The sequence below is a fragment of the Equus asinus genome, chromosome 20, assembly GCF_041296235.1.
Source record: "Equus asinus isolate D_3611 breed Donkey chromosome 20, EquAss-T2T_v2, whole genome shotgun sequence".
NCBI lineage: Eukaryota > Metazoa > Chordata > Mammalia > Perissodactyla > Equidae > Equus > Equus asinus.
Genome location: NC_091809.1, coordinates 35,821,386 through 35,893,474, shown reverse-complemented (window position 1 = coordinate 35,893,474; position 72,089 = coordinate 35,821,386). Strand labels below are relative to the sequence as shown.

Sequence of the window (72,089 nt, the reverse complement as noted above, 5' to 3'; positions counted from 1 at the left end):
ACCTAATGTAAACTAAGGCTTTTGAGTGATAAGGACATGTCAATGTAGGTTCATCAGTTGTAACAAATGTACCACTCCAGTTGAGTGTACTGCTCTGGGGTGTTGATAATGGGGGAGGCTCCTCCAATTGTGGATCACATCTGATGTGTGGACCACATCATCTGTATTCTGGTCCACACGCCACCTCTTCAAAGAGACTGGATGCAACATCCCTTCCTAGTGCAGCTTCCTCCCTTCAGTCAGGATCTAGCCCTGTTCTGTTTGTTTGTATGACTGACTGCTTCTGAGGTTTTGAAAAATTCTATATCATTACCTGATGTATATTTACATGTTCCTTTGGTTATTGTCTGTCTCACCCCGTTTGGCCTCCATGAGAGCAGAGATTTTGCCATTTTTGCTCATATTTATAACTTCGGGGCTAAAATAGCAAAATAGTCTTTGACACATAAAAGGGATTCAGTATGGTTAAGCAGATGAATGAATAAAAGAATGAGTATATTTACTAGGAGTTACAAATTACATGTATTATAAACTTTACACAAAATAGAAATTCTTTTAAAAAGATGCCATAAAAATAAATAAAATAAAAATTCTAATAATTCCTTCTGTACCCTAATGTAGTGCTTTGCCACCTCTAAGTGCTCTGTAAAACAGAGATGTCAACACGGAAAAAGGAGAATCACCAACCTCGTGTCTGCCCTTTGCAGTACTGAATAACCATTTTTAATAGCATTCAGTTTGTATTATACAACTATTCAGTTTAGCTTCCTCTTGATAAAGTATTCTTTATCTCTGTCTCATAAAAACTTAGAACTAAAAGTAAAGCCACGGGTTGTTTAAAACCTTGGAGATCATTTGGGTCTGCCCTCACCTCTCACCCTGTGAATCTGGTTGACCCTTCTACACATCTTGGTAGGTCTGACACCTATAAATCAGCCTCAGATAACAGAATTTGACTTACTGGGCCAATTTACTTTCAAACTGAAGCAGTTTCTGTCTTTCTAACCTTCTAATATCTGTTTTATTAAATTGACTTTCACCATCTAATTCTGCTCTCTTGAATTTAGTTCTGTCCTGGTTTTGTTCAACGTGATATCTTAGTGGAATTTATTTCTCTGAATACTGAGTCCCCACACTCCAGGGAGGGGTCCTTTCCATCATCCAGGCTAGATTGACCAAATTTCCTGGACCAATTACTAGTCCTACTAATGAGAAGACATTGGAAAAAAATATATTTTTTATTCTTTCATTTTATAGATTAAAAAATTAAAACCAAATGGAAAACAAGATTAGAGCAAAGTCAGAAAACAAATGAACACTAGATACACTATTATTTTTATTTTACTATGTCTCAGAAAAACATAAAAATGCATTTTAAAGGGTAAATTTTTATGCACAGATCATTAATCATGCTATAAGACTGATCTTGATGTGTTACTAAAACTACACTTTCTGATTTAAAAATTCTTGAGTCAAATATTTGATTTCTGTTCCCTGAAATATGATGGACTAGATATCTAGAGAAAACTTCTCTAGATAAAACATCAAAAGTGATTACAGGGGCTGGCTCCATGGCCGAGTGGTTAAGTTCTCCCGCTCCACTGCGGAGGCCCAGGGTTCGGATCCTGGGCGCGGACATGGCACCACTCGTCAGGCTATGTTGAGGCAGCATCCCACATCCCACAACTAGGAGGACCTGCAACTAAGATATACAACTGTGTACAGGGTGGGTTTGGGGAGATAAAGCAGAAAAAAAAAAAAGATTGGCATCAGTTGTTAGCCCAGATGCCAATCCTTAAAAAAAAAAAAAGATTGGCAACAGTTGTTAGCCCAGGTGCCAATCTTTAAAAAAAAAAAAAAGTGATTACAACGTGTATGTATGTGTGTGCATATTTAAAGGAAATCTTTAGGAGTCAATATTGTATTATCAAACAGAAATTCAACAAAGTAAGCCACTTCTTTAACCAGTGTGTGTTCTGAGTGCATCCTGCAGTTGCTGGTGGCTTAGAGCTCTGAATTTAATGGACTACATGTCCTGGGAACAGGAGACAACTTGCCCAAGTTGGGTTGACTGGAGAACTCAGACAGTTTTACCCACAATAGGTGAAAACATAAACCTGGCCACTAGAGGGCGATGTGGGGATGCCTTTCAGCTTTGGATTTGGGTTAGGACAGAAGGCAGAAACTGGGGAGAGGCGGGGAGGGACCAAAAAACTCCTAACCACAAGCTCTTACTTACTAAGTCACTTCCGGAATTCAAAAAAACCTCTTACCAAAATTTTAATTTGAAATCGTTCTGTGTTGGGAATGGCCTCTGTTTCTGGAAGAAATAAAGATAAATCCTCTCTAGTGAAACTGTGCTTTAAACATCGGCTTTAAAATTTCAAATAGATCAAATTCCGGGAAAGGGGATACAATCAAAAATAATAAAATACTTAAGGAATGAAGTCACACTGAAAAGGAGCCAACAAAAACACCAGATCACTAAACCAGATATGCAAGACTAGAATATTCAGAAAACAGCTATAGAAGGTTATATATGTTAACAGAAATGAAAAGACTATTAAAATATGCTAGAGAAAAATGGATCATTAAAATAGACTGGCATACTTGATAAAGAAAAATAGACAAAAACTAGAGAGGAAAAACATAATTACTGAAATAAAAATTTTCTGACCTAGCTAAGTAGCAGATTAGTGAATTAGTAAACCAGAATATGGAGCTAAAGAAATAATTCAAAATAGAGCATATAGAAAAAAGCAATGAAATGTATGAAAGAGAAATTAAGACATGGAGGATAGGGTGCTTAAGTCTTAGGAAATAATAGAAAAATTGGAAAGAAACAATATCTGAAGAGAAAATGACAAGAAAATTTTCATGCCTAATTAAGTATATAGGAAGACTAATGGATCACACTCTAAAAGTTGTAGAGAAACCCATTACGGTAGCCTTTAATTTGAAAATATAGAATAGAAAAATAAATCTTGGAAATCTGAAATGCATTTGTAAGAAAAGACATTCTCTCCAAAGGGATGAGGATATACTGGTGGCTCACTCTCAGTAGCAATAGTGGAAGCCAGAAAAGAGTGAGATATCATTTTCAAAATGTTGAGATAAAAATAAGGGCAAAATAAAGATATTTTAAGATAAAAATTGAGTTTACCAAGAACAGACTATTTAAGGAATTTTAAGTAATTTACTTCAGAAAGAAAGAATAGGATGCTAGAAAAAAGGTATGGCTGCAAAGAGAATGGTAAGTAAGCAAATAGTGAACATATACATTGAGGTAAACAACAATAACCAAGCAGCAATTGTAGGGGTAAAATAAAATTAATGTGCTAGAGAGAAACCAGATATTTGGTTGAGGTAAATACATTTGTTAAGATTTCTAGGGTAACCACTAAAAAAGTAAACATCAAGTGTGTAATTTCCAAACAAGAAAGAAAAACTAAAACAAAAACAAACAAACAAAATCACTCCATCCAGATGACAGCAATAATTAAGGGAGAGAAAAGAAACTTACAAAAAGAAGTATAAATATAAAGAACAGAATAAGACAATAAAACTTGTTCTAAATCTATTCATAATCACATTAATGTAAGATCTTGCACTGATTTCAAGGGTAGAAATACAGAAATCCTTCAGTTGGAGGAGGAGAGAGAACTAAGAGTTTTAAAAAATGAAGAAATTCTTTGAGAAATATCTGACTCAGTTAGGAAATGCAACATAAGGATTCCAGAGGGAGAAAAGCCAGAGAAAGGATCATAGAGCTTGTTCAAAGAAATAATAGCTGAGAACTTCCCAAACCTGAGGAAAGAACTGGACTTTCATGTGCATGAAGTCAATAGAACGCCTATCTACATCAATGCAAAAGGACCTTCTCCAGGGCATATAATACTAAAACCAGCAAAAGTCAACAACAAAGAAAAAATATTAAGGGCAGAAAAGCAGAAGAAAATAACCTACAAAGAAACCCCTATCAGGCTTTCAGTGGATTTCTCAGCAGAAAACTTACAGGCTAGAAGAGAATAGAATGATATATTCAAAATACTGAAAGACAAAAACTTTCAGCCAAGAATACTCTATCCAGCAAAACTATCCTTCAGATACAATGGAAAAATAAAAGTTGCCCCAGATAAACAAAAGCTGAGGGAGTTCATGGCCACTAAACCTTTCTTACAAGAAATGAAGGATGTCCTCATACCTGAAACAAAAAGGTCAAGGTTTACAAAGCTTTGAGCAAGGAGATAAATAGTCAGACAAAATTAGAAAATTTCAGCTGTCTATCAGAACAGGTCAGCAATCACTTAATTACAACGACATAAAAGATAAAGGGAAGGAAAGCATCAAAATAACTATAAACACTTCAATTTAGCTACAAACTCACAGCACAAAACATAATAATTTGTGAGAACAATAGCTCAGAAGGGGAAGAGGAAAGTGATGTAACCTGTTTAGGTTAATGGAAATAAGAAGCTATCAAAAAATGGACTATCTCAGCTATGAGATCTTTTATGCAAACCTGATGGTAACCACTACACAAAAAATCAGAGCAAAGCTACAATTCATAACTAAAGAGAACACTGAGAAATGCATCACAGAAAACCACCAAACCTGAAATGGCAGTCAGAAATATAAGGGAAGAAAAACAATGGAAACATAGAATCATTGGAAGAAATAAAATGGCAGTACTAAGCCCTCATATATCGATAATAACTCTAAATGTAAAGAATTGAGTTCCCCAATCAAAAAGACACAGAGTAGCCAGATGGATTAAAAAACAAGACCCAAAAATATGCTGCCTCCAGGAAAGACATCTCAGTTCTAAAGACAAAGATAGGCTGGGAGTGAAGGATGGAACACGATACTCCAAGCAAATGACAAACAAAGAAAGCAGGAATTTCCATACTAATATCAGACAAAGCAGACTTGAAGATAAAAAAGACAATGAGAGATAAAGCGGGACAGTATATAATGATAAAAGGGACATTCCACCAAGAGGACATAACACTTATGAATATATATGCAGTTAACACAGTAGCACCAAAATAAATAAAGCAAATATTAACATACCTAAAGGGAGAAATTAACACAATAATAGTAGGGGACTTCAGCTCCCCACTTACATCAATGGATAGATCATCCAGACAGAAAGTCAACAAGGAAATAGTGGATTTAAATGAAACACTTGATCAGGTGGAATTAATAGATATACATAGAACATTCCATCCAAAAACAGCAGAATACACCTTCTTCTCAAATGCACATGGAACATTCTCAAAGATAGACCACATGTTGGGAAACAAGGCAAGTGTCAATAATTTTAAGAAGTTTGAAATCATATCAAGCATCTTTTCTGACAACAATGCTATAAAACTAGAAATCAACTACAAGAAAAAAGCTGGGAAAGTCACAAATATGTGGAGATTAAACAATATGCAACAACTGATACAATGAACAATTATTGCATCAATGAAGAAATCAAAGGAGAAATAAAAAAAAATACCAGAGACAAATGAAAATGAAAATACAACATACCAACTCTTACAGGATGCAGCAAAAATAGTTCTAAGAGGGAAGTAATAGTAATACAGGCTCACCTTAACAAACAAGAGAAATCTCAAATAAATAATCTTAAACTTCACCTAACAGAACTAAAAAAAGAACAAACAAAGCCCAAAGTCAGCAGGAGAGGGAAATAATAAAAATTAGACAAGAAATAAAGGAAATACAGACTAAAAAAACAGTAGAAAGTATCAACGAAGCTAACAGCTGATTATTTGAGAAGATAAACAAAATAGACAAACTCTTAGCCAGACTCACTAAGGAAAAAAGAAAGAAGGCTCAAATAAATAAAATTAGAAATGAAAGAGGAGAAATTACAATGGATACCACAGAAATACAAAGGATTATAGGAGAATACTATGAAAAACTATATGCACACAAATTGGATAACCTAGAAGAAATGGATAAATTCTGAGACTTGTACAATCTCCCAAAACTGAATCATAATAAACAGAGAATGTGAATAGACAAATCAGAAGTAAAGAGATTGAAACTAATCAAAAACCTCCCAAAATATAAAAGTCCAAGATCAGATGGCTTCTCAGGAGAAATCTACCAAACATTCAAAGAAGACTTAAGACCTATCCTTCTCAAACTCTTCCAAAAAATTTAAGAAGATAGAATGCTTCCTAACTCATTCTATGAGGCCAACATTACCTTGATACCAAAACCAGACAAAGACAACACAAAGAAGGAAAATTACAGGCCAATATCAATGATGAACGTAAATGCAAAAATCCTAAACAAAATATTGGCAAACCAAATACAGCAATATATTAAAAGGATCATAGACCATGATCATTGGGATTTATACCAGGGATGCAAGGATGGTTCAACGTCTGCAAATTACTCAATGTGATACACCACATTAACTAAATCAGGAATGAAAATCACATGATCATCTCAACAGACACAGATAAAGTATTTGAAAAGACCCAACAGCAATTTATGATAAAAACTCTAGATAAAATGGCTATAGAAGGAAAGTACCTTAACATAATAAAGGTCATATATGACAAACCCACAGCCAGCATCATATTCAACAGGGAAAAATTGAAAGCCATCCCTCTGAGCACAGGAACAAGACAAAGGTGTCCACTCTCACCACTTTTATTCAGTATAGTACTGGAGGTTTTTGCCAGAGCAATTAGGCAAGAAAAAGAAATACAAGAGATCCAAATTGGAAAGAAAGAAGTGAAACTCTCACTGTTTGCAGACAACATGATTTTATATATGGAAAACCATAAAGAATCCAAAATGGAAAACTATTAGAAGCAATCAACAACTACAGAAAAGTTGGTACAAAATCAACTTACAAACATCAGTTGCATTCTATACTCTAATAATGAACTAACATAAAGAGAAGACAAGAACACAATTCCATTTACAATCACAACCAAAAGAACAAAATATTTAGGAATAAATTTAACCATGGAAGTGAAAGACCTATACAATGAAAACTATAAGACATTATTGAAAAAAATTGATGATGACATAAAGAAATGGAAAGATATTCCATGTTCTTTGGAAGAATAACGATAGTTAAAATGTCCAAATTACAGAAAGCAGATTCAATGCAAACTAATCAGAATCCCAGTGACATTTTTCATGGAACTAGAACAAAGAATCCTTAAATTTATATGGAACAACAAAAGACCCTGAATAGCCAAAGCAATCCTGAAGAAAAAGAAGTTGGAGGCATCACAATCCCTGACTTCAAAATATACTACAAAGCTACAGTAATCAAGACAGCATGGTACCAGGAGAAAAACAGACACACATATCAATGGAACAGAATTGAAAGCCCAGAAATAAAACCCCACACCTATGGACAGCTAATCTTCTACAAAGGAGCCAAAAAACATACAATAGAGAAATGAAAGTCTCCTCAATAATTGGTGTTGGAAAAACTAGACAGCCACATGCAGCAGAATGAAAGTAGACCATTATCTTACACCATACACAAAAATTAATTCAGAATATATTGAAGACTTGAAAGTAAGAACTGAAACCATAAAACTCCTGGAAGAAAATATAGGCAGTACACTCTTTGAAATCAGTCTTATCAGCATCTTTTTGAATATCTTGTCTACTCAGACAAGGGAAACCAAAGGAAAAATAAACAAATGTGACTACATCAGACTAGAAAGCTTCTGCAAGGCAAAGGAACCCAGGAACAAAATGAAAAGACAACCCACCAACTGGGAGAAAATATTTGCAAATCATATATCCAACAATGGGTTAATTTCCAAAATATGTAAAGAACTCATACAACTCAACAACAAAAAACAACCTGATCAAAAATGGTCAGAGGATATGAACAGACATTTTTCCAAAGAAGATATGCTGATGGGCAACAGGCACATGAAAAGATGTCAACATCACTAATCATTAGGGAAATGCAAATCAAAACTACAATGAGATATCACCTCATACCTGTCAGAATGGCTATAATCAACGAGACAAAAAATAACAAACGTTGGAGAAGATGTGGAGAAAAGGGAACCCTCATACCATGCTGCTGGGAACGCAAACTCGTTCAGCCACTATGGAAAACAGTATGGAGATTTCTCAAAAAATTAAAAATAGGGCCTGGCCCCATGGCCCAGTGGTTAAGTTTAGCACACTCTACTTTGGCAGCCCAGGTTCGGTTCCTGTACATGGACCTATACCACTCCTCAGGTGCCATGATGTGGTGGTGACCCATGTAGAAAACAGAGGAAGATTGGCACATATATTAGCTCAGGGAGAATCTTCTCCAAGAAAAAAGAGGAAGATTGGCAACAAATGTTAGCTTAGGGTGAATCTTCCTCAGCAAAAACAATAAATAAAATAAAAATAGAAATACAATATGATCCAGCTATCCCACTACTGAGTATTTATCCAAAGAACTGGAAATCAACAATTCAAAGAGATTTATGCACCCCTATGTTGATGGCAGCATTATTCACAATAGCCAAGATATGGAAGCAACCCAAGTGCCCATCAACAGACAAAAGGATAAAGAAGATGTGGTATATATATACACAAAGGAATACTACTCAGTCATAAAAAAGAAGAAATCATCCCATTTGCAACAATATGGATGGACCATGAGGTATGATGTTAAGTAAAACAAGCCAGACAGAGAAAGACAAACACAGCATGATTTTATTCATATGTAGAAGACAAACAAACACATGGATAAAGAGAACAGATTAATGGTTACCAGAGGGGAAGGGGGTTGTAGAGTGGGTGAAAGGGGTAAAGGCGCACATACGTATGGTGACAAGTAAAAATTAGACTATTGGCAGTGAGCACAACACAGTCTATACAGAAACTGATAAATAATAATGTACACCTGAAATTACACTATGTTATAAACCATTATGACCTCAATAAAATTATTGGAAAACAAAACGCCAGAAATTAACAAAATTGAAAATAAGGATAAAATAGATATGGCTTACATAGCCAAGATTTGGCCCTTTGCAAAGTCCAGCAGGACTGATCAAGAGATAAAGAAAGAAGACATAAATGACCAGTAGTAGAAATTTTTAAAAGGGCCTTCAGGACAAATGTAGCAGAAATTATAGACAAATAATATTATGCAGAGCTATGTGCAAAAAATAGAAAATGTGGATACAATGGGAAAATTCTTAATAGAAAATTACCGAAATAAGTTGAGACTAAATAAAATGTGAATGCAAATACATTGATCAAGAATAAGAAAAAACCTTCCCACAAAAGAAAATACTGATAATTCTAATTAGTTTCAAATTCTTTAAAGAACAGGAAAAAAGAGAACATCTATTTTCTGAGATAAATTTCAAAGCCTGGAAAAACATCACTTAAGGAAAAAAAAAACTTACAGACCAATCTCATTCAACAACATAGATTCAAAAATACTCAACACAATATTAGCAAACCAAATATAGCATTGCATAAAAGAAAGGAAGTTGGCTTTTTCTTTTTTTAGATTGGCACCTGGGCTAATATGCTGCCAATCTTATTTTTGTGTTTTTTTTCCTTCTTCTTCTCCCCAAAGCCCCCTAGTACGTAGTTGTATATTCTAGTTGTGAGTGCCTCTGGTTGTGCTATGTGGGATGCCACCTCATTATGGCCTGATGAGCTGTGCCATATCCATGCCCAGGATCCAAACCACGGAAACCCTGGGCCACTGAAGCAGAGGGCACAAACTAAACCACTCGGCCATGAAGAATGCAATGCCAACTCCACTTTAGACATTCTATCAATACTATTGACCAGATTCATAGATGATAGGAGAAAAACCACATGATGATTTCAAAAGATGAACAAAAACATGAGAGAAAATCAACATCAATTCATGATTTTAAAAAAATTAGCAACTAAGAATTAATTGATTAAAGGTATTTACTTTTTACATTTTTTTTTTTAAAAAATCACATTTGGTGGTGAAACATTGAAAACATTCTCGTGAAATGCAGGAAGAAGATAAGAATGCCCAGTGTTATCACTTCTATTTAACACTGTGAAAACCTTTTAATATACAAAAGAAACCATTTAAAAAGTTAGGAGTTAAAAGGGGGAAAAACAGCTGCCATTATTTTTAAATGGTATGATTGTCAAAGAAAACTAAAACAAAACAAAAAAACAGAAAACAGATAATTTGAATTAATAAAATAATGGGGCAATTTTGGCATATTTACATTTAACAGCAAAATAATCATCCATATGTCATTTCATATTAAGAAAAAAATTACAAAAGGTAAGAAAACTAAGAGTAAATCTAATAAATATATTTGAGATTATTGTGATATAGGAAATCATAAATCTTAGTAAAAGGTATTCATGAAGTCCTAAGCAAGGGGAGAGATACATTAATAGAAAAAGGCAATATCATAAAAATATAACTTCACCTCATACTGACTCATAGATTAAATTCAATTCCAACCAAAAAACCTGCAAGATTTTTATGAAACCTACAAGGTGATTCTAAAATTTATTTGAAAAATGAAGTGCCAAGACTTAATTCTGAAGAAGAAAAATAGTGGTTTTTCCCCCTACAATTTATCAAGATCTATTAAGAATCATAGACAAGTTGGCCAATGGAAGAGAATAGAGAAACAGACCTATGCTTATATGAAAACTTAAAATATGATGGCGATGACAATGCAGAACTTAAAATATGATGAGATTGCATCCAGAGATGGAATATTTAATTATTTTTTTAATCCAGATGAACTGAGGACTGCAACGTAAAAGGCAAAGCTGTAAAAATTTAGGAGACAAACATAGGGGATATTTTAATGATCTCATATAGATAGGGTATTGTAAGCAATTTCCTAAAACACTAAGCCTGAGAGAACATTGATAAATTAACTACATTCAAGGGTAAGAACTTCTTTTGATCAAAATATACTGTAAAGAGAGTGAAAAGGTAAGTCAAAAACTAAGAAGAAATATTTTCCACACATGTCAGTGACAAATGATTCATATCTAGAACTTGTAAGTAATTTCTCAGAGTAAGTTTTTAAAAGGCAAGCACCCCAACACAAAAGTGAGCTAAGAATATAAAACGTTGTTCTTAGAAGATCAAACTCAAATAGTCAGTAATGCTAAACTGCATTAGTAAAATAAAGAAAAGCTAATTCAAACTATAAGAAGTTAACCATTTTGAAAACAGATATCCACCAAAGATTAGTCTCCCAGTTCCAATATTGGTGACATTGAAGAGAAATATGGAATCTATTACACTGCTGGCGGAAGTGTAATCAGCTACAACTATTTGAAAAGCAGTTTGAATCATCAGTGTTGGAGGATGATTGCACACATCCTACAATCTAGCAATTGTACTACCACATGCTTATCTTAGAGAAAACCTTGCACATGTACGAGAATAATATACAGGGATAGCTATAGCAGCATTATTTACAATCAGAAAATAAAAGGAAAATAAAATGTCCATTAACAACTGTTCTGTGGATAATTTTGGTGACTTCATACAGGAGAAATATTATGCAACACTGAAAATTAATTACTTATGCACAAATATAGACACACCAGTCAGCACTCTACCACACTCAACCTGGGTAATGTGAGGATGGGACAGAATAATACGGAAAGTATTTAAATTAGGGTATTTACAAAGGATGGGTAGGATGTGTATTACACTAAGGCTAGTGATGATGTGGGCTGCAATCTCCCTTAGACCCAAAGGGATGAGGGAAAGAAGCTATTGCCACAACCCACAGAGGGCTGCCGTGTGAAGGGGGTCACCTGGCTGGATCTGTGGCCTCCAGCCTAGGGAAGCAGCAGCCCTGAGGAGACTCTACACGGAGGGGTATAGAATAAATTCTCCTTCCTCCTATGGCTTGCTGGTAGATGTATACTCTCCAAAAACAAAAGTCCTAAATTACAGCATTTGCGAAATGGCATAAATACTCCCCCTTCCCCAGGGCTGATGAGACAGGATGAGCTCGCCGGGGGGTGTTCTTGTGAAATGAAGAGGAGTTCAAGGATGAGATGTGAGGGCCTCTAGGTTGGAGGTTGGGGAGGTGGGAAGGAGGAGACTACGCTGTAGGAGAATGAATAAGAGAGAATCGGGTCCTGGAAGTCAGGTGAAGATGCTTTCCAAGTTTGGAGTCAGCAGCTGGGTCAATGGCTGCGGATTGGCCAGGGAGACGAGGAGCGACTCAGAAGTGACCGCTGCATTCACCTACCTGAGATCCTTGGTGACCCTGAAGGGGCTGCTCCGTAGAGAGGTGGGGTGAAATCTGATGGGAATTCATTGGAGAGAGGAAAGGAGAGACATCAGCACAGCAGTTTCTTTTGAAATAGTTCTTTGGAGGAGCGTTCTTTCACTGGCACAGGGGAGCAGTGGCTGGAAGAAGATGTGGAGTAAAAGGAAAGTTTTGTGTTTTTATTCTTTTTCTTTTTAAGAAAGAAGATATTATGTCATTTGTTCATGGATGTGAATTATCAAAATGTATTATATAACATGTTTTTTGATGCTTGGAAAAATAAATATTTGGGAATACTTTTTGTAGCTTGTTTTCAAAGATTAGAAATAATTTTTCTTTCTTTTGAGAGTAGTCAGCACCATATTTTCTTTCACTGATATTATTTTGTGTTTTTCACATATAGGTATTCCTTTCTGTGAAATTAAAAGATACTACACTAAAATAATTCCAAAGAAAGAGAACTCTCTGTTGTACCTTTTTTCCAACTATGATATAAATATTGTTTAAAATATATAAACTGGATATTGCTCTCAAAGGAAAAGTCATTGGAAAGCTTGTGCCCAAGAAAGGGCCACAGATAGCCTTGTTCAATTCATATTCATCTTCACTTATTTAATCTTTCTGAACTTTCCTGGTAGAGAAAGAGTCATTAAACATTCTCTACTGATGGAAAGGTTCCTACTAAAGCACAATGATTGCTATTTTACCCAAACACACAGAGTTCTGCAAGCGTGTGTGTGTATATATGCATATGTGTATTCATATACATATACATATGAATCAATACATATGTTTGTGTGTCTGTGTATCACTCTGTGTTCATGTGAACATGTATGTATGTATGTGTACCATATTTCTGTATAGTTATGGCTTTCAAAATAAGGTTTACTAAATTTTGGTGAATCTATCCTGAGTAGCCTACATGCCCAAAGAAACAGATATATAAATGTCAACTGGATTTTGCTCTCAAAGGAAAAGTCATACAGAGCCTGATTAGTCCTCCAAGGAAGGGCTGCAGATAGCTTTGTTCAAGTCACATTCATCTTGGTTTGTTGAATCCTTCTGAATTTTCCTGGTAGAGAGTCATTAAACATTATCTATCCATGGAAAAGTTCCTATTAAAGCACAATGAGAGAGAGAGATTTATTATAAGGACTGGCTCATGTGATTGTGGAGACTGAGAAGTCCCATGATTTACCATCTGCAAGTTGGAGACCCAGGAAAGCTATCCTGTGAACCAGGGGAGCTGATGGTGTAAATCGCAGTTCTAGTGCAGAAGACCAGGCCTGATTCAACCAGTTAGGCCAAGAAGGGCCTAGTTCTCCTCTCCCCTGCCTTTGTTCTAGTCAGGCCCTCAATAGATTAGATAAGTTGCACGCACACTGGGGAGGGCCATGGGCTTCTTTGAGGCCACTGATTCACATGCGAATCTCACCTGGAAACACCCTCACAGACACACCCAGAAATAATGTTGACCCAAAGATCTGGGCACTCCTGACCCAGTCAATTTGACAGATAAAATCAACCATCATAGTCTTTAAGTAGTTTAACATCTAAAAAACTAGATGAAACATTTATATAAATGGTGCTTTGTTTTGGTTTGTCACTTTTATTTGTTTTTGAGATAGAAAGTATAATATCTCCTAAAAGAGGAAGAATGTGGACTTCTGTAGTTTGAAGGAGGGTGTCTAAACGCCCTGGGGTAGAACTGGAAAACCATTGTGGTTGCAGTAACAGCTGACTTGAGCCTTAGAGGACTGTACTTTTTGGTCACACAGAAATGGGGGTTGGGGAGGAAGCATCGGACAGGAGGAAGTGGATTCACATCCAGAAAGGTCAACAGAGAGGTCCAGCAGGCCGTGAGCAGACACAGGGAGAACCTCCAGAGGCAGCTTTATCTGCTTCCATAGATGAAGATCTGATCACCCGAAGTTTAAAGATTTAATGTTAGCAGTCAATATCGAAGGTAATAGATTCTTTTTACGTCTAAGCCCATATAGAGATACATTTTTTACTTTGAAAATTTTAACAGTAATAATATCTTTAAAGCAACTGTATAACTGTATTTGTACACCTGTGTATGTGTGTGTGTATATAAATATAAATTAAAGTATGAAGTTGGTTTAAAAAATAATAGACAGGTATACAATGAAAAGAAAATTCTCCTGCCCAAACTTCTCCATGCTTAGTCTAATAGCTCTGAGATAACCACTTTTGACTCTTTCTACTTTTGGTTCTAGAACTTTTTGCCACACCTACAAATATAATTTTTTTCCTTCTTATTTCAATTTATCAGATTCCTTCATTGGCGTAAAAGAGGAGAATTTTAGCCTGTGTGCATTAGCCTCCCTCAAACACCTCTTGTTTCTTCTTCCAATGTTAGTTATTGGACTTAAAATTTTCTCAATAATCACTTTAATATTTTTTATTAGAACCTCTTCTTTACTGAATAATGAATAAAACCTAAAAAAAGTGTGAAAATATCTGAAATGTATAAATATATGTACGATTTTTAAATCTCCTGTATGTCCATTCCCCAATCCCACGCCCTCTCTGATCCCTTCAGAAGTAACTCCTATTCTGCACTATATATTGTTTATCTTTCTCTGCTTGGTTTGTAATCCTACCAAATATCTGTGCTTCTAGATAATATAATCTGTATCAGCTTTTGAACTTTATGTGCGTGGACTTACACTGAATGCATTTCTCTGCAGCTTGCGTTTGCTGCTCAACTTGTCTCTGAGCTTCACCTAGATGGTTATAATTCTTTCATTTTTCCTACTGTATAGAAGTACCTTTTTTTTTTTACAACTTTATTGAGGTATAATTGACAAATAAAACTGGAAGATATTTAAAATCTACATCGTGGGGGTTTGATATACATATATTCATTGTGAAAGGATGCCCACCATCTAGTTAATTAACACAGCCATCACCTTGCATATTTACCTTTTTTTAATGTGAACATTTAAGTTCTACTTCCTTATGATTTTTTTCTGGATGACATATCCGTTGTTGAAGGCGGGGTATTGATTTCACCTATTATTGCATTGCTGTCTACTTCTCCCATCAGGTCTGTTAATATTTACTTTATACATTTAGGTATTTCTTTGTTGGGTGCATAGATATTTAAAAATGTTACATCCTCTTCTTGGGTTGAATCTCTTTTTCATTATATGATAACCTTCTTTGTCTCCTCTTATACTCTTTGGCTTCAAGTCTATTGCGTCTAATATAAATGTAGCTACCTCTGCTTTTATTGGGTTTCCATTTGCATGGAATATCTTTTTCCATTCCTTCACTTTAAGTCTGTGGGTGTCCTTAAAACTGAAGTGAACCTCTTGTAGGCAGCGTATAGTTGGGTCTTGTTTTTTAATCTATTCTGCCACTATGTCTTTTGATTGGAGAATTTAGGACATTTATTTTTAAAGTAATTATTGCTAGATATGGACTTACTATTGCCATTTTGTTAATTATTTTCTGGCTGTTTTATAACTCCTTTGATCCTTTCTTCTTCTCTTTGCTTCTTTCTTTGTGATTTGATGATATTCTGTAGTGGTATGCTTAGATTCCTTTTTCTTTATCTTTTGTGTATCTATTATTGGTTTTTGCCTTATGGTTACCATGAGGATTATATACAACTTCTCACATTTATAACAGTCTATTTTAAGGTCATAAGAACTTAAGTTTGAATGTATATGAAAGCTCTATATTTTTAGTCATCCTGCTCCCCACATTTTATGTTTTTGATGTCATAATTTACATCTTTTTACCTTATGCGTCCATTAACAAATTATTGTAGCTGTAGTTATTTTTACTACTTTTGTCTTTTAATCTTTATACTACATTTATAAGTGATTTACTCACCACTGTTACACTAGAGTATTCTGACTTTAGCGATATGTTTACTTTTATCACTAAGACATACTTTCATATGCTTTCCTATTACTAATTAGTTTTGTTTCAGCCTGAAGAAGTCCCTTTAATATTTCTTGTAAGGCTGGTCTAGTGGTGATGAAGTCCTTCAGTTTTTTCTTGTCTGGAAAACTCTTTATCTTGTCTTCAGTTCTAACGGACAACTTGACCAGGTGGAGTATCCTTGATTGGTGGTGTTCTTCTTTCAGCACTTTGGATGTATCACGCCTCTTCTGTTTGGCCCGCAAAGTTTCTGATGAAAAATCTGCACATCGTCTTATGGGAGTTCCCTTGTATGTATCAAGTTGTTTTTCTCTTGCTACTTGTAAGATTCTCATTTTGTCTTTAACTTTTGACATGTTAATCGTAATGTGTCTCCAGCAGGTCTCTTTAGTCTATTTTATTTGAAACTCTCAGGGGTTCCTGAATCTGGATATCTGTTTCTTTCCACATGTTAGGAAAGTTTGAATACGTTATTTCTTAAAGTGAAAGAAATTCTTCATTTCTTTATATGAACTTCAGAATTTCTTTATATGATTAAAACAATGTATATATCCATTCTGTTATACATGCTCATTTGAATTATTTCCAATGTTTACAAAAACAAATTATGATTGACTGTATATTCTTGAGCATGTCTCCTTGCCCACACATCCAAGAGTTTCTCTAAGGCAGAAGTTGAAAAACTTTTTCTGTAAAGAACCAGATTGTAAATATCTTAGGCTTTGCAGGCAACACATTGTCTCTGTCACATATTCTTGCTTGTTTTTTGTTTATTAGATTTTTACAACCATTTACAAATGTAAAATACATCCTTAGCCCCTGGGTCATGCAACAACAGTTCCCAGGTTGGGTTTGACCCCAGACCATAGTTTTCTAACCCCTTCTCTGGGGCCAATGTTTTCAGTCATCTCAAAATGACTCACAGTAAGTAAAACATTTTATATCACAATGCCATTATATGCACACACACACACAAATTAAACCGTATCTATGCTCAATACATGTGATGTTGCTATTCTATCCTTTAGAAGAAAATATGGGTTATTACCCGTTCAATTAATTTTGCAACCCACAAAAACATCCAGACATGTAGTTGGAAAAACGTTGCTTCAGGAGTAAAATTCTTGGATCCTAAGGTATTTACATCCTCTTTACCAAATAATGGCAAATTACTCTCCAAAGTAGACATAGCAGTTTGTACTCCCATCAGAAGTATATGAGTTCCCTGTTGCAAGTAATTTTGTCCAAATTTTATAGTGTGCCTTTCTGTTAGAATATCAAGGTATCTCATCTTAATTTTAATTAAAAAATTTTTAATTGTGATAAAACACATGTAACATAAAATTTACCATCTTAACCACTTATAAGCATATTAATTACATTCACATTTTTGTGGAACCATCATCATTATCCTCCTTCAGAATTATTTTCATCTTCCAAAACTAAAACTCTTGTCAACTTCAAAAGCAAATTTGCCTGTTATTTTATCTCAGAATGAGTTTATTCAGGAATAGCAATATGGGATATGCATGCTATAGCAATCCATAGGCAAACACAGAAAACAAAGGAAGGGAATGCCTTTATAGAGATAAAGGTGGAGTAGGGAGGGGCTGTTCTAAATGAAAGTTCATTGGGGTAAAGTAACAGTTCAGGGCAGCATGGCCTTCTCATTGGCGGAGCTGCAGCTTTTCTCATTGACTGGGTGGGGAGAGAAATCTTCCTTCAGTAGTAAAATAGTTTTAGTTCTTGTTGAGGATGCAAGTGTTCAGCTCCTCCTGTTTGGTGTAATTGATGATGTATGATAGGGCGTGAGAGTTCTCCCTACAAGTCTTCCCAACTCCAGTTTAGTTAAGTGTTCTTTTATTGATTTCCCCACTCTGTGTAGATTAAACAATAACTCCCTGTTCCTCCCTCCTTGCAGACCCTGGAAACCATTATTGTACTTTCTGTCTCTATGCATTTGATGATTTGGGGTATTTTACATAAATGGAATCATACAGTATTCATTCTTTCATGACTGGCTTATTTCACTTAGCAGAATGTTTTTAAGGTTCATTCATGTTGTGGCATAAATCTTAAATTCTTATCTTCCTGAATTATAATAATATCAATCATCTTTTAATATATTTATTTGCTATTTACATTTCCTTTCTGTGATTTCTTTGCCTGTTTCTTTGATTTTTCTTTTCTTTCTATTTTAAGAAGTTACTTTTACACATTTTGTGCTCTAATCTTTGTTTCACTTTTTTTGAACTCTAAATATCATCTCCTAGTTGTGGCTAACATTGGTTGAAGGTGGTTTTGCAAGGTAAATGGAAACACTACCAACTTGGGACCCTTCTAAATTCTCAGCTCAACTTTTTTTTTTTGACCACTCACACCTTTAAGGAGAGCAGTTTGATATTATGACTTAGCAAGAAAATACAGTTTGTCAAGGAAGTCCTCTGGTAGTTTATCACTAATTCTCCCAAACTACGTAGACTTAAGCTAGAGGAAGCTCTTTTATGAAGCCAATAAAGCTTAAGTTTCAGACTCCCTTACTTGCATAGGACCAACCTTATATTTGTAAATATGTATTCTTTTTCTTAAAAGCACACTTAAAAATTGTATAAGCTTAGCAAAACCCAGAACTGCCTAGGTCCAGCCCTTTGGGTATGTTTCTTCATAGTCCCCACTTTCCTTGGCTCTAGTCTCTGTACATTTTCCTCTGTACCTTGCCTGGCTGAAATGGTATAGCCCAAGTTCACCTGTTTTAACAAATACTTTAAGGCAAAAGTCAGCTTCAGTGTTCTGATTTCCTCTGTTAGATTCATTTATTTAGTTTTCAGGCTCTAAGTATTTATTTTCTTCCCTACTTATTGATACATTTAAAAATATTTTTAAAAGTATATTTTACTCAGCATGTTTAATGGTTCAGATGGATGATTTGTCAGATTATCTAAACTGATTTTGCTGAAAATGGGAGACTATTGTAATGTAGTTTAGCTTATATTTTTTGATTGATTACCCGATAAAAATTATCTTGACTCCCAATTAGGCTAAATGAGAGCTGTTGCATCCCTAACCTTTTCTCTAACTGACCTTTCTCATCCATCATTCAATTTCTGTGAGAGAGAGCTTACACTGTCTGTTTATAACATTTATACTGTCGTTAGATCATCCGTGTTTTGTCTTTAAGTTAATTTTAACATTAAAAAAGCCAATAAATGGTATTTACAACACTATATTTTATAAACGTTATTAATTACAAAATTAAATATCATAATTTGAGCTGCAAAAGGAGTAAATGTTGTCCAATAACACTTAAATCATATAGTTCATCAAGTGTGCAACACCATTCTATATCAAAGCTTGAGCCAAACTAGTTTGCAAAAAAACACACACACAGACACACACAGGCTATCCTCATTATTTGCAAATTTCATATTTGTGAATTCACCTACTTGCCAAAATTTCTTTGTAACCCCCAAATCAATAGTTGGAGCACTTCCTGATTCATTCACAGCTATACCAGAGCAACAGAAACTTCGAGTTGCCCTTCGGGCATTTCCCAGCTAAGGTCAAACAAGGCAGTGCCTGCCTTCCCGTTAAGCTCTTACACTATAGACGATCATCCTTTCTGCTTCCTATTTAAAGCCACGTTTTTCACATTTTTGTGCTTTTTCTTTGATGATTTTGCTGTTTAAATGCTGATTTTACTGTTTAAAATGGCTTCCAGGAGCAGTACTGGAGTACCATCTGGGGTCCTAAATGCAGGAAGACTGATGTACCTCACAGCGAACAAAAACGTGGCTTAGATGAGTTCCATTCATGCATAAGTTATAATGCTGTTGGTTGAGAGTTCAATATTAATGAATCAAAAATATGGTACATCCAAAAAAGGAAGAGGACATTTACGGATCTGTACATGAGGCTGCTCTGAAAAGTGCTTAAGTTAACATCTATAGGGTGTGATGAAGCGCTGGAAAAGTGGCTAAATTTGTGGATTCATGAGATGATGACAGATAAGAAAAGTTGAGGGGGCAGCATTGTAATGAGGCCGGGAATCAAAGATATTTGCAGCTATGTTACCCTGGGTCAGGAAAACCTAAAACCCTTCTCAGCTAGTATGGCCTGGCTTGCACTTTTCAAAAGATAATGTGGCGTGAAAAATGTTAAACTTGCAGGACAGGCAGGTTCTGTGATCAGAAGGCTGCAGAAGAACTTACAAAAATACCTTCTAAGTGTTACAAAGAAAAAGAGTTATGTATAGAAAGGCAGGTTTTAAACACTACCGAGACTGGCTTGTTTTATAAGGACACTGGCAAACAAACCAATACTATGCAAATGGTGGTAAATGTTGTGACCAGAGGCTCCAGCAAAAGCAATAGTTCAGTGTTTGCTAAGTCAGTGTTCATGGTGACTTTTTAGAGCATAACTACCATGAAAAATGAGAATTGACATAGATATAGAGAGATATAGATATTTAGATGAAAGAGATATAGACATACGTGTTGGAACAATTGGCAAAAATTTTATATTGATGTGGTATTAGATTAAAGGAAGAAATTATTCATTTCTAGGAATAATAAATTTTTGGCTATGTTGAAAAATGCTCTTGTTTTGGAAATAAATAGTGAAATACATAGTGGTGGTTTGTCAGAATGCCTATAGCTTATTTTAAAATACTCAAAGATAAAAATTAAAGCAATTAAAATGATTAAAAATTGACGTCTCTCTCCAGCCTAGGAAATTATATTCTGCCTTTACATTGATTAACGTCATTCCTCCATTCATTTGCTCATTATTCCCCTTCTTTCTCTTTCTCTCTCTCCCTCTCTCCCTCCCCTCCCTCCCATTCTCTCTTTTTCTCAAACTCTTTGAAGATCCTACACTGACTCTGTGTATCTTAAATATTATTTCATTTTTGCCATCTTCTCTTTTCTTTTGGGTCTCCTTTTAGCTCTATATCCTGGAGATTTTTCTTTACTTCAACTTCCAGCCTTTCTACTGACTTTTTTGTTTTTAATTTAAGCAATCACATTTCACATTTTCAACACTTTTATTTTTTTCCATTGGTTCTTTTCTGTAGTAGCCTGTTCTTGTTTTACAGATATAATATATTTTTGAAAATATCTGAAGTTAATAATTACAGATGTATATTTCTGCATAAAGTAGATGCTGCTGTGTGCTTCATTGTTCCATGAATGGGGACAGGCCATATTGACTGGCGTGTTAGAGTGTGTAGACACAGGGAAGGCAGGCTGGTTGTGCCCCACATTTACCTCAAATACCAATATAAGGCGATTTTATTCTGGATTGCTAACCTCTGTACACTAATTATTTTTCTTTTGAATATATTGTCAATATTATTTTTAAGTAACATACATTCTCTCATCAGGACACCAGTGAGATTGGATTAGAGCTCACCCATCTGACCTCGTTAATCTTAATTACTTTCTGAGAGGCCCCATCTCCAAATCCAGCTGCATTTGGAGGTACTGGGGGAGAGGGCTTCAACATAGGAATTTCGGAGGGACACAATTCAGTCCAGGCACACCAACCAGCATTAACAAACTGACACACTTCTCTTATTACTCTATTTATTCATACATATTGCTGCTTTCTCCTTCCTGACCATTTGGGAGTAAGTTGCCAGTGTGGATCCTCATTACATCTTGGTGCTTCAGTGTGCATTTCCTAAAAAGAAGGATACACTCCTAGAAAGCCATGGTGTTATCATTCAAATCAGAAAATCAACACTGAGATAATACCACCTTCTAATTCAAAGACCCATTCAAATTTTGCTGTTTGTCCTCAAAATCTTTTTGACAGATTGATGATTCTATCCAAATTCCTGTGTGTTTGTTGTCTAATTTCTTTGATAGCCTTTGCTTTGGAAAATACTTTCAGTCTTTTGCTTGTTTTCTATGACCTTGACCCTTTGGAATAGTACGGAGCAGTTACGTCACAGAATAGCTCACAATCTAGATTTGTGTGAAGCTCCTCAGGCTCAGAATCAGGTTGTAAAACTTTGGTAGGCATACCACAACAGGGCTGCTGGTTGACCCCACTGGAAGATTCTCAGGGACACCGTGCCTCATTACTGGTGATATTAATTTTATCACATGGTTAAGATGTTGTCTGCAAGGTTTTTTCACTCTAATGCTAATTGGTAAGTATTTTTACTTATTAATATTATTTGACATTTTACTGTGTGGTAGACTTTTACTTTCTCCCTTATTTATTTCCTTATTTATTCATATCAGTGCAAGCTCATGCATTCCTACTTTACTCAATATGTTATAATCTGTTTCAATAATTATTTTAATGTTCAAATTGTTCTGTCTTTGGCCTTCACATCCTTTTGATATGTCTACTTTATTCTATGGGGCAAGTAGATTGTTGCTTGTTTCACTGTATGGACAGAGATTGAGGGGGAAGGAGGAGAAAACGTAGGGAAATGGTCCAAATATTTCATATAGTGGAATCTTTATAATTAATATTTTTCTGACCCACAGCCCAGTCATGCTCCCCACACCTGCCAGGGTAGAACTCGGAGCATCCCTGGAACTCTGCCTGGAAGAATAGCTCTCACCCCTGCAGCCATCTGTTTTTGTTTTCTGCTGACGTCCCTTCCCTCCACTCTGATTTCATCCCTCCTTGAGAACACTTTTGCGTTCTGTCTTCTGGAATATTTCTGTTTTTCTCCTGCAGAAGATCTCTACTCCACTTTTTATTGAAAATAAAAACAATCCCTACTTTTGAAGCATGTTTACTGTTATGATTGATATACAATATTGCATCATAACTTCATATTCACACAGCATGTTTTACAGTTTACAAAGGGAAATCTTTTAATCTGTCTTTATGCTCTGATGAAAGAAGGATAAGAATTATTATCCTTAAATTTAAAAAACAAAGATTTTTGAGATTAAATGTAATCATTGTATTTCTAAGTTCATAAAGTAAGCAAATGATGCAGCCAGGGGCTAAAATCAATGGCTTCTGCCTTTGACCTCTCTGGGCTTCAGTTTCTTTATTTTTTGGAAGGTAAAGTCAGTGTATTGTCAGCACTTTGAGATTTTATGTCTGAATGAGTTCTTAGCCAGCTCTGTTCCTCTTATGTTAGTCATTCTTACCCTCATTTTTTGTAAAGAAAGTTGGGAATATTAAGTATCCTTGGTAACGCATAGAAATTATTAGCCAAATATTATGTGTTTGTTGTGGAGTAAGGCAAATTTAATAATTTGAATGTGGAAAATCAAATCAAGATTTTGTAAGAATAAAATAACTCATGGTCAGTGTTCTCTTTTGTCATTTTCTTTATAGGAGGAAAGGTGATAGAAATACCTGTGTACCTCCTGAGAATGGCCTTGGCACACCCTAATATTTGTAAAGTGCTTCAAAGTAACAGAGGGCTGACTTAATGGTGGGGCAGATTGGGGAAATACAAAAAGTACTCTACTGCGATAGCAATAGTCTCCTAATGACAAATCAGAGAGGGGTTTGTCAGGCTCTGTATCCTTGCTGGATTATTAAGAACTGGAATAGCTCTCTGCTCAAATGTTTGCCATCACAACCAAAGGCAAGGGGAGTTGAGCCTGAGCAGCTGAGATTAGTTCAATGGCTCACAATCATCTAGTCCTCTAACACCAGCAGAATGAAATTAAGTATTTTTTTAACATTGAAAACAATTTTATCTAATAGGAAAAAGCCACACTGGTGTGGCTGGACTGTGGGTATTAAATATATTGTCCAAGTTTAAATGATGCTATTTATTATCAATGATTATTCTCCTGGTGCGTTTGGAACGGGGGAAATGAAAGTGGTTTTTATCTCATTAGCATGTCTCCACCGCTAACTGTTCGTAATATTAGCTCCCTTTGATCTTCCTTTTGATTACAGTGCACAAGCTGATATAATCTGTTATTATTTCCATTAATAACTAAGTATCTCTTGTGGTTGACAAGGCAATTTGTTATTATCAGGCTGCCTTTGTGCACGGCAAAGAGGTTTCCACCTTCTCCCCCGCCCAGCCCGGTAAAACAACAGGCGTTTATCTGCTCTCAGCAGCGTAGGGATGTTGTCCTCTTCAAAGGGGCTCTGTGAGCACTGCTGGACAAAGATAGGAAGCGCCTTGACAGTGAGATAGAAAACAGGGTGGAGATTCTAATCTAGACACAATTTCTACCTCAGAGGCTTCAGCAAATTGGGCAATCTAACCCCAAGCATATGCTGCTGACCCGGGTTTGTTTTCTTGAGGTTTAAGTTGGGCAGAGAAGGGGAGTTAAGGATGGTAGTGAGATGGTGGTGGTGAAGCTGAAGTTTCTCTTGCAGCAAGTAAAGTCTATTTTCATTGTCACGTCCTCAGGGTTTCAGGCCTCCAAAATTTGAGTTTTGGCAGATTATGAAGGTGAAAGATTCGCCACTCAAGAGGCATTATTGTCAAATTTCTATATTTGTCTTAAATTTAATGTCTGCTATCCTCATTCCCAGAGATTTTGAGATATTTGACAAACTTTGACATGTACAAGGATAATTTTCTTCCACTTCCAAAATGACTCCACCTCTAAGAATAATACAGTGGTTGATTCATTAAGAGAGAAAAGATCGTGAGTGGAGTTGAGTTCAGGATATGACAACTCCATATCTTTTAAGTAGAATGGAAGGACTTCAAAACACAAACTTTTTCTAATGGATTGAGTTGACACCCTGACTCTGTCATCTACCTGCAGAAGTTTCGTTTCTTCTAAATCTATTGGTTTGCAGGGCAGATTATATTCTTGGAAGCCTCACTATCCTATGAATTTAACCAAACTGCCTCTAACAACAGGACAAAGAAGGCGAGGGAGCTATTTAAAGTGGCAAAGTCACTTGGGGGCAGCTGTTGACGACTGCTGGCATTCTCCAAGGTAATGTTTTGTCTGTGGATGTATGTTCTGCTGCATTGATGATCTTTGCACGTGGTCATGAAAAACCATATGCCCGTATGCTCAAATGCCTTAGAAAGAATAGAGATAAAAGAATGAATTAGTTAAGTCAGACAGTCCAGTCAGGTCCTTTCGAGCCCGTGTTGACCTCTGAGATAGTTGAGGTGCTTTTGAACGTGCTTTTGACTTTAGAGGTTACTGAGTTCATGGCAGAGACGCCTAGTGGTCACAAGGATAAATGCAATTTCAGCAGGTCTTCACCCTACAAATTCCAGCTCTTTAATAGATCCACCCAGATCATGTCGCAGTTGGTGGTGCGTCCTCTGGGCTAGGTTTTGTTGGTGCTGTCGAATTGATTCTCACTCCCAGTGACCATGTGTACAGCAAAGCTGAACCCTGCCTGGTCTTTTTGCACCATCCTCTCATCTTCTGACTGTATCAGCCAATGCTCCACTGCTTTTCATGTGGTTTTCATGGCAAAAGTGGGTGACCAACTCTTTCTTCCTAGTCTGTCTTAGTCTGGAATCTCTGCTGAAACCAGTCCACCACAGGTGATCCTACTGGTATTTGAAATACCAGTGGCATAGTTTTCAGCATCACAGCAACACACAGCCACCAGAGTATGACAACCAACAGACAGGCAGTGTGGTTACCTGATCACGAAAGAAACCTGGGTCACAGGGGTAAGCGTGCTGAATCTTAACCACTAGGGCTGGCTCTAGGCTAGCTTACAGCAAGCTCAACTCCCTTCCTGCTAAGGACTTAGTGACATAGTGAGAGCCCCTTTTAACTAGAATGACTGGCCAGTTAGATGGTACCTATCTATCCTGAGAAGGGTTCACTCACCTCCATCTTAGTAGAAAGCAACTACCTTTACCTTAATGCCTAATTATCAGCCTTCACTGAGTTAGGAGGTGCGCACGTTACTTCTGTTTTCAGTTTACGCCATAATTCCGGATGATTCTTGTATTCTTGCTGTTCTAAAACAAGCAATAAGGCAGACATTTCGGGACTCTAAGAGTTGAAACAAAGTGTTTTTCTTGTGATTCTTTGTTGTCTGCACAAAATAGGATTACACAACATCTAGATTTTACATAGATTTTACATTGATTTCAGTCCCTCTGCTTGTGAGATTGTTCTCTATCAAACATCCAAGCACTTCCAGGCCATCCACTTTTTTTGGCGGGGGCGGGGCAGGTACAGACATTGAGCTTTGTCCAAACTAGGGGACTGCTCCTCCATGAGATATCCTGACTTCTATTATTATCTGCCTGGGTACAGAAATGATTGGCAGCCTCAGGGCTCCTTCATGACTTCTTCCCCTTTATCTCAGGGCAGTCAGCTGGCGGAGCCCTTGATTACAAAGAAACAACATTAAGCACTATGCAGGAACTGCATGTTCCACTTGTTGCAAAGTGTGGAATTTATCTTCTGGGAAAGCCACGCTGAGGTCTTGGTGTGACTCACTTTAACATAATAGAAATCAGTCATGATTTGTTAATTTCATTTGTCCCTCCACAGAAAAGAAAAATCATTAATTGTGTGGTGTTGGCAGATGTTTTCCAGCCCATAAACTGAAATTTGACCAATGTTTTTGCAGAATACATCCTTAGGAAGTAGATGCCATCATTCAAACTTGAAAAATAAAGGAACTATTTCAGAGAAACTGAGTAACTTCCCCAAAGTTATTCAATTTCTAGAGGTAGAAACACTTTTTGAAACTGAAGCTAAGATTTTTCACACCAGTAGTATTTTTTCCCCTATTAATTTCTTTCTTGAAAGAGGAGATGAAAAAAGCTACAAAATTTGGAGTGAATTAGCTCAGGGTGATTTTTGGAGTAATGGGCTTTTTGAAATGAATTATCTAACTTTTATCAGGTGAATCATAACCCCTATAGGAGGTGTCAGAGAGACTGTGGAAGACCAAGGCTATTAGGTGTAATTATTTTGTTGAGCTGTTATTATTATAACTGCACATTAGAGAACATTATTTAAAATCTATTTCAGTATACAATTTATGCAAATTGTTTGATATGACTTTATTGTTTATCTATATAAAAAACTCATTTTTAGCTTTGAGACATGTATGCCTTCATCTTTACAAAATCTGAAGAATATAGGCTCTTAGGAAGTATCATCTCTTGGAACTGTTTAAATTTGAGCTCCCCAGCCTCAGTTTACCATGTCCCACTCATAGATGTCTTGAAGGAACAGGCTGATGGCCCTTAAAATACACTGTGAACAGCCTGGGTTGAGTGCATTGGACTTGGAGTCAGATAGAAGTTTGACAAAATGACCCTGGACGACTCATACATCCTCTCCAAGTTCCAGTTTCCTCAGAAGCCAAATCTTAAAGGGATACTGGCATATATACGTGAATGAGTCTAACAATGTTTTCCCTAAATAATAGGTGCCTGGTAAATGTTAGTTGAATCTGAATCTATTTGCAAAGCAAAATTAAGTATGTGAACATTTTTTCTGCTGATTAGGAAAGCTTTCTGGTGTTTCGTCACTTGGCAACCAGATTACATTGGTTAGAGTACAACTGCCTTGAGGTTTAAGAAAAGCACAAAGGCTGCATGCATTTGTGTGACAGCCCCGCTCTGAGAGGACAGATGCGAAATCATAAAACACTGAAGAATAATGTATTCTGGCTAAGCTAGACCTATATAGCCTTCCTGGAGCTCCTGTTATTAGCCAGGCTTGTCAAGAACTAATCAGTAGCTTTCAAGTTTTGTAAAGCTACTCTGAAGGTTTACTTTAACCTTACCATACACAAAAATGTTTGTATTGCTACCCACTGATAAGAAAACTATTAGCATTCATTAAGTACAGCCATGAATCTCTCCCCTTGGAAGAGCAATAATGCAGCCTTCCAGCTGCCATAATGAATGCAGTGTTTAATCTCTCCTTGGGAGACTGTCCTAACTTCAGATCTCTACTAGAGTTAGACACACTGGGAAAAGCATGGCACTCTGGGAATGAGACTGATGACAGAAGGGTTATACTCTTGTTTGATTTTAGATCCAGAAAGTCTCCAAGTTATAATTAAAGCAGAAACTTTAATTTTAAAAAGAAAAGGAAAAGCGACTTGTTTAGGAAGGTGGAGAATTAACATTTATTTAGTGCCTACTACAAAAGACAGGCACTATAGAAGGGATCTTTAATCTAATTAGCTACTTTTCTCCTCATAACTACCCTCCAGGTTATTGTTCTACTAATGTTACGGAGGAGAAGAGAGAGACTCACAGAGATTGATTAATTGATTTAGCAGTCCAAAATCAGAGATAGAATGTAGCATAAGCATAGTAATAATTTGAATTTAGTTATCTCTGACTCCAGAGCCCAGAGCATTTTGTGCTACTAGAAGCTGTCCCTAAGAGCAGCACCTTATCTCTTATTTTTAGAAACCAGACTTCTCTGGGTAAGGAGCATATGACCTTCATGGTAGAACATGGAGAGCTGGAATCTTGTTTCTATTTTAGAGAACATTTGTAGCATATAATGTGAGTTCTTCTCTGTCTCACTTTGCTGACACATTGTCCTAGGATTTCTATTGAAGAACAGCATCCCTGGGTTGCAATATTCTTCAACACACTTCCTCTGTGAGCTCTGCCTTCTACTTCCAACTTCCTTGAGTGGAAAATACCTGGTGTTGCATGTCGTCTGTTGTAGCTGCACAGCCAAACTAGGAAGCACCAGCACCAATGTCCCAGGGACCAGGAAGGGTCCCTTTCTCTAAGGACCCATATGAAAGGTAACATCTGATGCTGGGCTAAACTATCAAGGCCTAGGCAGTTGAATGGCCCCTTGTCTTCCCCCTCCGTAAGTTTCTTCCACAGGAATCTAGATTTTCAACATTTTATGACCTCTGAGTTTCTTGAGCAGGTGGCAATGAATGATCTGCATTACCAAGGGGACCTGAAAGGAAAGAAAAAACAACTATTCCAGTCTGAAAAGATAGCCTACTCATAGGCCTGCCACGTAGTGACCAACTCACGATGATGTTCTAAGCCCTTTCACCCATGAGACAAGACGAAATATGGAGACTGGGATTGTTGGGCATCACGGAATGCTGCTTTGATGATTTCATCTGGAAAAGTTGAAGCTTACCTTAAACATAAGCTTCAGAGCCTAGGACAGCACAGTATACAAAAAGTGGTGGGCATCTGCCTTTTAGTTCAACAACAAGGGAAACCAAAACCAAAAGCAAATTAAAACAAACAAATAACATGGCTTAATATTTTGGAAAACTAAATTGAAATTGGTACTGATAAACTTACTGATAAATCACGTTAAAAGATGGAGATCGTCTCTAAGGTAGGCATGCGGTGCACAGATTGGGCTGTCCTTCCAGCTGCACGATGATTCCAATGCACTGTGAGGTGGAATCTACCATCTCAGTTTTGTTTCAGTGGTCATTCATGCCTGTTTGGGTCAATTCATAAACATTGTACTGAAATATCAGCTTTAAACATGCTTCATATGTGATTGCTAGAGTTTAACGCTTTATTTAACTGTACTTGTTTAGCTTGCTTGAATTCACTTGCACAAACCTTCTTTTCTATAAGAGATAGAAAAAGAAATGAGAGACTCCTGGTTAAAAGGAATCATTCTTGTAATTATTTCATTCTCTCTTCAATTTTTAAGTCTCTAACTTGGCTATGAGTCCTATTTGTATAATTTCAGTCCTGTAAGAACAAAATAATAAGGATATCCATGCAATATAAAATGTGTGTGTGAGAGAGAGAGAGGGAGAGAGAGGCAAGAAAGGAGGAGGATGAAAATCTCTCTTTAAATGAATTAAAAATAAAATCTGTGTGATATTATCATGCTTAATAAACTGTGGAGATGGTATTTTAGTATCAGTAGGAGTTTAACCATTTGCATGTGCTTTCAGTTCCCTTAAGGCACTTCAAAAAATAAATAAACAAAGGAAGATTATGAGTTTCCTCTCTAGGAGAGAGCTCCATCGCTTCCACAGTTTAGGATGAAAGAACGCTGAAAGGTCTGCGGTTGGAAAAGGGCCAGAAACAGGTTCAGGTTTCAGGTTACTTTTCAGGTCTGAGACCTGGTGTAGGGAGGGCCCTTCTATTCTGTGGCTTGTATTCCTGCTTCTTTATTGATATGAAACATATAGTAGAAAAGAAAGGTACTCAGTTTCCTCCTACGTCCTGAGATATTGGGAGCATTGTTCATCTTTGGGAGTGGCCACATCATTGTAAACTTGGTCAAAAAAAAATTTCTTACTGATTTCTATTATACAAGTAAAGATTTTTGTTGAGGTTTGCGGGGGCCAGAAGAATAGAGGAGTAAGAGTGATCAGCAGGAGACAGGGAGTTTCCCAGTCGACAGAGTCTACTGAGCACTAGGAGTAACATGGATTATGGCAGCCAGCCCCAGGGAGTGCGGGGAATTGCTCCTAATAGAATTAGGCTGCGGATTGATATTCATCAGGGAACAGTAGTCATCTGACATTTAGTTGTGCTCGGACCTCAAAATGCCTCCAATCTGGTGTTTTACTTTTTGTTTTGTTAATCCAATTAGTTAAAAATTCTGAATATCATTTTATTTGTGCATTTGCACATAGAGCAAAGGGAGTCTGTAGTCAAACATCATTGATTTGATTTTAGTTCATTCAAAATATTGCCTAAATTATCTAAGAGTTGTCTCAAGTCAACCAGCTAGATTTTCCTTATTTACGTTAAGTTGATCTAATGTATGGATGATGGTGAAGTTGAAGGAAAAACTATATCCCTTGAATACTTCTCACATTTGCATCATAATTAAAAGTGGCAAACAAGATTTGTGAATCAATGTGGTGACTTCATAATAGAAATAAGAAAAATCTCGGATTAGAAATAAAGCTTTTTTCCCAGCCTCTCTTTATTCTTCCCTCAAGTTTTATTAAAAACTTTAAAAATCATTATTAAAGGTTAAAATAACTATTAAAAATGAGAAACAGTATGTGCTACGGCATCTGTTCTTTTGTATCAAAATCACAGAACAAATACTTCAATTCATGCTCTTTCAGAGATATTTATTTACTTACCTGAATTTACTTGGTACAAAATATTCCAAACCTGCAATTTTGCTGATAAACTTATATGTTTGCCACTGTTGTTTTTCTTTAAACAGCTTTATTGAGGTATAACTGATACGTAAAACTTGCTCAAGCTTAAAATGTACAATTTGATAAGTTGAGACAAACATATACATACCCCTCAAAACTATCACAACAGTCAAGATAATGAAATATCCATCACCCCAAAAATATCCTTGAGCCCCTTTGTAATCTTTCCCTTCTGCCCGTCTTCTCTTCACCTGCTCATCTCCAGGCAACTATTGATCTGCTTGCTGTTCCTACAGATTTGTTTACGTTTCTATTGGTTTATACGAATGGAATTACACGTTGTGTACTCATCCTGTCCATTTGTTTTATTGAAGAGTATTAATATATTATTCAGTTTACCCCAGTCTGTTAATCCAGTCACTTCTTGTTGGACTTTTGATTTGCGTTCAGATTTTGTCAATTATATCTAAAGCTGATATGAACATTGTTCAACAAGTCTTTGCATGGACATATGATTTCATTTCTCTTGTGTAAACACCTAGGATTTTAATGGTTGGATCATATGTTAGGTGAATGTTTAACTTTTTAAAGAAAATATTGAGCCGTTTTCCAAAGTGTTTGTACCATTTTACATTTATATCAGCAGTGTATAAGAGTTCCAGTAACACCACATCCTCTCCTACATCTGGTATGGTCAGTGTTTTAAATTTTAGACACTCTAAGAGATGCGTACGAGTATGTCATTGTGGACTTAAAAAACATTTCTCCATTGACTACTGAGATTAAGCATATTTACATGCACACATTTATGATCTGTATATCTTCTTTGGTAAAGTGTCTGTTCAAATACTTTGCTATTTTTATTGAGTTGTTTGTTTTCTTATTATTGAATTTTGAGAACTCTTTACATAGTCTGGATACCAGGTCTTTATTGTTTATGTGATATGCAAATATTTTCTCCTAGTCTATAGTTTTTATTTTCATTCTCTTAATAATGTGTTACAAAGAGGAGAATTCTTAATTTTGATAAAATCCAATTTATAAATCTTTCATTTACAAATTGTGCTTTTGATGTTATATATAAGAATTCTTTGGCTATCTCCAAGTTGTAATGGTTTTCTTCCATTTTTTTCTAGATGTTTAAGAGTTTTAGGTTTTACATTTAGATCTATAATCTGTCTTGAGTTAATTTTTATATATGTTGTGAGATATGGATCAAACTTAATATTTTTGCATATGGATATACAATTATTCCAGCATCATTTATTGAAAAGGCAGTCATTTTGTGACTAAGTTGTTTGCATCTTGTAAAAGATTAATTGATCATACATGTGTGGGTCTATTTCTGAACTTTTAATTCTGTACTATTGATATACCAATATTATGGTGTCTTAAAGTCAGGTAGTGTAAATTATCCAACTCTGTTCTTTTTCAAAGTTGTTTTGGATATCCTGGGTCATTCGATTTAAATAATTATTTTAGAATCAGCTTCTCAATTTCCAAGAAGCCCTATAGGATTTTGATTAATATGGTATTTAATATATAGAATCAATTTGGGAGCAATTAGTATTCTAAAAATACCAAATCTTCTGGCTCATGAATATTGTTTATCCCTCCATCTATTTGGTTCTTCTTTAATTTCCCTCAAGACTGTATTTTAGTTTTCAGTGTACACTTCTTGCATATCTTGTATTGGATTTATTTCTAACAATTTTATGTTTTTGAAGCTATTGTAAGTTGTATTTATTGCTTTAATTTCAATTTCTGATTGTTCACTGCTAGTATATAGAAATATAATTGATGTATTTTCATTCAGTTCAAATCACTTCTAATTTTCCTTTTTATTTCTTTGTTGCTCCATTGGCTATTTAGAAGTGTGCTGTTTAGTTTCCAAATATTTATAAGTGTACTATTTAGTTTCCAAATATTTGAAGATTTTCCAAAGATTTTTCTGCTTTCATTTTATAATTTTATTCCATTATGGCTAGAGAAAATACTTTGTATGACTTGAAATATGTTAAATTTGTTTAATTATTTTAGGATTAGGATATAGTCTCTCTTGGAAATGTTCACTGTAACCTTGAAAAAAATTTGTATTCTGCTCCTCTTGGGTGGAGTGTCAATTAGGTCAAATTGGTTGATATTCAAGTGCTTAGATTCTTATTTTCTATGTAATGGTTCTATCAGTTATTGATATAATTACTTAGGGAGGGATGTTGAAATCTGACAATAATTGTGGATTAGTCTATTTCTCCTTGAGGATCTATTAGTTTTTTTGTTTTTAAGAGCAGTTTTAAGTTCATAGCAAAATTAGGCAGAAAGTCAGAGAGTTCTCATATTCCTCCATATCCTCCCATCATTCCCAGCCTCCTCCACTGTCAATGTCCCACACCAAAAAGATACATTTGTTAAAATCAATGAACCTACATCAACACATCATTGTTATCCAAAATCTACAGCTTACGTAGAGGTTCCCTCCTGGTGTTGTACATTCTATGGGCTTTGACAGATATATAATGGTATGTATCCACCATTAGAGTAATTATAGTATCATACAGAAAAGTTCTAATGTCCTAAAAATACTCTGGGCTCCACCTATTTATTCCTCCTTCCCCTTAACCGTTGGCAACCACCAATCTATTTTACTGTCTCCATGGGTTTATCTTTTCCAGAATGTCATAGAATTCTAATCATATAGTACATAAACTTTAAAGATTGGCTTCTTTCACTTGGTAATATGCATTTTCAGTTCCTTCATGTCTTGATAGCTCATTTTTTAGCACTGAATATATAATTCCATTATATGGATGTAACAGTTTATCCATTCACCTACTAAATCACATTGGTTGCTTGCTAGTTTTGTCGGTTGTGAATAAAAATCCATAAACATCTGTGTGCAGGTTTTGTGTGGACATAAGTTTTCAATTCCTTTGACTAAATACCAAGATGTGCAATTGCTGGATCATATGTTTATTTTTGTAAGAAACTGCAAAACTGTCCAAAGTAGGCATTCAAGTTTTTATTCAAATCAGAAAAGAATGAGAGTTCCTGTTGCTTCATATTCTTGCAAGAATTTGGTGGTATCAGTGTTTTGGAGTTTTGCCATTCTGATAGGTGTGTAGGGGTATCTCATTGTTCTTTTAACCTGCAATTCTCTAATGACATATGATGTAGAGCATCTTTTTATATGACTATTTGCCATCTCTGTATTTCTTCAGTGAAGTGTCTGTTCACATGTTTTGTCTGTTTTTTAATTTGGATGTTTGTTTTCTTATTGTTGGGCTTTAAGCATTCTTTGTATATTTTATGTGAGTCCTTTATCAGATATATCCTTGAAAATATTTTTTTCCAGTTCGGTGGTTTGTCTTATTCTATTGGCAGCATTCTTCAAAGAGCAGAAGTTTTTAACTTTAATGAAGTCCATTTTATCAAATATTTCTTTCATGAATCGTGCCTTTGGTATTGTATCTGAAAAATCATCTCCAAACCCAAGGTTATCTAAATTTTCTCCTGTGTTATCCTCTGGGAGTTTTATAGTTTGGGATTTTACATTTAACTCTATGATTCATTTTCATTTAATTTCTGTGAAGGGTGTAAGGTAGTGTCTAGATTCATTCTTTTACACACGTATGTCCAGTTGTTCCAGCATCATTTGTTGAAGACCATTTTTCTTCATTGTATAGCCTTTACTCTTTTGTCAAAGGTCAGTTGACTATATTTATGTAGGTCTATTTTTGAACTCTCTTTATGTTTCATTGATCTATTTGTCTATTCTTTGACCAAAACCACACTTTCTTGACTACTGTAGCCTTATAGTAAGTCTTGAAGTCAGGTAGTGTCAATCTTCCAACTTGTTCTTTTTCCTTCAATTTTGTGTTGGCTATTCTGGGTCTTTTGTCTCTATAATCTTTAGAATCCATTTGTCCACATCCACCAAATAACTTGCCTGGATTTTGTTTGAGATTGCATTGAATCTATGGATGAAGTTGAGAAGAACTGATATTTTGACAATATTGAGTCTTCCTATCCATGAACATAGTGTATACCTATAGACAATAATGTCATCTGTAAACAAATATAGCTTTAAATCTCCCTTCCTAATCTGTATACTTTTTATTTTATTTTCTTGTCTTATTGTATCAGCTAGGACTTCCAGTATGATGTTGAAAAGGATTTGTGAGAGGGGATATCTTTGACTTTTCCTAATCTTAGCAAGAAAGCTTCTAGTTTCCCACCTAAACATGATGTTAGCTGTGAGCTTTTGGAGATGTTCTTTATCAAGCTGAGGACATTCCCCTCTATTTCTAGTTTTCTGAGAGAGTCCTATTAGCTTTTGCTTCATGTATTTTGAAACTACATTGTTAGGCACATAGATGTTTAAAATTTGTATTATTACCTGTTGATGAATTGACCCTTTTTCATTATGAAATTTTCTTCTTAATCCCTGGTAAAATTTTTTGCTCTGAAGTCTACTTAGTCTCATATTAATGTAGCCACTTTCACTTTCTTTTGACTTTTTTTATCCTCTTTTTCTAATATATTTGTTTCTTTATATTTAAAGTGTGTTTGTAGACAACATATAGTTGGATTATACTTTTTAAAACCAAAATGATAATCCTTGCCTTTTAATTGGAGTAATTAGTCTATTTATATTAAATGGGATTATGATGTGGTTAGGTTTATGACCATCAGCTTGCCATCTGTTTACTATTTGTCCTCTTTGTACTTTGCTTCCCTTTTCTATTTCTCTGCCTTCTTTTCGATTGAATCTTTTTATGATTCAATTTTATTTTCTTTGTTTATTAGCTATAATTCATTTATTTTAGTGATTTCTTTGAAGTTATAGTATATGATTTAACTTATCAAAGTCCACCTTTAAGTGATATTATGTCACTTCACATACAGTATCAGGACTTTACAGTTGTATACTTTCATTTTTCCCCTTTGACCTTTATGCTATTATTATAAGTATTACTTATCCATATGCTATAAGCTCTACAATATAATTTTATTATTATTAAACAATTATATCTTTAAATATTTAAATAATAAGAAAAATCATATATATACTCATGCAGGTTTGGTGCTTTTTGTTGCTATATTTCTATCTAGCATTAGATTCTTCCTGTTTGTAGTACTTTCCTTTATATTTCTTGTAGTGGCAGTCTTCTTCTGAAGAATTCTTTTAGCTTTGGATGTATGAAAATTCTCTGTTTTGCACTTATTTCTAAAGGATATTTTCACTGGGTATAGGATTTGGGATTAACATATTTGTTTTTCTATCAACTCTTTAAATAAATTGTTCCACTGTCTTCTCATTTGCACTGTTTCCTACGAGAAATCTGGCACCACTTGCTTATTTTTCCCTCTGTGCAATCTATTTCTTTTTTTCTTCACTACTTTTAATATTTTCTCTTTTTCATTTGTGTTGTGCAATTTTATTCTCATATTCTTTAATGTAGTTTTCTTCAGAATGTAGTTTTTGTAATTTTCTTCCTTTAATGTAGTTTTCTTATGCATGGGGTTCACTGAACACTTTGATTCTGCATATTTCTCCTCCTCATGAAATTTGGAAAAGTTTTAGCTGTTATTTTTCCAAATATCTCCTCACTTGCCTTTCAGGGACTCTGATTACACGTATATGAGGCTGTGTGGATTGGACACACAGCTCAATGATGCTTTTTAATTTCTTCAGATTTTTTTTATCTCTGAGTTTTATTTTGGATAGTTTCTAATGCTGGCCAAGTTCACTAATCCTTTCTTTTACAATACCTAATCTGATTTTAATCCCATCTTGTGCATATTTCCTTTCAGACATTTTATATTTTTGTTTCAAAAAGTTTGACTTAGTCTTTTATATCTCCCATGTTTCCATTTAACTTTATGAGTATGGAGAATATAGTCATAACCACTATTTCAAGATCCTTCACTACTGATTCTAACTTCTCTAGTAATTTTGGTTCCGTTTCAATTGAATGTTTTTCTCTTATTTATGGATCATATATCCTGCTAATTTTGACACCTAATAATATTTGGTTGAATGAATTTTACCTTGTTAGATGCAAGATATTTTTGTATACTTACAAATATCTTTGAGATTTATTCTGGGATGCAGTTAAATTACTTGGAAACAGTTTGATCTTTTGGATTTTTTTTAAGATTTGCTATCTGGCATCAGTGTGGGCTAATTATTTCCCCCTACTGAGGCATGACCCTTCTGAGTACTCTACACAATAGCCCATGAATGATTCGATTTTGCATTCTGGTTAATGTAAACAGACTCTATCTTTAGCCCAGTGTGAGTGCCATGAATTGTTCTACTCGTCCTTCCCATGATTCTTTCCCTAGCCTCCGATAATTTCCTCACACTTATGCACAAATCAGTACTCAGCTGAATTCTTGAGAAGGATACTGGGACGATCTATAGAGTTTCTGAGATCACTTCTTCTCTTTTGAAACTCTGCCCTGAAAATTCGAGCCTCCTTGACATCCTAGGACTTTCAGTTTCATCTACCTAGCTCAGATAAATGACCAGGCTCTGCTTGGGTTCCTTTCTACTGTCCTGTGGCCTGAAAACTCTCTCCAGGAAGGAAGCTTGGGTCAATTGTAGTGCTAATTTTTTTTTCATCTTTCAGGGATCACTGTGCTTTGGTGCTTGATGCTCTATATGTTGACAGCTGTGTGTCCATATATTTTTTATTCAGTTTTTAGTTGTTTCAGTTGGGAATGTAAATCCAATTCCTATACTTCATCTTGTCTGAAGGAAGAAGTCCTTTCCTGTGGGGTTACTGTTGTCATCCTTTTACTTAAGTAGAAGAGTAATATTGGTATAAATACATTATTAGTCATCACTATATATTTATTGCTGCTTCAGTATAGGTCTACTCAGATTTTCTGTTTCTTCTTGAATTAGTTTTGGTAGTTTATGTTTTTCAAGGAATCTGACCATTTCATCAAAATTACCTAATTTATTGGCATACAATTGATCCCTGTGTCCCTTTATAATTATTTTTATTTTTCTAAGGTTGGTAGTAATGTCCCTCTTTTAATTATGCTTCCAGTAACTTGTGTCTTATTTTTTAAGCTTTCTTGAGGTATAATTGATGTACAAAAACTTGCATATGTTTAATGTATACACGTTGAGTCTTTCTTTTTTTTCCTGATCAGAAGAGCTAAAGATTTGTCAATTTTCTTGATCTTTGCAAAGAACCAATGTTTGGTTTTATTGATTTTATCTATTTTGTTTTTCTATTCTTTAATTAATTTGTTTCCATCCTAATCTTTATTATATCCTTCTTTCTGTTTGCTTTAAGATTAGTTTGCTCTTGTTTTTCCATTGTGATAAGGTGGAAGGAAGATTATTGATTTGATTTCTTTCTTCTTTCTTAATATAAATCTTTCAATATAAATTTTAGTACAAGTCTTTGTATGCTGTGTCTTCATTTTCATTTCTCTCAAAGTGTATTTTCTAGTTCCCCTTCTGTTTTCCTCTTTGACCATCCATTATTGCGTGACATGTTGTTTAATTTCTGTATATTTTGAGCTTCCCAAATTTCTTTTTGTTATTTATTTCTAATTTCATTCTATTATGGTTGGAGAACATATTTTCTACTATTTTTATCCTTTTAAGTTTATTGAGCCTTTTGTATGACCTACCATATGGTCTATACCGGAGAATGTTCCATGTACACTTGAGAAGAATGTATATTCTGCTGTTCTTGGTGAAGTGTTCAATAGGTATCTGTTAGGGTTGGTTGGTTTATAATGTGTTCAAGCTTTCTGTTTCCCTGTTAATTTTCTGCCTACTTGTTCTATCCAGTTTTGAAAATGAGGTATTAAAGTCTCCAAAGATTATTTAGAACTTTCTATTTCTTCCTTCGGTCTGTCAATGTTTGCATCACTTATTTTGGTTCTCTATTATTAAGTGCATATATGTTTCTAACTGTTACATCTTCCTGAGGTGTTATCTCTTTTATCATTATTAAATGTTCCCTATTATCTCTGGCAACATTTTGTTTAAAGTTTATGTTTTCTGATATTTGTCTAATTTAGTTGATAGTCATTCTGGTTTTCTTATTGTCAATGTTTGCATGATACACTAATTCCTCCCTTATTCACAGTTTTGCTTTCCACAGTTTTATAGTCAAACATGGTCCAAAAATATTAAATGGAAAATTTCAGAAATAAACAATCCATACGTTTTAAATTGTGCACCATCTGAGTAGTGAGGTGAAATCTCATGCCATCTCACTCCATTCTGCCTGGAATGTGAATTATCCCTTTGTCCAGTATATCCAGTCTGTATATGCTACCCACCCATACATCACTTAGTAGCCATCTCAGTTATCAGATTGACTATTGTGGTATCACAGTTCAAGTAACCTTTATTTTACTTAACAGTGGCCACAAAGTGCAAGTGATACTGGCAATTTGGATATGCCAAAGCTGTAAAGTGTTTCCTTTAAGTGAAAAAAGCGAATGTTCTTGACTTAATAAGGAAAGAAAAAAATCATATGCTGAGGTTCCTAAGATCTATGGTAACATTTATTACAGTATCTTGTTATAATTTTTATTTTTTGTTATTACTTATTGTTACTAATCTCTTACTGTGCCTAATTTATAAATTAAACTTTATCATAGGTATGTATGTATAGAAAAAGACATGGTATATATGATATTTGGTACACTTTGTGGTTTCAGACATCCATTGAAGGGGTCTTGGAATGTATCTTCTGTGAATAAGGGGGGACTACTGTACTTCTTTTCTCATCCTCTTTCTTTCAATCTACTCTTGTATCTTTGAATCAGAAGTGTGTCTCCTTTAAATAGCATACAATTAGGTCTTACATTTTTATCCAGACTGACAGTCTCTGCCTTTTGATAGATTGTTTAAACCATTCACATTTAATGTTATTATTGATATAGTTAGATTTGCATCTACCATTTTACTTTTTTATGTTATTATTTCCTTGAACATTTTTAATATGTTATTCTACTACCATCTGGTCTCCAATGTTACTGTTGAGAAGTCAGCTCTTAATTTTACCGAGCCTGCTTTGTAAGTGTAGAGTTGTGGCTTTCAAGATCTTTTCCTTGCCTTTGGCTTTCAGCATTTTTACTATGATGTATCTGCAGATCTCTTTTCATTTATCTTGCTTTGAGGTTGTTAAGTTTCCTAAATGTGTACATTATTGTTCTTCAATAAATTTGGGACGTTTTCAGCAATTATTTCTTCAAATATTTTTTCTGCATTTATCCCACTCTCCTCTCTTTCTGTTACTCTCATTACATGTACATTGGTACACTTAATTGTGCTCCACATTTCTCTGAGGCTCTCTCTCCCTGTTCTTTGAGTTGGATAATCTCTGTTAATCTAGCTTGAAGTTTACTAATTCTTTCTTATACCAGATCAAATCCACAATTGAGTTTCTCTAGTGGATATTCTTTTCAGTTATTATACCTTTCAGATTCAGAATTTTTATTTGATTCTTTTTTATAACTTCTGTCTCTTTATTAATTTTCTCTATTAGATACAACATTGTCATCATATCTTTCTTTACTTTAATCATGCTTTCTTTTAGTTCTTTGAACTTAATTACAGTGGCTACTTTGAAGGCTTTTATTGTTAAATCCAACATCTGATCACTCTCACAGGTAGTTTCTGTTTTCTGTTTTGTTTTGTCTTTTCCCAGTATACGGGTAATACATTCCTGTTTCTTTGCATACCTTGTAATTGTTTATTGAAAACTGAACATTTTAGATAATATATTATAACAACTCTATATACTTCCCCCCAGGCCTCCTCTTGTAGTTCTGTTACATGCTTGTTTATTTGTTTAGTTACTGACTATTGACAAATAAAAATGGCAAGTAATAGGATATATTGGAATATATGAGGAAGCCATTTTGTGTAAACCTAATTTGGCCTGACCTTGTCTTTCCAAAAGGGCCTGACCGAGGCCATTGAGCATGCACTGTATATCTGCTTTAGAGATTCCCTATGGCAAGAGCAAAAGGCCCTTGAGATAAAGGTGCAACTTCCCTCCCCCTCCCAATGTTGGCATCTCCTTAAAGATTAAGCATCTTTCCTTAGGCTGGGAACCGATTGCAGAGCTCATCTGTGACCCCCCAGCCCGAGGCAACACACCTGCCACCCCGCGGCATTCACTGAGACAGCAGACCTATCTGCTGTGTCCATCAAGTGCTGTGCCTACAGGGCAATCTTGTGACTATTGTGGGAGGGACATTTCAATCATATGTGAAACACCCTCTTTGAGGGTATGTAACCACCCTGTGTACCCCCACTTCTTTGGAGTGCTCTGTTCCTTTGTGGAAAGACTCTCCCGGGTTATAATCCTAAGATTTAAGCTCAGAATAAACTCACCCAAATTTTCATTTATAAATTGGTTATGGATTATTTTTGTCGACACTATATTATTTTAATGGAGTCTTCTCTCACCTTCCACACCTAACAGTGTTATCCCTCTGATGTTGCTCCTAGGGTTCCCAGCCTCTGGTATGCTTATGGTCACCCTGATGACAGTGTTTGACTATCTCTTTAACCACTCCCTAACCACACCTAGATGTTAAGCACCACTGATTGCTGGCTGAACATTCTACTGTTTTCAACAGTGCCCTGGGGCATAAATTGCTCCACTGACTGAACCAATCAAATTTGGACTCTTTTGAAAGGGTAATTACAGAGGTGAATGTTTAAGATTTGTTTTGACCCCAGGTAGATTCTTCCCACCACTCTCTCTTCCAGGTTCTTTTAGGCAAACCATCTGGCCTAGAGTCTAGCCTATATGTCCAATGAATCAATCAATCTCCTCTTAAGTGCCTTTTACCATAGCATTCTCTGTTGATATGTGCTCTTAGGCTTGAAATTCTCTATACTGTGTTGCAAATGAAATTAAATCTTTTGTAAAGAGATTAAGAACTATCTATTTTACATCCTGCTCCTCCCCTCTGGCACTATCTATGAGCTAGGGACCTGGGGCTAGTAGTTGGAACAATGTTACACTTCTCTCTGAGTGACATTCTCACTTTAGGATACAGGTGTTTGGTGGGAAAAGGGACAGTAGCCCCAGCTCTTCTTGGCTTATCTTTCCTAGTGTGGAATCACTGCCTTAAAAGTAGGGTGGTCAAGGCCCCAGTACTCTCAGTGGTGCTATGCCAAAGATAGGGCCTCCATCCCATGAGTGGGGCTGAGTGGAAGAAGAGAATCCTCACTTCTTGAATGTGCCTGGAACAGATAACTGGAGAAAGGTCGAGAAATGCTGATGTCCCAGCAGGCCAGGAAGACAGATGTCCAGTTTGGAGCTTGTGGGAGAGGCGGCCATGTGTTCTTGTCTGACCCAGTCTGGAGTGACATTTCCATCTTGCTGAGTTGGGAGGCAGAGAGAGGCAATGGCTTTCAGCTCAAATAACACAGAGTCTCACTATTCTTACTGAATTTTAGTTGATTTTTTTTTAAATAACTGTTTCTTCATTTGTGATATGTCCTTGGAATCATTTCCAGAGACTTTAAATGGTTTTACTTTTAAAATATACACTAGTTTCATTGGGGAGTGGATCCACAGAATTTCCATTTTGTTATACTGGATTTTGTATTGTTTTTCAACTTTATATAATGGTATTTTTTAATGGTAATAGATATGAATTTTCTCTTCCATATTTTGCTTTTTTCACTCAATAATATATTTGTGATTAATTCATAACTCTAGTAGTGGTTGATTTAGTTTTACTATTGTTCCTATTCTAGTGTATAAATATATCACATTGTTTAAATCCACTCTAGATTTCATGCATATTTGTGGTTTTTTGTTCATTTGTTTTTTGATTGTTATGAAACATGGCACTATGGACATTCGCTTTTAGTTCATATAGTATTTTTCAGGGATATATGTTAAGATTATGTACCAAAAGTATTTCAGAATGAATGATACCAATTTATACCATAAGCAACATTGTATGAGAGTTATGGTGGTCCCACATACTCTCTAAAACACAGCATTTCCTGTTTTGTTATTTTAGCCGTTCTGGTGGGCTTATAGTGGTATTGCATTGTAGAAATGCAATGTGGGAATTTACATTCATTTGATGATTTATAAAGCAAATGATCTTTTTATACATTAATTAGTGTCGATGCAAAATAACCGATAACTATAGATAAGAGAAATAAGGTGAGTTTTAGCCCAGCCAGAGTGAGGATTATAACCCAGGAAGGACTTTTCTGGAAAAGAAGACAGCATTCCAGAAAAACTTGGTTTTCTTTACAGTCTTATATCTTTTTAGAACAAAGAACGTATGTTAAACACACCCAGGTTGCATTTTCTTCAAAGTTTCAAAGAGGTATTTAGTTGCAAATTGGCAGGTCAACATGACCTTGATGTTGGGAAAGGGAACTTGTTTTATAAGTACTAATACAGGCGTCACCAATAGGGTGTTCCCATTAGGACTAGGAGGGGAAGTATGCATTCTTATCTTAAGAGAGTGCATTCGTCACTTCAATCGTTAAAGCAGACGTACATCTGTGTTTGATAGGCCATAAGCCAGGCTTCTTTAGTTCAAGCTAAATCAGTTTTGAACCCGAACAGTTACCCCATATACCTCAATATGTGAAAATCTCTTGTCAGTTAGCAACTTTGATTAACTCTTTCATGAATTACCTGTTCAAATATTTGCTCATTTTCTATTGGGTTATCTTCCTTCTTTTTTGAGGAAGATTAGCCCTGAGCTGACATCTGCTGCCAATCCTCCTCTTTTTGCTGAGGAAGACTGGCCCTGAGCTAACATCTGTGCCCATCTTCCTCTACTGTATGTAGGAGGCCCAACACAGCATGGCTTGCCAAGCAGTGCCATGTCTGCACCCGGGATCTGAACTGGTGAACCCTGGGCCGCCGAAGAGGAACATGCAAACTTAACCACTGTGCCACCAGGCTGGCTCTGGGTTATCTTTTTTCTTTTGATTTTTAAGTGTTTTGCACATAAACTCTGAATGTGAATCCTTTGTCAGACTGGTTTTACAATTGCCTTATCCCACCCTTTAGCTTGAATGCCACTCTGTTAATGGCTTATTTTGATAATCTGAAGGTCTTATTTTTAATGTAGTATAATTTATTAATCTTTAGATTTATTGTTAGTGCATTTGTGTTCTGTTTAAGGAATCTTTACCACCTATCCTGAATTCATGAAGATATTTTCTTATGAGCTTTATTGATTTATATTTCATATTTTGGCTATAACAGTATTTGGTATATAATTTATTTTTATTTTAAAATAAAGAATCTTTATTTTTTATATTTCATACTTTGTTTTATAATCCATCTGGAATAGATTTTTCTTCTCACATAGATGTCTAGTTGATCCAGCACCACTTATGAAAAATATGCTTTCCACATTTTTCTACAATAACAACTTTGCTCTAAGCCACATTCTTATATGTGTTGGGGGTGTGTGCTTGTGCCTGTGTGTTTCAGGACTTTATATTCTAATCAACCAGTCTATATTTCCACAATTGAGGCAATATTGTGTTGTCTTAATTATCTTAAGAGTTCTGTAGAAACTCTTGACAACCTGTGTTGTAAGTGCTGCAGTCCTCTTCAAGACTATCTTTGGCTCTTCTTAGCCAATGTCTCCTGTGTATTTTCATCTTGGGTGTTATAAATGGAATAGATTTTTAAATTTAATCTCTCAAATTGTTTGTTTCTATACAGAGAAACACAATTACTTTTATATATTGACCTTGTATCCAACCCTTGATAAATTTACTTCTTGATTGTAGTAGTTTATATCTATGCTGATTTTGCAATTTTTTACATCTACAATTATAACATCTGTGAATAACTGTTGTTTTATATTTTTGGTTCCCATCCTTTTTTCTTTCCATGCCTTATGTACTCAGTGGGAACACTCTTACAGTGATGAATAAAAATTGGAATAATGGACAGCCTTGTCTTGGTTCTAATTTCAAAGGGAAAAGTTTTAATATCTGCATGTAGAAAGTGTATTACTTCTTTCCAAGTGTTTGTGTCTTCATTTATTTTTCTTGCCTTATTGTATTATCTAGGACCTCCATGATAATAATTAATAGAATTATTGAAGCAGAATTATTGCTTTTCTTCTGCTTGATCTTAGCTAGAAATTATTTAGTCACCCACCACTAAGTATAATGTTAGCTGAAAGTTTATCAGAGTAATCCTTTGTCAGTCTGAGAAAATTCTCCTCTATTCTTAGTTTTCTGAGAGTTCATGCGAGTATTGACTTTAGTCAAGTGACTTTTATGCATCTATTGATATGATTATTTGATTTTCCTTTTTATTTTGTTAATGTAGGGAATTAGAATGATTTATTCTTGATTCTTTGCCTTCCTTTTATAAACTTCTCTCCATACATCTCCCTAGTTTTCAATGAGCCACCCTGAACATTCCAGACTCACCAGCTGCCCTGAATACTGATTTTTGCTTTCTCAACTCTTAAGGACTACCATGTTTTATTCTAGCTCACTTTGCTATAGTTGGAAAATGGAGCTGAAGTAAAGAATCATTGCAGTCATCAGGCTCAACTCATGAGTTTCCTTTTTCTTAAGGATTGTCTATGTGCTTTGTGTTGTCAAATAATTTCAAACAGTTCTCATATATTTTGTCCAGTCTACAGTTGTTTACAACAGGGGAGCCAGTCTTATGCCAGTGACTCCATCATATCAAGCAGCAGAAAGTCACCTTTAAGATACTGAACGATGTTCTTGCTGACTTGTAGATTGGCCATTATTTTTTTTAACCTTATAATAAATATAACTTATTTCTGGCTAAATGAAAATTGTTGATCTTATTCTTACTTATTGAGGGTGATACGTCTCTTTTTCTCTGACTGTTTTCAGTGTGTTTTATTTGCTTTTGGTATTCAGCAGTTTAACTATAAAATGCCGAGGTGTGGTTTTATTTTGTAAGTTTTATGTATGGAATTCGTAGAATTCTTTAGATATGTGTCCTTATTTCTTTCATCAGTTTTGGACAATTCTCAGCAACTATTTCTTCGAATATTGTATCTTTTTCTCTTTTTTCTGTTTCAATTACACATATGTTAAACTTTTGATGTGTCTTGTAAGGTTCTACCATTCCCTGTGCTTTTGTCTGAATATTTTCTACTTATCTATCTTCTGATTTACAATCTTCTCTTTTATTTTGTCTAATCTACTGATATATCTATCTATTGAAGTCTTATTTTAGTAATTATATTTTTATTTCTAATGTTTTATTTCACTGTACTTTTCATAGATTATAGTTCTCTGGGGGAATCCTATATCTTTCCATTGGTTTGTTGAATATTTTAAAGGTAGTTATTTTAAAGTCTATGTCAAATAACTCCTATATTTAGGAATGTTTATGATTCTCTTCAAATTATTCTTTTTTCCTTTCTACTAGTTTTTAGTCACTTGTTCCTACATACTGTATAATGTATTGGACATTATGTATGGGAAATTGTGTAGCCTTTGAATGATGTTTCTTCCTCCAGAGAGGACGTAATTTTCTTCTGACTAGCAGTTTGAGAAGAAGCGCATCAACTTTATTTACTGAGAGACTGAGATGATAAAATGCTAAATTTCAGGCTTTTGATAGTGGGCTTATTTCTAGTTTGCCTTTAATTCTAAGACCTAACACTTTGTGCATCTTCAATAAAAGCTGGGGATATTTCCAGAGATCATCCTCCATGAAGGACTCTGAATTATATTTTTTGATTCCTCTGCTCTATTACACTGACAAAAGATTTACTTAGCTTTTTATCTTCCTGGCAACCACTTTCTTCTTGTTTTCCTTACTCCTATATAACTAGGATACAGCAGAGCTTTGAGAACAAAAGTCACACAGAATGTTTATCTCACATCTTTGTAGTGTCCTTTTCACCATGTTCTTGGCTCCACAAGTCATGACTAACTTCTTAGCCATGATCCTTAACAGTTTTTCTCTGTCCCAGGCCATTTCCAAAAGGTTTTGTCTGTTGTGTTCTCTTTTCTCTTTATGCCTCATGCTATGCTTTGGAAAGTCCCCAAGTGGAAGAAACAGTAAAGAAATTTTTTCTCAGCTAAATATTGTCCCCTCTCTCTGGTCCTTCTAATCCTAATTATATAACTATAACTAATAACTATATAACTATAACTAATTATAGTTATTCTCAGCTGATGGATTTACCTAATACAAACCACTCCACAATATCCCAAAACAAATCTGTCATCCTTTCTTTTTAATGCCATTTGCTTTTCTCAGCTTCCCTGAAAGAAACCATGTATTGTTTGTTTTTTATTTGATTGTTATGATGACCTCGAATCTCTGAATCTTTATCTAGCTGCCTACTGTTTTGAGACCTAGAAGACAATACCTTCAGAAAGAAGCTATTTCTAAACTCCTGAAAACTCTGGTCTCCATAAGGTTCCAGGCATATCTGAGCAGTCTTACATATGCCTCCTTTTCCCAATTCCTCATCCTAGTTATCCCTTGACCTCGCAAAGAGAGATTCATCCAAGATAGAGGCACATTTGCTTTTAAAAATTAGCTGCAAGGAATTTATAAGAAGATTCTCTTCAGAGAGGTAAGGGTTCTAATAAAGAGAAAACAATAAGAGCACATATAATTCATTTTAGAATTTTAAACCCGTTAAATTTTTCATCATATGTAAGGCCTTCTCCAATGCATTAAACTCAAAAGTATCTTGAATCATGCATCTATGAAAATTCTTCTTCTCCTTCCTCTGACTCCTTTTCTTTCTTTCTTATATTGCCATTGAATAATCTTTATTAGGAATCCATGTACGTGTGGCTGTCTAAATGTAATACAGGATAACATTCCTGCTCTTGGGTAGCATTTGGACTGAAAGCAGATGTGAGATTTTGGATAAGGACTCATTCACATACACAGGAAATGGAACAATTAGAGAGAAGATGCAACAGCAAGATTCAAGCCTGTGATTAAATGAAATAATTCATTGTACTGGTAATAAATTCAGTGTTCTGGCTTCATGCTGAGAAATTGAGTAGGCCTAGATGGAGATGTAAATCTCATTGGGGAAGGCTTCCTACTGCTCAAGACATAGGCATGAGTCAGCCTTGAAAATATGTTTCAAGACTCAGATGGTGTCTTCCTATTTCTTAGTACTCAGACTCTTTTCCTCCCAGTCCATCCACAGATCTCTCTACTCTTCCCCACTTTAAAGCATGCACTCAAATCCTTCCGCCCATTCTATAATTACATTACTAAGTACAAAGAGCCATTAAATATTAGAACTGGAAGAGGGCTTATATATCATATTGTCCAGGGATGAGAGCTAGGTTTTATCTCATATACAGGCTTCAATCAATCAAAAGAGATTACATGGAAAGCTAAGTTAAGAAGATTGTAATTGTATGTTCAAAGTCAGTATAAAAGAGTGGGTAATGATTTATAAGAAGAATATAGACTAGGGGATTAGCATCATGTTAACTATGTATTTGCCCTCCCAGATTTAACCCAACCCTTTCATTTCTCAAATGAGTAAAATGGAGCCCAGAGGGTCAAATGACTTCCCCACATCATACAATTAATGGTAATATTGAAACTCACATCCATGTTTTCTTCTCAGTTTCAGAGTACAATACTCATTCTTCTTGGATCCAGCACCTTTTAAAATACTAGAGTAAAAGCAAGAGTAGAAACTGGTTTTAAAATCTAATCTATCCTGCTATGTGTAAACTATTGTTGCTGAAAACCAATGGAAACCTAATTGCTCAAGTTTGGGACCCAGTTCTGACACTTTCTTACCTAATAATTCCATAATTTCTTTATCTAGAAATTGAGTTTATTGTGTGAGTAAAATTCAAAGTACTTGAGCCAGAACATGCCTTGTAGTAAGTGCCCAATAAATGTTTAGCCCTAGTTTTCAATGACTGTGATAATATACTTATTCAAGATGATACATTTCAAAATGAATTGAGTCTAAAATCATTGCAATATCATCTGTTCTTCCACTATTGAGGTCCTTTAATCTGTAAGCCTTCACACAAAAAATAAACCCATTAGGCTCACTAAAGTTGTAACAGAAAAGTGGTAACAATCAGCATGAAAACAAGAGAAACTTCAAAATCTAACTAATATTTGTATTTATTCAGATGTTTTACCTGCTTTGAATACATGCTGTCCCTTGGAGCCCAATAAATTTTTCTTACAAAGAAAATAGTTATCATTAGCTAGAAATCATTGGCTCTGTTAATCTTGTATAATTTGCTCTTATGCAGTTCAGGGGAACTGTGTTGTGTACTGTTAATGAGAAAGAGAATAAAAAATATATATGTACAGTTATACATCACTTAATGACAGGGATACATTCTGAGAAATGCATCATTAGGTGATTCCATTATTGTGCAAACATAATAGAGCGTCCTTACACAAACCTAGATAGTAGAGCCTTCTACACACCTAGGCTATATGGTACCAATCTAACGGGACCACCATCGTATCTGTGGTTCGTCATTGACTGATATGTTACGCAGTGCATGAGTAATATCAGAATCATAGAACCCATTCATAAGATACCCAAAGCTTCAGATCAGGAGTGACACCTGATAATTTTAAATATTAATATTTAAATATTTTAAATATTTTTAAGTATTTAAATATTAATAGTATAATATTAGTAAAATATTAATAGTATAAGAATTCCCTCCTTTACTGCTAGAATTATTGAAGCTTCTAAAAGATTCTGCAAGTCATTGGCTGATCTCAAGGGCACTCACACCTGTGCAAGGTGTTGACATGGCTCCTCTGTGACTCCTTCCCTCCTACTGAGAATAGCCTGTGTGCTGTGGGAAGCACACCTGCTCTAGAGAGACCTGGAGTGGCAGATCTGAGGAAACACAGAAGCCCACCTGGAGAGAGCATTGCTTCACTAATGTCTCAGTGCCAGGGAGTCTGAGCACCTTGGTAATCACCATAATTGGAACTCTGCCTGTGTACTTCATGAAGAAGAAGTCCCACCTGGGGACCGGAAAACTGCAGGTGTTTGCCAGGGTTTTGAAACCAGAGGAATGCTAGACATTTAACATAAGATCACATTGCTACAGTGCAGTAATTGATTTAGAATTTGTGAAAAAAATGTTAATTCTCTCATTGATGATGCTATTAAGTCATCACTTGTGTACTGAGCTTCTTCAGTACTGTTTTAAAATTAAGTTACAGTATCCTAAGCATCATGGTTTATTGAGTTACAGACCCATCAGGCATTTTCCTTCTGATTAGTGAACACTTTACTCATGTTGTATGTTTAACAATCATGTGAAATCCCACACATGATTTCTGAGAGTAAATTTTCTAAGCAACAGCTTTGTAAAGTCATTTAAGAAATATGGAGAAAGTTAGGCTGTTTTCCCTGGTGACAAGCATCCTCATCAGATGCTCTTAAAATTTCAATTGATAATGTAATATTTGTATTAGTTATAGGGCAGTGATTCTCAAGATTGTGAGTTCCAAGAACCATTTTAAAGAAATTTATTTCTCTCAGACCTCAAGAATATAGCCACGAATCTCAGTTTGGGAAACATGGACTTAAGAAAACAAGGTCTGATACTTTGAAAATGCCTTTTGTTAGAAAATTATCATTGTAAAATCATTTTGTGGAGTAAAAATAAATTTTTACATTCTATAAAAAATAAACTTTGTAAGATTATCTTTGAAATAAGTCTCAAAACAAAACAAAGATTAGAGTGGGTCTTTGAGTGTATGTCCGTGAACCTCAGTTTGAGAAATCTTGTCACAGTGCTTTAAGGTTTACCAAGTACAGTCACATTTCTACCATCTCACGTAATTCTTAGATCAATCCTGTGTAATATGTAATATTATCTTTCCAGAATCAACTGCATGATCATTGGTAGTACTGGCATTTTAGCTCTGATGTTATAACTTCAAGCATCACTAATATCAACCTGCCTTTCTAAGAATAAGCAAGAATTTCACATTGCTTAAAATTTCATAAATCTGTGTTATGTAATACATCATGTGTGGACTTCATAAAAATCACCAAGATAACAGGCTGGATGTTATTTCTATGAGCAACATGAAGGTAAGGTTCACATTGTTATTTTGTTTTTTTTGTCCTAGTCCCTTCTTTCATTAGGAAGAATCTCTTTTACACCATCATTCATTTTCAGCTATTTGATTATTTTTTTAACAAAATGCAGTCTCATCCTAAATAAATAAATCAGTAGGTGTCTAATAAATCCTATTATATGTTTAATTCTGAATAATACTCAAATGTGCTAACATAGCATTTCCCAGAGTAAGATTCCAAAGAAAATTAGTCATTCAGATGCCTTGCAAACACAGAGAAAGAGGGAAAGAAATTGGTTTAAAATGAAAACTGTCTATCAACTTTTTGAAGATTCACAAGAGTACCTTAAGAGTTATGAGAAGTTCTGCAATATATATCTATTTCACCCAGTGTTTCTTAAACTACCCCCTTGTATGTGTGTGTGTATGTCAGTCTAGAAGTATATGTCACGTCTGTAGGCATCGTGACTAATTTTTAGTGACTCAAGAACGTCCTACTTGAAGGTTGGTGTGACGCTACCTCAAAGTATCCTTCTGAAGCCTCTGATGGCCCAAACTCTTCCATTACCTGAGATGTGTCTCTTCCCAATTTTAGTGTCTCTTGTCTACTGAAGCTGAGATTGAGAGAGAATTTCTAACAATGATCTTTCTTCGGGCAAGAGCAACCTAAACAAGGATTTGTGTTCCTCCATTTAATGCAATATAGTATCATGCGTTTTCATCTCATTGAACGTTAAATTTAGTGCCACTCAACAGGCAATGTAACAACCAGGTATTTTGAGTCAACCAATGAGTCATCTAGCCTTGCAAAATATTGCACAACAGGCTTCTGCACAATAAGTGTTAAATAGATCTTAGCCATTATTATTATTATTCTTATTTATAATCTATAACAATGTTAACCTCATTGTGTGCAATGCAGGAGTTTTGAGCATTTGAATGCATATTATATTTCCACAAATGAAACAGGTTTAAAGACTGTAGTGAAGTTGAATACTAAAAGGAACCACAGCTAAAACTTTTACAAAATTAAATGATTATAATCCCCACACCAATCAAATATATATTTTTTTCTATTACTTTAGGTATTCTGAAAATAGGGGGATAAGAGAATTATGATAGGTCTTCCATATGTGATGCATCAAGTTCAAAATGGAAAAAGTATCAATGGATAACTTGCTCCAAAGTGACAGAATTTTCTAGAGAATATGAGAAGTAACTATGACTATAAGAGGAACATCAACACATTTTGAAGTTGTTTCCCTTCAGGAAAATCTCCTGAAATTTTGTAGCATGTTTTGTTGTTGAGGTGTTTACTCAGTAAAATATTTCCCATGTCCTATGTTCTGGATATCCACGCTCTGGGTTTTGAAAAGGTTTTTACATGCATGTTATATGCTGATGACATTTTCATCCTGGAAATGCATTGTCTTCATAACTGAACACCTGCCACAAGGCACAACTTTAGACTCAGAACGTGCATTCAAATATCCTAGAGTCAATATATTAGAAGTTATCAGAACATATTGCTCAAAAACAGAAAAATTAATCAAAGTGTCTTATTTTAGCTTTGCTAGTAACAGCAGGGCACAACAGACTGCAGAACTGATTAGTTACTTATTAAATAAGAACAGTGGTGACAGAGTTTTAAAATATCAAATTAGCCTAACAGAGCTCCCAGCAAAATAGAAAAACCTAAGTACATGTTGGGCTGTAGACACAGCAGGGGACCATCTATGAAAAATGGAAATGGCAAAAGCTTTTGCTGATGTTGCCTCCTGAAAAACTTCATACTCTTGGGCTTCAGGAGTTGCTCTGGCTTGTTCTACTTTCTGGGATCTTCTTCCTTGGGCAAACTTACCCACTTGGTCTGAGATGATACCAGGGAAATCAAGGACTCTCGGGACTTTATACCGGGTCCAGAAAATGCTCCTCTATCTGGAACAGACTTGGATACTGAGAAACTGAAGAGGCACTCAATCTTGACCGCAAGGAAAGCCATTGGGTAGCATCACCAGATGATGGTTACTAGCCTGTTTATACCAGAGAAGTAAACAAAAGTTTTAAATAGAAGTGATCACATATCCTACATGCATCTTACATGTATCACTAGTCATGACTAATAGTTAGCAACTATCTGACAAAGTTGGATGAGTAGTTTCCAGGAGTTAGATAGTATGAGCTAAGGATCTTTGCAGCTAGCTGTCTTCTCTTGTGAGATGAGACCTCATCTATATGGGATACTTTCTGTGAACCCTGAAAACTGGTATTCAATTTTAAAAGGAGATTATTGAAGAGGTAGTATACACAACTTCCTCTAGAGTTTAGCCTCATCCCAATCTTGGAACTAAATATATAATGGATGTTTAATGCCTCTCAATTTATCATCCATCATTTCTTTCTTGAGCATTTTGAAGAATCAACATCTGTCTATTGGCATCAAGGTGAGTCTGACAAGGTAAACAAAGAAGAAAAACCATCAGCAAAAGAATTAAAGAGAAAGTGTGAAGTCCATAATTTCCCTCTGTGCTGGTAATTCCTCTGATTGGATGCATCATTTTACACAGAATTCATCCCCTCGTTCCCACATGCCCTAGAAGAGGTTGGATGTCTTTCTAAAGCCTTTCAACTACTTAAGGTGTTCATTATGAGTTTCAGTTTGGGAAATGAAGGCTGTTTGTTTCTCAGATTACCTTCTAGTCAAGCTCTTCTCCACAACTAATTTGCATGACCTTGGGTGTTTCTGCCCTTGAATATCTTTGACATCCATGTGCTATGAAGATGAATCAGTTATTTAGGTAGCAATCAGCTTCCCTGGTTTAGCCAAAGTATGTCCATTTCTCTTCAGGCCTATTAAGCTGGGAACGAACTTTCAAGCTAATGCACAAGGCAATCTACTCTGGAGATGCCAGACACCTAAATATTTTGTACTCACTAATGAAAAACTTCTTTCTAAAATAAGAGGGATAGAAAGAAGGAAGGTGGAGGGACATGGGGGAAAAAGTCAATAAAGACCTTGAGATTCAATTAAGAGTTTAGGTTTCTGCCAGCTTTTATTAGCTCCAACTTTGACTTATGCAGCTGAGGTCAGCAGTGGTCAGTGTGGAGGCATGTAGGGAGTGTCAAGGAATTGCATCAGGGTCTTGGATACAAGGAGCACCGAGTTTCCTATATGGGCAGCAAGAAACGATAGGCCCCAATTTCGTAAAAATCACCGTTTATTCTAGGGAAAGAATAAATTTCTCTGCAACCCTCTAGCCAGCGTGAGGGAATGTCCCATCTCCCACTGCTACTTGGCATGTCAGACTTACCATTCAGATCCTTACAGGTGACTGCTCCCTCTCCCCAGCTGCACACATCCCAATCCTTAAAGAAAGAAAAGATTTGTTGCTCATGCTTGGCTAAAATAAGACATGTAATCTGAGGTATTTTGAGTTTGTATTTAGTTAGAAAGTATGAAACAGTATCCGTTCATTTTGAATGTGATCTTTGTTCACTAGGAGAGGAAAACAAATATATGTTTTAAGACATACTAGGCACGAGAATTTGTCCATATGCATTGACATACATTATCCCAGAATGTCCGCAGAGCCTCATCTTTGGGCAAATATCATAGCTGATGTTTTAGAGATAAAGAAATGGAGGCTCAGTGGGATGACGACTTGCTTGAAGCAATCCAGCTGTTGTCACTTCACATCAGTTCCTCTGATTTTACAGAATACTCCAGTCACTACACATCCATGCATGAGACATTTCTTGAGCACTTACTATATGACAGTTGGTGTTGTTGATACAGAGGATTCAACAGTGGATAGAACAGACAGACATCCTTGGCTTTATGGATCTAACATTCTACAAGGTTTCCAATGTCCTGTTTATTTTTCTTCTTAACACTTGAGGGCAATAGATTAGTGGCATTTTTTGGTTTGCTTGCTTGCTTGTTTCCTATGTCAAGATTTCTTCTTGATTACTCTGGGTCACAATGTGCTCAAGAGAGTCACATTGATTTGGTTTCATCCAACTATTTACTTTTAAATACCTATTATCTGTTAGTGACTAGACCAGGCACTGGCCATGCATAAGGAAAACTATGACAGTGGGAGTTGAAAAGGAGGATGCCTCATAGAGATTTTAAGGAAGGAATAGGGATTCTCATTTAACCTGGTGGATTGAACAAGGATTTTCCACACCTCCTTTTGAAACATCATTATTTTGAAATAAAAGGGATATAAAAGTATAAGGTCACAAGCACAAAGTTAACAAGATAGAGAACAATAGAAGACAAAAGATGGGTTTATAGGTATGCAGACAGAAAATAGTTGGATGAGAGAAAACTGATGATCTTATAGGGGAAAGCTGAAAGCTCTGTGCCTCTGGAGTGGGTGGTTACTCGGTGACAATAAGCAGGCTAATTTGTGTTTCAGAACCCTGGAAAGGCTCGAGAGTTGAAGGGTAAAGCAGGTCAGAAAGCAGTGTGACTGGCGGGACAATAACCAGGAGGATTATTGAAAGACTGCATAAGATGCATTTTATTCCTAAATCTTATCCCCCACCCCACACAGCAGATGACCCTACCTCCCTGCCCTCTGTAGAATACTGGTATTTTACTCTCTGGAGGAGTTGAATTAGAGAGATTTTTGTTTTGGGGACACTGAACATAGCTACAAGTGAAGGACAATATTGAAATCATGTGAATTAAATAGCAGTCTCCCTTGCATCCCTTCCCCACACAGCTCCACTCCTTGACTAGACTCCACAGTGGGCAGCTCCTGGCATGGCACTCAATATTCTCCCCTTTCTACTATCCAAGCCTCGTGTCACTCCCTCCCTAGAGTGTGGGCTGGGCCTCAGGACTTGCTTCAAATGAATAGGATTTGACAAAGCGAGGGGATATCATCTCCATGATTAGTTGACAAAACCTGTAACTTCTGTCTTGCTCGCACTCTTGCTGGTGCTTTTTTGACTTCTTGCTTGCTCAGTCTGATGAAGCAAGCTCTGTGGAGAGGCCCCCTTAGAAAGAAACTAAGGGAGGCTTCCGTCCAACAGCCCGTGAGAAACTGAATCCTTTCAACAACTGCGCAAGTGAGCTAGAAACATAGCCTTCCCAGTGAGCTCTAAGATGATGGAAGGCTTGTAGGGTGACCAAATGTCCTAGTTTTCTCAGGACTGAGGGGTTTCTTGGGCTACAAGACTTTCAGGACTAAGACTAGAAGAGTCCTGGGCAAACCAGATGGTTGTTCATCTGCTCATGAGAGATCCAAATCCAAGAGTCCCAGCTAGGCTGCACCCAGACCCAGACCACAGAAGCTGTAAGACAATGTGTTGTTATTGTAAGCTACTAATTTGGGGGATAATTGTTAGGCAGGAATAGATATGAAACAGACTCCCAGGACACTGACAGCCAGAGTTACATCAGCAAGGCAGGAGATCTGACTACTTCTCTCTGGTGAAATCCTGACCATAAGAGAAGAGATCTATCATTATTTACAGTCGGTGGGTTTGCTAATAGAATTCTAAGATTCCTACCCAATCATTCTGTGATGATGTCTACCTCTTGTCCAGACCTGCCTGTGCATACAGAGCCTCCTCAAAACATTTTAACGTTTCACTTTTGAGGAAATTGACTACCAAGATTAAAATGAAATTTTAAAGAAATCTTCTAATATAAAGGTCAAAAAACAAAGAAAATGTGCAGAAAAAAAATTAAATGCAAGAGAAAGTGCAGAGAGCAAAAGAAAACTTCACCAGAATCACTATGTACCCAGGAGTATACTCAAAATGTAAAAGAAGAGACTGCAGTCATAAAATCAGAATAAATGCTATAAAAAGGAGCATCAGTAGAATAAATAATCTTGGAAATGGAGACTATGAAAGATATTAAATCTTCACAGAAGTGTTAAAAGATAAAGGCAACTTTCTCAGAAAATTGAATAAAAAGACGGAATTGAAGTTATAAAAGAGGAAAAAGAATTAGATTAAAGGATCAGTCTAATAAGAATTCTAGAAAACTAGAGAACTAGATAATTGAGAAAACAGATAGAAGAAAATTAGCCAACAATTGTTAAAAATTTAACTTGAAAGGGGCCACTAAGCACCAAAAACAATAAATTTAAGAAGACTCACACCATGAAAAAACAAAAACTGATATCACAAAATGTTAGGAGACTAGGAATAAAGACAATAACCTTAAAAAAATTGGAGAGAAAAAAATCATATACAACAGATCAAGAAGCAGAATCGCATCAAATTTCTCAACCGCATCATTGGATTCTGGAATATAATGGAGCAATACTTTAACAATTCTCAAAGGAAATTATTACCAACTAGAATTCTGTCTCCAGAAAAGACAAGATGGTAGTTTGTCAGGAAGGAAACGCAGGTGGTACATTGCAGACCACTGTTGGAAGCAGTTGACTAGAAAGCGTGGGAGACACCTGTGCAGGGTGAGAAAAGGGTGGGCATTTGTGGGAGGTTAGAAGTACTCACCGATATTTTGAGAACCTCTCCCATTCTAGGCCCACAATCAGATAGCCCTCTCTGATTCCCCCTGAATTTAGACATGGCCAAACGACTTCTTTGGCCATAAAATAAAACAGGAAATGAGATGTTACTTTTGGGCAGAATCATTTAGAATAAGTGCACGAATCTCCACACTCTCTTTGTCTGCAGCATTAAACCCCGAAGCCTCGTATTAAAATGGTGACGCCTCTGTCATCATCAGTCTCTGAAAGACTAGGATGAGTAGAGCTTAGGGACTACTAGCAACAGACATGTGGCATGATAGGAAGTAAATCCTGTTTGTTTTAAAACATTAAGGTGTTTGAGCTATTTTCAAAGCACAAATTAGCTGCCCTGAGTGCTGCTGAATGTGGTGTGTTGTCTGCGTGCTTATGTTTAACGTGGAGATGGTTTTATACATTTGTATGATAGAAAAAAGCAGCTAAAGAGGCAGAGGAAGAACATCCCAGGCAGGAAGACTCACAATAAAGATACAGAAGAGAGAGCGTCTGGAGGATCACGGATTAATGGAAGAATTAACCTTCAAAGGGAAGAGAAATACCCCATCCTTTGCAATGAAAGAGAATGAGCTGAAATGGAATATAAATGCACGTATGATAATCGATATGAGGCATGGAGTTTTTCCGTATACCTCTGTTTTCTTCTCTTATAAGTGGGAAGTGAGATTATTCCTTGTGGATTGTTGAAATTATTGGGGGGGGGGTGGATGGTGGAATGATAATCTATCAGTTGGATTTAATCGGGAAAACAAAAGTTACTTTATTCATTCCAAGAATGAAGAATTTTACTTCAAGTAATTAGTGGTTTACACAAATATTGGAAATGCTGACAGAATGAAGGTCAAGTAACCAACGTGAAAAATCTCAGCCCGCAATTACAAAAGGCAAGCTTTTCAAGAGCCAGCATGGACGCTTCTAGAAGTCTCAAAAGCATTTAGAAAGATCCAATCAACTATCTTGGTCCGCATGAGTAAGGTGAGTGGTTCTGCAATAGCTGCAAATCCTGTGTCTAACTGCACATTGGCAGCTAGTGCCTCCGGGGAGTAAAGGCTTCTCCTTCCCCTCCACTCACCCCACGTGAGTGCCCCCCACCAGCATAAACTAAATGGCCAGTATCACAGAGAGAAAGGAGTTCTGGGAAATGTCATTTCCTGTCTGCAATTCAGTGGACATCTGTGAAGGGGCAGTGATGAGAGCATATTGACTAAGACAAGGCAGTATGGCAAGTATTTTGAACATGTGTCATTTAAGGCAGCCTCTCAAATTGTGAAGGCCCTTCTCACATTTTGATAGTCTCTCATAGCAGAAATCCCACTTCTGCAATGGAGGACTCCCCCACAAAACTACATCCCCCAGCTCCCCTTGCTGTTAGGGATTAGACATATGTTTTAGGATTTTAGGTCTATGAAAGACTGATTTGGGACAGAGTTATGTGGGGAAAGAGGCAGGACACAGAGCATCCAGTTTTCCCACACGGATTGCAGCAGAAGCAGCACAGTTCTGGACTCAGCTGAGGTTATATGTCTCTGATTTGAAAGCTCCCCAATCATGGAAGAGGCAGCAGCTCCTTTGATGGACTAGGTCCATGATGTGATTCTGGGAGTTATTCCTGGAACCTGAGCCTAGAATCTGTTCTTCAGCCCTCCCAAAAAATACCACGACTTATTTCTAGGTTTAACAACATATTATTTACTTAAATTAAGCAGTGTTTTCTGTTCTCTTCAACTAAGAACACTGGCCAATACTATGTGATGAGAGAGACTGACGAAAGCTTAGAAAAGTTGCTGTGGGGATGAAAGAAGATGATTAGGAAGATCTGGAGAGGTAGCCAGGATACCAGCTAATGTGTTGAATTGTTCTGTTGAACATGGTCTCAGTCTACATTATTTTTCTCTAGCAGTTCTTAGCAGCTCAGGTTATGAAGTGGAGAAGGTAGATATTTGGATTAACCCAGAGTTTTCCTGATTTTACGGTTGGAAGACTGGCAGAACTGCATGGTTGATCCACAGTCCCAGGCAAAGAAGTAATGGAAATGGGAATTGGATCCATGTTCATTAAGGTCCACAGGTAGTAATAAGTCTCTAGAGATGAGATTTTCTCTCTTCAAACGCCCTCCTTCACATCAGAAACAAAAAGTCACTCCACAGAAAAGAACTCTATCTCAATGGTTAATCAACCCTCATTGACAAATGTGGTTCCTTATGTGTATAAATATTAAAATATTTAATATGGTGCAAATTCATTTGTTGCTTAAATATTTAATGCATTGTTATCTATATTGACAGAGTTGTGGGAATCTATCAAAAATTCTCTGATCATTCTACACAGGCAGCGTTAGTGAAAGTGTGTGCTGTTGTTTAGAAAGTTGCTAACAGGAAATGCAATTGAGCTGTTAGGTTAAGAAACCCAGGAACTAATGTCCACAAAAGATCAAACAAACAAAATAAGTCATCATACCACATTATCAGTCCCTTATTGTATCGGAACTTGAATGTATTCAGGGAGAGATTTTAAAAAAGCAAATATGGAAGTTAAAGAATTATCTCTAAAATATAATTTTTTACTTTCATTCCCATTTCCCCATTCCTAATTCCTCTGGATCTCCTACATTATGCATCACAAATACTATTTATTAGATGTTCTGGGTGATGAGGAGGGAGTGATAAACACAGCAGAAAAAGTCCCTGCCCCAATGATGTTTGAAGTTTTGTGGAAGAAACTGACATTTAACAAATGATCAAAGGCATCAGCATCACCAATTGCTATAAGAGTGCTGCAAGACAATAAAAATTTGTACAAAAGAGCACAGAAGAGGCATTATATTTTAGATTGGAATTAATAAAACTCTTTCTGAGAAATTTATAGATTTCCTAAAACCTGAATAATGAGTAGGGATTAGTCATTTAAAGAATGAATGTCACTTCATTCTAGATAGAAGGGACCATATGTGCAAAGGTCCCGAAGCAGGAAATAATATTTCAGTCCCTATACAAAAGCAATAATTTGAGACAAAAATTTGTAAAAAATGTAATCAGTTTTGACATGATTGAAAGCCAAATTCCCGTAATTGCTATAATACACACATACACATGTATATATGCACATACACGTGTGTACAAAACCCATAGACACACATGAACACAGACACGCGTACACATATATGCACACAGCACACATGCACACACAAGCACAAACACACTCTTGTACTTGCCTTGTTGTGCCGACTGAAAGCTCTCTTCTCCTAGTGCATTTGTACGGCCATATTTCGAAATCTACATTTCAGGCCCAAGAATAGATATTTTTAAAACTTTACCCAATTAGAGACAGAGAGTCTATGCTGAACTCTGGATCTGAGTAAAATGGATTTGCCAACAATTTGTTCTGAATGTGCTGTTTTCTTTCGTGGCCACCTGGTGGTTAAGCCCTCATGTTTCCGTTGCCTTGGTGTGAACTGTCTGCATGCTTGTTTCACTTCATTTCAGATCTTCCTGGCCTTGGATTAACCTTCTTTCTTGAGCCCCAGTTTTTCTAAACAGGCAATGTTACCTCAAATGACTAAAAAGGATTTGAGAGCTTGCTAAGCCTTGCTTAAGAAAGTACATTCTGAATACATGTCAAATCCGCAGCCATGAATTTATTTGTCAGGGAAAGCACATTAGGCTTTCAGTGCATAAGCAGGAGAAATAAAGCACCAAATATGACACTGAAAAAAAGGTGAAACCTGGAGAATCCATTATCAAATTACGGGTTCCTGTTTAAACAAACAAGGGGGCCTGTGGCATCTGCTGGTGAATTATAATCAACAACAAAGGAAAATAAAAATATCAAATGCTATTTCCAAAGCAGGGCTGACAGGAGAGGAGTGATGGGGTATTGAAGAAAAGAGCTAAAAAATAAATTGTGCTCAACTCAGAGAACAGGGTAGAGGTAAACTGTTCCTTTTATTTATGCCTTTGAAGAATGGTTGGAGAAATGCTAATTTTGCCATTTTTAGATTTACTTAAAGCTGAAATCAATGGAGCAAAAGCAAAAACCCACAAGGCCGGCCCAGCCTTATGGTTTGGATAATGCCCATTGTGTGGTTCATTTGCTGTGTGCCTCATTCGTCATCGGTCCCCGTCCGGAGCGGTTCCCAGGAGCGGGCTGGAGGCCTCCTGCGCTGTGTGCTGAGGAATTGGAACGCGCCGCTCTGGGAGTTCAGGCTCGCGCTAGGTTTTCACCCCCGTGAAATGCAACACTTCCTTTCCATCACAGATATTTTGTAAGACCACTTTATGGCCAGAAAATGCATGTACCCATTCACACATCTGCATGCTTTACCGCAGTTTCTAGCAGAGAAGGGAGAGGAGGACTTTCCAGAAAGCGGCAGTGGTTGAGAAAAACCATCAGTACTTGAAAGCCTTGGACATGATATAAAACAGAAATAAAAGAAAATTAATATATAATAACATACTAACTACACTAAAAAATCAAAATATCATATAACAAAACAAATACTTATGATTATACTATGTGAGTGCTCAGGTACAATGCCGTTAGAGTCTAGAAACAAGACCCTTGCTTCTACATGTCAAAGTGGCTTAAAAACAACAGCTCCAAGTACAAAAGCATATAGGTTCATTGTAGGTGATTCATTACTTCAAGCAGCATTGCTGTCAGCAATATAACTTTCCAAAATGGGGAATGATTCTTTTTGAAAATTCCGAACAAAACTAAGGGCAATGTTTCTTTGATTTACATAATAGGTGTGTTCCAGGGTAATTCAATATATATCAAAACTGTGCACAAAATACTCTTTTGTTTCTATGTAAAATTGAATTAGAGTCTAATTTCAGATAATTATAAGTAGCTCTCTCTCCTACACACCACAATTATAAACCTCCAGGATAGGAATATGAATACATAGGCACCAGTGTATTTCTGGCTCTGGCCAGGACCTCTGCCCTGATCTCAGTACTCACATATCCAAATTCCTATGCAAATGTGTTTACTTGAAGGTCTAAAGGACACCTCAGACTTAGCCTGTAAAGTCCCCTTTCCTCCTTCACTTTCCCTCATCTCAGTAAATGTCACCTCTGTAGTTCTGGTTACTTAGGCCAAAACTCTGAACTGCTTGATCCCATTCTTTCTGTATGCCTTATATCCACTCCACCAGAAAACCCTGTAGGGTCTACTTTCAAAACTATCCAGAATCCAACAATTTTTCTATCACAGTTACCAACCTGGTCCAAGATGCTAACAACATTTGCATGCATTATTTCAACAATCTCCTAACTTGTCCTCTTCCTTTACCTCTGTCCTTGAATAGTCTACTGCAGCAGTGTTCCTTTCTTTTCTTTGCTTTGCTTTTCTTTTTTTGGTGAGGATGATTGGCCTTGAACTAACATCTGTTGCCAATCTTCATCTTTTTGCTTGAGGAAGACTGTCACTGGGCTATCATCTGTGCCAATCTTCCTCTATTTTGTATGTGGGATGCCACCATAGCATGGCTTGATGAGCAGTGTGTAGGTCTGTGCTGGGGATCAGAACCCATGAACCCCGGGCCATGGAAGCCAAGCATGTGAACTTAACCACTATACCATCAGGCAGGCTCGCCAGTGATACTTTCACAACTGAAGTCTGATCATATCTTTGTCTATTCAAAGCCCCTCAACACCCTCAGTGGCTCCCATCTCACTCTGAATCCAAGTCTAAGCTCTTACCATCTTTTTCCCTGTCTCTTCCCTTACCTCTCTCACCTAACCTTCCAATCTCCCTTCACCTTGATGCCCCAGCCACACTGGCCTCCTGGCTGCCCCTCACACACAGCAGGCACACCTCTGCCACTGAGTTTTGCACTTTCTATGCACTCTGCCTGGACTGCTCTTTCCCTGGGACTATCTCTGTAGACCTCACTTGACTTTTCTCCTTCAATTTTCTGCTCAATTGATACTTCTCATTGTGTCCTGCATGGTTTGAAGAGAAAGGACATGCCAGGCATCAAAGTAAATCTGAAACCTTAGAAATGGTAGAGAAACAATGAGGAGTCCAGTTTGACTGTGGTTTAGAGGGTAGAAAGATAAATAATTCTGGAAATGTTACTGTGAGACAGATTTTGAAGAATGTTGAAACGTGGCTGAGAAGGCATTTTAGACTTTCATCCTATAGTTAATGAAAAGATGTAGAAGCTTTTTGAGCAGGGAGTGAAATAATTTTACAATGTTCATCTGGATAAATAGAGTGGGATGGGTCACTGCGGACAGAGATAGATATTGAACAGCTAAGCCACGGTGCTATTGCAGTTGTACAAGTCCAAAGTATTACGGTACCAATATAGAGAATTTATCATTGAATTGGATTGGACAGATTATCTGCAGAAAGATTAGCCATAAAACACGTCAACTTGATTGATTTGGAAGGCAACTGGTATTTGCTCAGATAACACCTTAGTGGGGCTTTCCCTGAACACTGCATTCATTCATTCAGCATATATTATGTTACGTTATGTTATTTTATATATTAGCAATTCGCCCACATCCTTTCCTCTTTCTCTGTTTTATTTACTCAATTGCATTTCCTGCAAACTGAAGTATTATGTAGCGAGGGTCAACAGACCTTTTCTGTAAAGGACCAGATAGGAACTATTTGAAGCTTGCAGGCCACATCGTCTCTGCTGCAACTATTCAACTCTGAAAGTGTGGCTTGGAATCAGCCATAGGCAATATTTAAATTAATGGGTGTGACTGTGCTCCAACAAAATTTTATTGTCTGTAGCCCCTTCTAGAATATAAGGACCGTGAGGACAGACATTTTTGTCAGTTTTGTTCATTCCTGTATCCCTAGCCCTCAGAATAGTGTGGGCACATAGTTAGCGTAAGGTCCTGTCACATGATTCCAGCCAAATGATGTTAGGTGGGATAGAAGGAAGATGGAATGCACTCCACCCTCTTTCTAGCCACAATTTAATAGTTCTACATACTTAATAAAATAGATATATGCAAATGCCTTACTTAAAAAAATACATATTGGCTCTCTATTGCTCACAGATTAAATTTAAATTTCTTAGCATGGCACACAAAGTGTTGATATGAAGGAGATACCCATGAGCTGGTGTAGAGTGACCTAGAGCAAGGTCTCATCTTCCTGGTTTCAAGGATTAGAGGTGCAGTTATGAGTACACAAAAATAAAACTGAGTCAAATTTACTATACTCAGAAAAGACCAATGAACAAACTAGAATATTAATATATTAATTTACATGTGAAATATATCTATTAGATGGACTATATTTTGTGCAGATGCATCCCAGTCACCAAGAACAGAATCTGACTGTCTTCTGCTCAGCATATAGCATCCTTGTAATCAAATCTTTGTGAAAGGAAAATGCATAATCAGAAAGTTTCACAGTCAACTGAGTTACAACAAAGAAATGTAGTTTGTTGCAAAAGTAATTATATCATTATTATAGGTGTAAAAGGAAAGTGGATTCCTTGGGATCTAGGTCCTCTAAGCCTTTCTTATCTAAACAGCTCTACTTTCGTCTGTATTGCATATTGACTTTATGCATAAAATTGCACTGGGAAAAAAGATATCTTTCTATGAAAAATGCAACTCACTGATTTTCTTAGTTTGGTGACTCTACCAACAGTCTCATCGTTTTCTGATATTCGGATGAATGTTTTTGGGTCAAACATACTCTCTCCACTGGGCTGTGTCGGTTACAGAATGCAGCTGTTTGCTTCTGTTATTCTTCTCTCTGTGTAATTCTATTGTTGAAAAAATATTTGGATTGACTTTTTAAAAATATAAGTTAATATCTTTAATCGGGCTACAGTCGAGTCTTAACCTTGGAAAGAATTAGTCTATTTAAAATGGTTTTACATCTCAACCATGACCTATTTATTTCATATTTTAACATTCAGAAGTTAATCTTATCTGCCTATTTCCAAATCCTCATTGTTCTCCCAGTTATTGTCCACAAAACTTTTCATCTTGCCTGCAGCCTCTCTCTTAATATAACTTACACTTGAGTTGCACTGAAATCCTCAGTCTTGCTCAACACAAAGACTCTACATACTGATATCTTTGTGCTCCATTTTTCCTTTCATTGTATACATAATGTCCCTCAAACTCTTAATACTCTATCTAGAATTTGAATTCTAAAGCCTGGCTGGCTGAATGTGAAGTACAGCTTGGCTGCTTTCTAGCTGAATGATTATAGGCAATTTAGTTAACCTGTCTATGCCTCAGTTCCTCATCTATACAATGAGGACACTAATAATACCTGCAAGTTGCTCTGGGGCTTAAATGAGAGAATCTAGTTCCTGGCATATAATAAGTGCTCAATAAAATATAGTCCTTGGTATTTTTAAACTTGTGCTTCAAGCTCCTCATCAAATGTCACCTTGTGTGTGAAGCCTTTTCTAGGGATAGAAAAGGCAGTGTTCTGATATCATCATGACTTAACAGTTAGACTGCTATTTTGATGTAGAGGCAAATGAGACAATAATGGGAAAGCTGAAGGCTACCACTGAGAAGCACTAAGATAGAACTGAAGGAAAACAAGGTCAGTTTGGAGTTAATCTGAATCTTCTGAGACTTCTATAAGTCATAATCTATGTCTGGGTTCTTTCCTGCCTGTAAGCAGCCTTTGCCATGCTGAAACCCAAAGGCCAGGATAAAAATATCTTATTTTATTAAAGTTTTATGTTAATAAGTTGGCTAAAGAAAGATGCTGTTCCCTGAGGAAAAAGGTATTTGTTAAATCTATGGAAAGAAGAGAATATCACATAGCACAGGAATTTATGCAAAATGAACTACATGCATAAGTTTTAGGGTTTGATACAATAAATAATCATAAGAAGAAAAATTTATTCAGCTAGACATTACGCAATCTAGCTGAAGCTGCCTCTCCACAGAGTCAGGACTACTGAAGATGACAGCATCATTCATGACTTTGTTTCTGTACTCAGATAAGCCTCCCAGGGTTTGCAGTTGGAAATAAAGCTGTTGAGGGGCTAAGAAAGAGTAATCCAACTTAGTACGTGCTATTGTAAGTGTCCATGATCCTCTGACCCTTCTCCAGCCTGGAGTCTGTCAGGTAACCTTGACCCTCCAAAGATTATCAAGTATATATTAACCATGCATTCCCAACCAGTACGCCAATTTTTAATTTTATATGAAGCCTAAGGTAGATTGAAAGGGAAATTTGTTATGAAAGGGTAATAGCTCTCTGAGCTACTTGTTATAGAATAGTAAAGAAATCAATGATTCAGTGTAGACTATACTCCAGAGACATCATCCCACTGTACTTCTATACCTAAGAAAAAATAGATACTTTAAAGAAAGTCAGAGATGTAATCTTACAAAGAAACCACACAGTCTGCATGTACCCTCCAAATGTTCCTTCTAATTCCCAATCTGTGTCTTTGCTCATATCTTTTCCCTACACCTGGAATTTCTTCCCTTTTTTCTTTTGTCAGACTCATATGAAATCTAACTCCTCTATGAATATTTTCTGTTTACATAAATCTAAGATTATACTCTAACGTTCTCAATTTCTACAATACTAATAGGCTATTTCCACACATGACAAAAAACATTACTAACCTTTGAGAAATTATTTTCATTTTTCACTTGAATTTTATTATTTGTTAGAACTAACTCTTCCTCCTCTATGCTAATATAGAAGTTGTCTTGTTTGAATTTGTGTTAACAATTTATGATCATAAAAGTAGCATAAGTTTATCATGGAATATTTCAAAAATGCAAAAAGAAAGACACGTGAACAATAATTTTAAAAGTACTTTTTTATAAATGAGAATAGATGCCCCTTACCTCCAAAAACACAAATAAGATGAAGTGAAAGGATGGAAAAAAATATTCCATGAAAATAGTAACCAAAAGAGAGCTTGTATGGCTATTCTAATATCAGAATTTAAGTCAAAAACTTTTACAAAAGATGAATAAGAACATTACATATTGATAAAAGTGTCAGTTCATCAAGAAGATATAACAATTATAAACATATACGCACCAAACAATGGAGCCTCAAAATGTATGATGCAAACATTGACGGAATTAAAGGAAGAAATATGCTAAGCCACAAAACAATTCTCAATAAGTTTTAAAAGATTAAAATCATTCTAAACATCTTCTCTGACCACAATGGAATAAAGCTAGAAATCAATAAAAGAAGGAAAACTAGAAAATTCACAAATATCTGGAAATTAAAACCACACTCAAACAACCAATTAGTAAAAGAAGAAATCACAAAAAGAATTAGAAAATATGTAGAGATGAGTGAAAATAAAAACAGAACACACTAAAACTTACAGGATGCAGAGAAAGCAGTGCTCAGAGGGAAATTTATAGCTGTAAATACCTACATTAAAGAGGAAGAAAGATCTCAAACCAATAATCTAATGTAATATTTTGAGAAACTAAAAAAGAAGAGAAAATTAAATTCAAAACTATCAGAAGGAAATAATAAGGCTTAGAGTAGAGACAAGTGAAATAGAGAATACAAAATAGTAGAAGGACTACAATGAAACCAAAAGTTAGTTCTTTGAAAAGATCAACAAAATTGATAGACTTTGGCTAGACTGACCAGGAAAAGGGAGAGAGAAGATTTAAATAGCTAAAATCAGAAATGAAAATGGAGACATTATTACCAATCTTACAGAATTAGAAAGGATTTTAAGAGAATACTATGAACAATTGTATGGCAATAAATTGGATAACTTTGGCAAAATGAATACATTCCTAGAAACACAGAAGTTACCAAAACTGACTCACGAAGTAATAGGAAATATGAATAGATTTATAAAAAGTAAGGAGATGAAATCAATAATACATATCTTCCCAACAAAAAAAGTCCAAGACCAGATGACTTCACTGGTGAACTCTACCAGTGATTTGAAGTAGAATTATCACCAATCCTTCTTAAATTTTTCCAAAAAATAGAAGAGGAGAAATCACATCCTCACTTGTTCTATGAGGCCAGCATTATCCTTATATGAAAGGCAGATAAAGACATCACCAATAAAGACAATTACAGACAAATGCCCCTTCTGAATAAAGATGCAAAAATTCTCAACAAAATACTAGTGAAAGCAAATATGTTAACAATATTACACACTATGACCAAGTGGGATTTATCCCAATAAAGGTGCCAACACCATTGAATAGGGAAAGAATAATGTCTTCCAGAAATGCTGCTGGGAGAACTGGATGGTTCTACATGCTAGAGAATGAACACACACAAATATACACACATACATGTACGTATATACACATATGTACACACACATACATATGCACACATCATGTACATCATGTGTGTCTATATATCACATACAAAAATTAACATAAAACAGATAAACAACTTACATATAAGAGCTAAAACCATATAACTCTTAGAAGAAAAAATAGGGGTAAATGTTTGTGACCTTGGATTTGGCAGTGGATTTTTTAGATATGACACCAAAAGCATGATTAACAAAAGAAAAAATAAACTGAATTTTATCAAAATTGAAAACTGTTGTTCACCAAAGGACATTATCAAGAAAGTGAAAAGACAACCAGTAGAATGGGGGAAATTATTTGCAAACATATATCTGATAAGGATTTAATATCCAGAATATGTAAAGAATTTCTATAACTCAAAAACAAAAAAGACAAACAATCCAATTTAAAAAGTAGACAAAGGACAGGAATAGACATTTCTCCAAAGAAGAAATACTAATGGCCAATAAGCACATGAAAAAATGCTCAACATCACTAGTGATTAAGGAAATGTAATTTGAAATTGTACTGAGATACCACCTCACACCCATTATGAGGGGGTTATGGGTGAATTATGTCCTCCCAAAATTCCTATGTTGAAGCCCTAATCCCTTGTACTGAGAATATGACTATATTTGGAGAGAGGACCTTTCAAGAGGTAATTAAATTAAAGTGAGGCTATTAGGATAGGTTCTAATCCAATATGACTAGTGTCTTTATAAGAAGAGGAAATTTGGGCACAGAGAGAGGCACCCGGGATGGGAGAGCACAGAGGAAAGTTCACCTGGGACACAGAGAGAAGGCAGCCATCTGCAAGCCAAGGAGAGAAGCCTCCAAAGAGACCAAACCTGCTGACACCTTGATCTTGGATTTCTGGCCTTCAGAACTGTGAGAAGATAAATTTCTGTTGTTTAAGCCACACAGTTTTTGCTATTTTGATAGAGCAGCCCTAGCAAACTAGTATAGATGGTTATAATCCCAAAAATGGAAAACAAATGTTGGTGAGGATGTGGAGGAATTGGAACCCTCATGCATTATTTGTGTGAATGTAAAATGGTAGAGCCACTGTGGAAATAACTTCAGCAGTTCCTCAAAAAGTTAAATAGAACTACTCTAAGATCCAGTAATTCCACTGGTAGGTATATACCCAACAGAAATCAAAACAGGGGCTTAGACAGATACTCATATGTGACTGTTCATTGCAGCACTATTCACAGTAGCAAAAGGTATTCAACAGAAGGATGTATAAACAAAATATGATATATATGTACAATGGAATATTATTCAGCCAGAAAAAAGGAATGACGTTTTTATACATGGTACAATAAGGATGAACCTTGAGAACATTATACTAAGTGAAATAAGCCAGACACAAAAAGACAACTATTGTAGAAGTTCACTTGTATAACAAATCTAGAATGGGCAAATTCATAGAGAAAGAAAGTGGATTAGAGATCACCATCATCTAAGGGAGGGAGAAGTGAGGAATTATTGTTTAACGCCTGGAGAGCTTCTGTTTGGGGTGATGAAAAGTTTCAAGGGTAAATAGTGGTGTACTTGCATAACATTGGGAATGTAAAGGAAGTCACTTAATTCTACACTTAAAAATGTTTGAAATTGCATATTTTATATTCTATCACAATAAAAGAAATACCACCTATCTCCTACGTCGCATTAATAGAATTAGAACTTTTATATCTGGAGGCTGGCTACTGTTTGTTATAATTGTTGTTTATTTCTTAACCTCTCTAGGTGATGATCCTAATGGGTAGCCAGAGGTGAGTTTATTTTTAGTTGTTTTAGCATTTTTTGTTGTTCTTATTGTTGGTTTTGCTACTGCTGCTGTTTTAAGTGAATCTCTCTTTCATTTTATCTTCTAACTGGGTGTTGTTTATACATGTCAAGTCTGTCTATTTCTATATATTTATTTTGTACCAAGCTACCGCATTGATTTTCTTATTGTTTGTAATGATTTTTCAACTGATATCTTGTATTTTCTATGTGTATAATTTTATTCAACTTAATAAAAAGAAATGAAGTCTTGATATGTGCACCAACATGGATGAGTCTCAAAAACATTATCCTAAGTTAAGCCTTACACAAAAGGCGACACATTGTATAATTCCATTTGTGTGACACACATTCAGAATAGATTCATAGGGACGCAGTGCAGATTGGCGTCCGACAGGTGCTTGGATGGGAAGTGGGAATGGGGAGAAACCCCTTAATGGGTAAAGGGCTTTGCTTTGAAGTAATGGAAATGTTTTAGAATTAGAGATGGTGGCTGCACAGTATTATTAATGTGCTAAATGCCATTGAATTGTTCCCTTTAAAATAGTTAATCTTATGTGAATTTCACCTGATACATTATTAAAAAAAATTCGAGTTAAAAGGCTAATTTTCAGGTAAAATGAAAACTGTCAAAGGCCAAAAATATCAATTGCCATATTTATATGGATCTATAACTGAACTCTGCATTCTGTTCCATTTTTTCTGTCTATTCATTCACCAATACTACAATGTTTTGGTTCCTGGGGCTGTATAGCAGGTCTTAAATTTGGACAGTGTGAGTCATCTTTGTTATTCATTTAAAAATTGGATTAGATATGTCCACATAAATTTAGAATGGGCTTGTACATCTCTAGTTGAAAATAAATTCAGCTGGGATTTTGATTGGGATTGCATTAAAACTATAGATTAATTTTGGTAGAATTGGCTTTTTAACTATATTGAATCTTCTCATCCATGAACACATTTTTCCCTGTATTTAGATGTTTTACTTTCATTAGAATTTTGTAGTTTTCATCATAGAGATCCTGCATATATGTTGTAAGACTTATACTGAAGTAAGTCATTTTATTGGAGTGGTTGAATATTGTTCTTTGTTGTGAAAGACTTTGGAATCATATAGAAGTTGGAAAAATATTACTGAGAATTCGTTTATCTTTCACTCAGCCTCGTTCAATGATAATAAATTATATAACCATAGCACAATGCTTAAAACCTAGAAAGTGATATTAGTACAGTACTATTAAGTAAACTACAGACTTTATTTGGATTTTA

The 72,089-nt window shown here is 35.8% G+C and overlaps 1 long non-coding RNA gene across 4 annotated transcripts; it reads right to left on the bottom strand.

The window, feature by feature from the left end:
• Positions 1 to 24,613: 24,613 nt before the first annotated feature.
• On the bottom strand, positions 24,614 to 61,196 carry LOC139041077 (uncharacterized). 4 transcript variants are annotated; one of them, XR_011495621.1, is made up of 6 exons: positions 60,974 to 61,132; positions 54,556 to 54,610; positions 53,106 to 53,277; positions 48,767 to 48,834; positions 29,383 to 29,527; positions 24,614 to 25,170 (listed from the first exon to the last, which is right to left on the bottom strand). It is a non-coding gene; the product is annotated as an uncharacterized lncRNA (long non-coding RNA). The 4 variants fall into 4 exon arrangements; XR_011495619.1 differs by lacking the exon at positions 24,614 to 25,170 and adding an exon at positions 28,198 to 29,020; XR_011495620.1 differs by lacking the exon at positions 48,767 to 48,834.
• Between the last annotated feature and the right edge of the window lie 10,893 nt (positions 61,197 to 72,089).